This window comes from Apium graveolens, chromosome 4, assembly GCF_009905375.1.
Source record: "Apium graveolens cultivar Ventura chromosome 4, ASM990537v1, whole genome shotgun sequence".
Taxonomy (NCBI): Eukaryota; Viridiplantae; Streptophyta; class Magnoliopsida; order Apiales; family Apiaceae; genus Apium; species Apium graveolens.
The window spans coordinates 84375781-84447869 of NC_133650.1; the positions used below are offsets into that span (position 1 = coordinate 84375781).

The following is a 72089-nucleotide window of genomic DNA, read 5'->3' on the forward strand; positions in this document are numbered from 1 at the left end:
ACATGTGTAGAATCATCCACTTCGAAAACAATACTGGGAGTACCATGTGTACCACCATTATCAAAGTGCCCAGTCCGCCAAAACGTCAGAACTTGTTGGCTCGAAAAGGTTGAAGGTTGGGTCAATGCATACCCAATTTCACTGTGTGCAAGAAGATCTTGCACAAAATGCAACTCAGACGGAGCTTCAGCATGATCAAGAATTACAGCATAGTTATTTGGAACAAATTTGGCCCCATCAATGATCAAATCCTTAGGTGCCATGAGAATAATTGAGATTTAAGAGTGCCTGTCAGGTGTTTGATAAAATGTCTGTATGAAAAACCAACGTCAGGAGATGAAAGAGAGTAAAAGCAAATAGAGAGATAAAGTGTAAAAGTGAATAAAAGATTAGAAAATCCTCTCTCTGTCTTACTTATACTTTGAAAAAAAATATAACCGTTGGACACCTGTCAGACATGCAGTAATAATGAATAGTTAATGGGCACAGGAAAACAGTAATCATGACTTACCCAGTTGCAGTTGTTCAAAGAAAAACCGTTCCACTTACCCAGTAATTCCATTAATCGAGGTAAATCAGTTTTAATTCAAAATTTAAACTGTTCCCACTTATTCAATTATTTTTCACTGCAACACCAATATTCTGAAAAAAAATTCGAGTGAGAATGTCCAAAATAAATCAAGTAAACAAGTACTGATATTGTAAGATCATAACTTAATTTAAATCAAAATAGATATGGTCATCAGAATATGAATATTTATCAGGATTTATCAATGCATTACAAAACATCTCAGAGACAAGAACTTGCAAAAAAAAGATTTCATTAATATATTAAGAGAATACATTCATGAAATTTAAATTACATCAGAACTTTACAAGATTGTCCTAAGCTGTTAAACCTAACATCAACAGCCTTTGTCCTAGCTCAAAAAGCAGGGCAAGGCTGACGATGAAGAAAAACAGGAAGAAGAAAATAAATTATTTCTTCTTCCTACTCTCGACAAACAGAATAGCGAGTCTGATGATTCGCTCTTGCTGGCGGAGAGCTTCCAGCCTTTCCTCCTCCAATCGCTCCAGATGGCGATGGTAGTCCATCTAGAAGAACAGCAGGTGGGTGAGTACCTCCTGGGGAACTGAGTCCCATATCTCATCAGGAATGGCAGTGACGTGCCATTCCTGCTGTCAGGCTTCACAGCTTAACTCCATGTTGAAGGTCTCATAGTTTAAAAACATATTGTAGTTAACCATGATGTTGTGTATATGAGGGAAAAGAGAGTAAGTGTGTGAGGAAGGAATTGATGTATAGGCTGATGTGAAGTGTTCATTTATATAGGCAAGAGAATGCCAGGAGACGCAAAGAAATTTAATGCTGACAGGTAGAATTAATTCTACCTCTTCTCCCTAGACTTGGGAAGACGAAAAACAGTCATTGGAAGTGTAAGTCAGGGTTAAATGCGCACAAGTAACAAGTAAAAAAAAATTACTGTGCATTACGTGTACCACTATCCCTAATGATATTGACTGTTAATATTCTACCCAAACATATTCTGATTTAAAATGAGACTGTTTTTAGATTTTATCCACAAATAAGTCAAGTAAAGGATCAGAGTTTAATATCAGAACTTAGACTTATATCAGAACTTAACAGTCATCAGAACATAATTTCTTAACTCGAAAAATGAATGCCTATCTTTGTAATTCCTCACACAAATTCTGAAATAGATTCTACAGAACTTAATCATCAGAACGTTCAATCAGAACTTGTCCTCAGAATATATGCAATTTGATACATAAACTGTTCATCTAAAATAACATAGATCACCACAGTAATTTTCATCATTTATATGGAGTGTTTAGTGTGTGCATTAAGCTAAATATCAGACAAAGAGTAAAGTCTGATTCACTTCAGTACATCTTAGAAATAAGGCATGACTAAAACTTTACTAAAAACCTGTCATTATTCTGAGGCCCACTTTTGAATGAGTGCATGCTTGAGTCCACCTCAACTGTTTTTGTGCTAATTTTGTGCATCTTTTTAAATTCCATTTTACAGTGGCTTCTCAGTGTAAGTGAGTCACGACTGCTTATCAGAATTTATGCTATTATCAGAGTATTTCTCCAGTAATCATAGAGTGTGAAAAGTCACCAAGAAAATATTTTGCTTTTCTGATGCATATTTACTTAATACCAGCAATGCACTTGGGTTGTCCCTTCCACATTTTTACTCTAGATCTCAAAGGAGTGCCTGATTTTAATCCTTGATTCTTTTTCTTTTTCTTTTGATAAGTGAGGTTTATCAGCACTTAGTACATTCAACAGATTTACTAGCATCAGAACTTAACAGATGAGAAGCATTATTATAGTTTGTGACTTAGTAATAAGATAGACAAAGTAAACTCAACTAAGCTCAATATCAGAATTTGCTTGTTTTAATAGATTTCCACAGAAATAATTACGTCTAACATGGGATCTTTAGTATATTGAAGATTACTAGGTCAGCATCTAGCACATGTATCCTCATAGGATTAAATAGTTACATAAACAGACATATCATTATCAGAGTTTAGAGAGTCACATCAGACAACAATCAGTACTTAAGCAATTTTCATTTAAGTACAGAATACACAAGGAGAGTAATTTCTGTAAATACTGATCATAAAGTCTGATGCATCAGAACAAAACTAAGCAGATTTAGAGAAAGAACCTGAAACCATTCCAAGTTCATTTACCAATCTTGTAAAAGTAGCTTCACACAGTGGTTTTGTGAAGATATCTGCTAGTTGTTGATCTGTTGGAACAAAGTGCAATTCCACTGTACCTTCATCCACATGTTCCCTTATGAAGTGGTACCTAATGCTGATGTGCTTTGTCATTGAGTGTTGAACTGGATTACCTGTCATAGCAATATCACTTTGATTATCACAGTAAATAGGGATTTTGAAATATGTTAACCCATAATCCAGTAACTGATTCTTCATCCAAAGAATCTGTGCACAACAGCTTCCTGCAGCAATGTACTCTACTTCTGCAGTTGATGTGGAAATTGACTTTTGTTTCTTGCTAAACCAATAAACCAATCTGCCTCCAAGAAATTGGCAGCTTCCACTTGTGCTTTTCCTGTCAATTTTGCTACCTGCAAAATCTGCATCTGAGTAACCTATTAGTTTAAAATCTGATTCTCTGGGATACCACAATCCCAGATCAGCTGTTCCTTTAAGATACTTGAATATTCTTTTCACAGCTGTTAAGTGAGGTTCTCTTGGATCTGCTTGAAATCTTGCACAAAGACAGGTAGCATACATGATATCAGGTCTACTAGCAGTTAGATAGAGTAGAGAGCCAATCATACATCTGTAATCAGTAATATCTACTGATTTACCAGTATCCTTGTCCAGTTTTGTTGCAGTGGCCATGGGAGTGGATGCACTTGAACAATCTTGCATTCCAAATTTCTTCAGCAAGTTTTTGGTGTACTTAGTTTGACAAATAAAAGTGCCTTCTTCATTCTGCTTGACTTGAAGGCCCAGAAAATAGCTAAGTTCCCCCATCATACTCATCTGATACCTTGACTGCATCAGTTTGGCAAACTTCTTGCAAAGTCTGTCATTTGGTGAGCCAAAAATGATATCATCAACATATATCTGGACCAGAAGTAAGTCCTTTCCATGGTTGAGGTAGAACAGTGTTTTGTCTATAGTTCCTCTGTTAAATCCACTTTCCAGAAGAAACTGAGCTAAATTCTCATACCATGCTCTAGGAGCCTGCTTAAGTCCATAAAGTGCTTTATCAAGCCTGTAGACATAATCTGGATATTTGGAATCTACAAAGCCTGGAGGTTGTTCAACATATACTTCTTCCTCCCATTCTCCATTGAGAAAAGCACTTTTCACATCCATTTGAAAGACAGTAAACTTTTTGTGAGCAGCATAAGCCAAAAATATCCTTATGGCTTCTAATCTAGCAACTGGTGCAAATGTTTCATCATAATCAATTCTCTCCTGTTGAGAAATCCTTTTGCAACCAGCCTTGCCTTATTCCTTGTAATTATGCCATCACTATCAGTTTTGTTTCTGAATACCCATTTTGTACCAACAACAGATCTGTTCTTTGGTCTTGGTACTAGGGTCCAGACTTTATTTCTTTCAAATTCATTTAACTCTTCCTACATTGCTTGCACCCAATCGGCATCTTGAAGAGCTTCTTCCACTTTCTTTGGCTCAGTCTGAGAAAGAAAAGAATTGTAAAGACATTCATTTGAAGTACCTGTTCTAGTTCTGACACCTGCATCAGGATTTCCAATTATCAAATCAGGTGTATGTGATTTAGTCCACTTCCTTGCAGATGGAAGGTTTTCTCTAGAACTGGATGCTCCCCCATGATCCTTGCTGTCTTCATTTTCATTTTCTGATCCTCCCCCTGAAACTATGCTCTCTGAGTTGAATTCTTCAGAATTTAGATTTTCAGACCTATCAGAACTTGTCTTATCAGAACTTGACGAATCAGAACTTGAAGAGCCAGATGTATGTTCTGATGCTTCTTGAGATGTGGTAAGATCTTGAGTATGCTCCCCCTGCATAGGTGCATCTTCCTTTGGCGTAGTCACCACAGTTTCAATAACATCAGAGTTTAATCCATCAAAGTTTGCAGTATCAGGGCTTAGATTGTCAGGATTATCAGTATCAGAATTTCAGTCTTCATTTTCAAATTTCAGCTGATCATGATCAATAAAATCTTCAAGTCCAGTGTTCTTCTTGTCATCAAAAGAGACATTGATAGATTCCATGACCACTCTTGTTCTCAAGTTATAGACTCTGAAGGCTTTTGTGGAAAGTGGATATCCAACAAAAATTCCTTCATCAGCTTTTAAATCAAATTTAGATAGCTGTTCAGGATGAGTCTTAAGAACAAAACACTTGCATCCAAATACATGAAAATACTTCAGATTTGGCTTTTTTTTCTTCACCATCTCATATGGTGTCTTTCCTTGCTTGTTGATAAGTGTTGCATTCTGAGTAAAATAAGCAGTTTGCACAGCTTCAGCCCAGAAATAGGTTGGAAGCTTTGCTTCATCAAGAATTGTACGTGCAGCTTCAATGAGAGTTCTATTCTTCCTTTCAACAACTCCATTTTGCTGTGGAGTTCCAGGAGCAGAAAATTCCTGCTTGATTCCATGGTTTTTGCAGAACTCTTCCATTATCAAATTCTTGAACTCAGTACCGTTATCACTCCTTATTATCTTTACTGAGTCTTTGACCAATTTATCCAGTTGCCTGACATGATCAATCTAGATAGATGCAGTTTCACTTTTTATGTGCAAGAAATACACCCATGTGTATCTGGTGAACTCATCCACTATGACCAAAGCATATTTCTTCTTTGCAATAGACATGACATTTACTGGACCAAATAGATCAACATGTAGTAGGTGATAAGGCTCAAGAATTGATGATTCAGTCTTGCTCTTGAATGAGGATTTTCTTTGTTTAGCCTTCTGACAAGAATCACAAAGGCCATCAGGAGCAAATACTGACTTTGGCAGTCCTCTCACAAGATCTTTCTTGACTAGTTCATTTATATTGTTGAAATTTAAATGAGAGAGTTTCTTGTGCCAATTCCATCTTTCTTCAATTGATGCTCTACTCATCAGACAGATTGCAGAACCATCAGTACTTGTTGAAAGCTTAGCTTCATAAATGTTACCACGCCTGAATCCTTTCAGAACAACTTTGCCTGTAGATTTACTTACAACTTCACAGTGTTCTTCAAAGAAATCAACATGATAACCTCTGTCACAGATTTGACTTATACTTAGCAGATTGTGTTTAAGTCCTGAGACCAGAGCTACTTCTTTAATGATGACATTCCCAAGATTGATATTGCCATATACCAATGTTTTTCCAATGTTGCCATCTCCATAAGAAACACTTGGGCCAGCTTTATCCACAAAGTCTGATAGCAGGGCTTTATTTCCAGTCATATGTCCTGAACATCCACTGTCCAGAACTAGGATGTTTTTCCTGTTGCCCTGCAATCACAAAGACCACTAATAATTAGTTTTAAGGATCCAGACTTGCTTGGATCCTTTGGCCTTATTAAGTTTGTTAACATTTACAGCGGATTTAGCATCAGAGTTTATGTTAACATTTTTCTTATCAGAATTTACACTATCAGACTTTGAATCAGAACTTACACTAGAAGGAACAATGGAAACTTTCTTTAAAGAAGGTTTTATTTGATAATAATCATAGTACAAACTATGATATTCCTTACAAGTATAAATGGAATGCCATAAACTACCACAATGAAAACAAGGATTTTGTAGCTTGTATCTAACAGACTGACTCTTAACTCCTGACTTTGAAGGTAAGGAGTTTATGTTCTTATTCTTCCTGCAAAAAGAAACCAGATGGTTAGAACTTCCACAGTTATGACACGTTTTCCTAGGAGCTTCAGGAACAGACTTATAATCATTGCTTTTATTCACTCCTTCCTTTCCATTTCTATTTTTCCTAGGTGATTTTACCTTGTTTGCATTCTTAACATCTTTCAGCTTATGCTTAAGCTGCTTCTTAGTCATTAAGCCTATGTTGACTTTATCTGTCTTTTCCTGTTTTAGTTTGTCAGAAGTTAATTCCTTTTTAACTTCTGATTTCTCATTAGCAGACTTTACAACTACAAACTTGACAGGTTTTAACTTTGGCTTTTGTTTAAAAACTACAGGCTTAATACTTTCAGTTCCTTTATCAATCTTATCCTCTCCATAACCTAAGCCCTCTTTCCAGTTTTCACTACTTAACAAATTCTGAGTTGTTCTGCCAGAGTTAGTCCACGTCCTGATAACTTCTCTTTCCTTTTCTAACTCAGTTTTTAGAGATTCATTCATTTTTAGCACTTCATCCCTAACATAAAAAGCATCATCTCTATCTTTCTGACTTTGATGGAACATAACTAACTCATTTTCTAAGAAATCATTTCTTTTCTTAAAAGCAAGATTTTCAGAAGTTAATCTTTCACATGTTAAAGTTTGATCTCTATAACTAACAAACATGGTTTTAAGATATCTTCTCAACTCATTTATATCATCAGTATGAAAGGCATAAGTAGTTTGAGATACCTTTGATTCAGCAGCTTCAGGACTGCTTTCAACACTTGCCTTATCAGCATTTGCCATCAAGGCATAATTCTCCTCACTTTCAGAATTTGAGGTGTCTGTCCAGCTTTTCTTCTATGTGACAAGAGCCTTGCCTTTGTCACTCTTCACTTTCTTGCAATAAGGAGATATGTGGCCTTTCTCACCACAGTTGTAGCATTTGACATTTGTATAATTCTTCTTATCAGAACTTGTGCCTTTCCTGGAAAACTTCTTTCCCTTCCTGAACTTCCTGTATGCAATCTTTGTGATCCCTTTCACCATAAGAGCACACAGCTTCATCATCTCCTCATCAGCATCCGTTTCAGGCAAGCTTTCAGATTCTGAGTCATCATCACTTTCAGAATTTGATGACTCAGTTTCAGACTTTATGAAGAGAGCTTTACCCTTGTCTTTCCTTGAGGTAGCTGCCTTGGGGGATTCTTCTTCAGCCTTAAGAGCAACTGTCCTTGACTTTCCACCTTTCCTCTTGCTTCTTTGTTCCATCTCAAGTTCATGAGTCTTGAGCATTCCATAAATTTCATCAAGAGTTGTTTCATCAAGATTGTAGTTGTCTCTTATTGTTGTCGCCTTCAAATCCCAGCATTCAGGAAGAGCTAACAGGAATTTAAGGTTTGAATCTTCAAGATCATACTCTTTATCAACCAGTGACATATCATTCAAGAGTTTGACAAATCTATCATACAAATCAGTCAATGACTCATTAGCCTTTGAGTCAAAGTGTTCATACCCTTGAGTGAGTATTGTCTTCCTGTTCTTCTTAATTATATCAGTTCCCTGACACCTTGTTTCCAGAGCATCCCATATCTCCTTTGCAGTCTTGCAGTTTATTACCCTGTTTGACATTACATTATCAATGACACTATGCAGTAAGTGTCGTACCTTAGCATCCTTAGCAATTGATGCGATATCTTCAGCAGTGTAATCACTCTTCTCCTTTGGTAAAGTCTTTACTGCTTTACCTGCAACTGCAACAGCGAGCTTGGTTGGTTTGTGAGGCCCTACCTTGATTCTATCAAGATATTCTGGATCTGTAGCTTCCAGAAACATGGTCATCCTCACCTTCATATGGCATATTCAGATGGTCTCAATATGGGAACTCTGATAGTCTCATATCGGCTTTGAATTTGTATTTTAGGAGGTTCTTCAGTTTTGGTGGGCTTAGTTGGAGTTTCTGTATCAGACATGATTGTGTTTGGATCTTAAACTGTTTGTGTGTTAACAGATAGGCTCTGATACCACTTGTTAGGTCACACACACACTGTAGAGGGGGTGAATACAGTGTATAGTACAATCAAGTCAAACTTTAATAACTTAAGTAACAGAAAACAAACTTTACTAAAACAATAAACTCTGTTACAATATGAAACTGTTACCTCTCAGTGATGAACAAATATCAAGAGAGATGCTAGGGTTATAATAAATAATCTTCTCGAATATGATAACACTTATAGTGTAAACCCTATGTCTGTGTTTATATACTACACAATTACAAGATAATCGCTAATTGATATGGAATATAGTTCTGCTTCCTAAAATATATCAATCAGATATCTTTTCTTCCAAGTATTCTATTCTTCATAGAATTCCTTCTTCATGCATATCTCTTCTTATGTTTGTCTCGATCTTCTTTCCTTTAATCAGCTGCTGTCCTTATCTGAACGTCCTTCAGTACTTAAGTTCTGATATCCATCTTCTGATGATATTTCCTGATAATATAAGTACTAATATCCTTAAGTCCTGACTTCCAGTAAGTACTGATTTATCCTGTTTAAGTAAGATCTGAAAATTAAACATAAATCATATTAGCCATGACATTATCAAATATATCTTATAGATTCCCGTTCGACGTTCCCAGAACGTTTAACACTTAACCCAATCCGCTCTATCGCTTACTTTAAACTTACAAGTATAATTACAAGTATACTCATATAACACATAAAATAATATACTTCCCTTAAAACTCAATACTATAGTCAAAACGACCACTTATACAATCTTAGAATCGAAACGACTCAATCCTTCCTTTTAATTCACATAATTCGAACCAATACCAAACAAATAAACCAAATAATTCTTAGTAACTTTACATGCATTTACTTAGTGAAATCCTAGAATCAAATAAACCACTTTTACAACCATAATCCATTCGGCTTTATCACAAAACACAATCCAAGAATCAAACAATGACATGCAAGTACCAAAATCACTTATAAACTTGAGTTCAAACCAATAATTCATCCTTTTAAACCAAAATCCTTTATAAACTTAAATCAAAACCCCCTTTTTAAATAGTAAAGATTCGAACTTAAACCATTTAATCAAATCAAAAGATTCTTTAAATACTTAAACCATAATCAAACTAAGCAAACAATCATTCTTCTCCTTTTAATTCACAAAATTCGAACCCAACATAGCACAAAACCATCCAAAATCACATGCAACTAGTCTAATGCTATCATTTATACTAAAAATCATTTAAATCGATAAATTTATTCATAAAATCAAGTAATCATTTTGATTATAAACAAAAACTAAAAACAACTAGCATGCAAGTCATAAAAATCAATTTATCCTCCTTTTAATTACAAAACCCATTCGGGTTTTTCAAATACACACACATGCACACACCATTTTTGACATGCAACCTTTAACTCATATATTTATCTTGCCAAAATCCATTATTTAATCATTTTACTCAAGATCAAACAAAGTTATAGCTTGAATACATAAAATCTTATATGCTTGCAAATAATTTTCTTAAAAATAAGATTTTATAGTCCACACCAAACCCAATACTAAATATAAGCAATTATATCATGGATCATCAATCAAACCTCATTTGGAAATCAAAATCCCATTTTATTTTTCCAAAAAATTCGAACTACACCAAGTCAAAACCAAAGAAAACACAACATATAGCACACTACGCTTCTCCTATGATCATACACTAAGAAATTGAGATTTTCTTAGATATAATCAAGAGAAGTTGATTTTGAAACTAGCTTAAATACTTACATGCAAATGGTATATGATTAGAAGATCGAAAATGATGACTATAGGTAGCAAGATCTTTGAATTTGGACTAAATTTTGATGTTGCATGCAAGAGAGAGAAAGGGAGAGAAGGAGAGAGCTGAGAGAGAGAAGAGAGAAAAAAAAGAGAAGAGAGAGAAGGAAAAGAGGAAGCAAAGAAAGAAAGAGTGGCTGGGTGGAGAGAAGAAAAAGAGTGGGGGGGGGGAGTTTATATCCAAAATGGCAGGGGCATTTTGGTCTTTTGCCAACCCAACTCTAGAATCTTCGTTTTATTTAACTCAAAACGAATTTAATTAATATACAACCCTCTCAGAAAAGATGAAATTTCATGAATAATAATTTTAGAATATAGATCTCGAAATTAGCTTTCTAGACATATTTTTAAAATAATTTTTGAGCGTACGGTTTATTTTCTATAAATTTTAGAAGATTGCACTCAAAATAGAATTAAAACTCGATAAAATCATTTTAAAATACATCGATCACCAAATAATTCCATCTATCATTTTTGGAAAGTCCCTAGGACTATTTCGAAGATAAAAAAATAAATTTCACACTTTAACCATACTCGGATAATTTTATTAAAATATATAAAGGTTCAATAAACCTTATTTTAAATCAAATAAATCCCTTCAAATTATTTAAAAATAACCAAAGCACATAATCAAGCACATTCTCAAGCAATAGCACATATTCACATACCACGACTCATATCGTAACACATTCGATCATATGAATTCCCCTTTTTAATTAATATTCACTTTCTGCGTAACGGGTCGTGTCCTGTCTAACGGCCCGATGCTGAGCGTTTTCAACTATCCTTCTCAATCATTCTCTTTATACCAACTGACACATCACTGGAATATAATACTCACTTAAACATTTCTATTTCACATAATAACACATAGTTCACATCTAAATACCTTAATCTCTTTTTAAGACGGATTCCGTTCAACTTGACGGCCCGACAACACAGCTTATCCCCTAAGCTGACTCATCAAACTGGAACGGGTCATTTTACGTTCCCAGTTATTGTAACGCCCCCAAATCCGGGGTCAAAGGATTTGGTCGTCACTATAAAACTTCAATCCAAATTAACCTGTTAAATCAATAAATAAATGCCAGCGGAAGATAATTATCATAAATGACCCCAAACTACTCCAAGATCTTTTAAGGTTACAGTTCTAGAAATAAGATATCCAAATTCCACAAATAAATTTTTCTCACTTTCTTTTAAAACTCTTTTCAACAAATCTCAACTCAAAACTAAACCCACTAGTATAAATTCGAAATGAAGTGTACTAGGCCCAAATACAATACACAATTATAATATAATATAATATAAACAACTTTACATAATAAAACTTACACTAGTCCGCAAACCCTGGACCAACCACCTTTGAAAAGCTTCTTCTTTGCTTCCTCAAATTATGCAGCTAAACAGCGCAGCTAATCCTCACTGGAGGTTAAATTTAAAAACAGGCAAGTATGAGCGAAAGAAATGCTCAGCAAGTTCATTATAATATATATGGTTGTTTTGACATAAAACCGACATCTGCATCAGAGCAGAACCTGTTAAAATCATAATTGCTGAATCATAAAATTCTAGTGGAGGAGCCTCAGAATTGATTCCTTAATCGTATTCAAAACCATTTTGATATTTTTGAGCGAAATGCTTCAGCAATACTTTGAATCTTGACGAGAATAAAACTCGTAAAACAGTGTTTACGGAAATATCGTAAACCACAATAACATGAAATAATGATCATGGAAGGAATCATAAACTTTACTCAAAACCGAACTCTTGAAATTAATACTTATTTTGTTATCATATAAAATTAGATATCACTACGAACTTTGATGCTCACAACATCCCATACTGAAGTCAACACCAATCATCTGTACTAATACCACCTTTGATATTTAACAACAAACTAAGTATTCTCAAAATAAGAAACTGAATCAAAACCACATTTCATCTTTTATCCGAAAACAAAATACTTAATAAATCATTCCTTGTAAGATGTCAAAAGTAATATAAAAATTTAGATTGGAATCCTCGAACGACGGTGTGTTGCCGCCGGTGATCAGCCGCGGAGCAACACCGGTATGCCTAAGTATATCCAACTAAACAAAGGGGTACCCAAGGCACATATCGGCCTAGCAAGGTGTTATATCCTGTATAACACATAGCTCACGCTGGACCGCCGCCACAGCCTCTTACGCAACCATCCAATCTTAAAACATTTTTATTGAAAGGGGTCATAATACTCGACACCCTTATAAATTTTATTCTCCCATTCACTTGGGCAGAAAACCAAAACAACGTCATCTTTCTCAAAATCCACAACATTTATAAATCCGATAATTGGATAAGTAAAATCACTTAGCCACTCTGAACATAGAATAGCGGACGAATACTTGCATAAACAGAATTATTTAATTCAGCGATATGTAAAACATTTATCTATCTTGAACTAAATAGAGAAAACAATACTTGCATGATACGATTCAAAATAAATATCACTTGAACAATAAGTGATGATAGAAATACTTGCATAATATAATTCGAAATAAACGTCACTTGAATGATAAGTGAAGTCAGGAGTACTTGCCTTTGGGTTTTTAGCAGTTAGTCACACTCGTAAAGACGCATCTATTCTGACATTCTGTCTTAAAACATCACCGTCCTTCTTTTCAACACTTGACTGATATGCCGCTCCTGCAATTTCTAGAAGCCAGTTATCCAATTCCATTCCATCTCACTCTTTATCCAACATCTTGTCTTGATCAACTCGAATGATCCGCACCTATAATTAAAATATAGAACTTTAATTGTCTAATCAATAACCACTCGACGAACTACGCGTCAAAAGCCTATCGTCTACCCATACGATAGCCCACACATAAATATAACAGACAAATACAGGACTCTTGATCCACATATGCACATAATTCACATAGCACGTAAGCACATAATCCACGTATCACATAATTCATATCACAGATGACTCGATTCGTCAAAAGGTTCGACTCGATAAGTTTAAAACTGAAATCGGGTCAAAAATGTGATTTATCTATCAATAATCGACTAAGAATAACTTGTAAAACAAGCGAACTTTCGAAACAAAATGATTTGGGTCTCGAAAGTATTTTTATTGAAAGCGGAATATTTTTCTGAGTCTGTACGCGTTCGTTTCGTATTAAACGGACAAACGATTTATTTAATATGAATTTTTGAACATTTTTCGGAATTAAAACAGGTCTCTGAATCATTTATAACTAAATAATAGTGCACGAACACTCGAAATAATTTTATAAGAATTATTGAGCCTGGAAAATAATTTAAAATAATATTCTCTTGGAAATCGGATAGCACCTCCTCTATTTCTCGGACTGCCAGTCGATATCATATCGACACAACCAACAACAATCAACACAATACTTTATATTTACGCGTATAAACACTCCAGAAATAAATAACACGGCTACCAGAACCAAAACTCGGACCAAGAGTGACTTCTCCAACAATTTCTAAAAATTATGAAATAAATATATAAACACTAACATGCTATAATATACACAAGTACGAAGGCGGAATTTCGGAATCGTTACCCAAAATAAATTCTGATCAACCCGAAGAGAAAATCTGATGTCCGGAAAATATCTCCAGAAAAATCCGAAATTAATGGTCATAGACATATACATGCTGAGATACCATGTGGAGTAATCACCACCTCCAAACTCTTTTTCTACGCCCCGAAAATAAATTAAAACGGAAATATAACGGAAATATACCCCGCAAATTTTCTTCTCAAAACCTTGCAATATATATACCTATGCGTAGGTATTGAAGCGCTGATCGTTTATATATATACCAATTGAAATTTGGATATACGGTTGAGAAGATATGAATTTTTGAAAATTAAAAGTATATAAACAAGGAGAGAGACAGAGAGACAGAGGGGGGAGAAACTGTTTTGGTAAAAGGAAATTGGGGGGGGGGGTTTGGTTTGTTCGGCAGGTGGGGGTGGTGGCCTCCTGCCACGTTTTCTTCTTTTTTTTTTTTTGTTTTTTTCAACAGATCACAGCAACATATCCTTATTTATATCTGAAAATTTTGTTTTGCCCCGCATTTCTCAACTTATCGAATAAACGCGCCGGTAAATAAAATCAGAAAATTACCAAACAAATTCTAAAATTCTCAGAATAATTAAAAATTAATAAAATAAATTTTTTATAATTTTTAAAGCATTTTTGAAACGCAACTCATACCTGCATTTAACAATTAACGAACCGGGCTGCACTTAAAACAAATTCATAAAATCACAAAAATAGTCTTAAAATATTACAAATATCCCGAAGTTTATAAAAACATAAATTTCAAAAATTTTAAAACAATTTTTGAAATGCAATTTATACCCGCTTTTAGCAATTAAACGAATCAATGCGCCGGTGAAATTAATCCCAAAAATTTCCAAAATAATTTTAAAATTCTTAGAATATTCTAAACTTAAATAAATATGAGTTTCATAATTTTTGATGAATTTGCAATTAAATACGGATTTTACAAATAAATGAAATCAGAAAATCACACAGGGCTAAATAATTGATGAAATATTGATTTCTAAATTTTATAAAATCCCAAAAATAATTATTGTAATTATAAAGTCATAAAAATATTTTTGAAAGATAATTTAAATATTTATGAAATTAGATTTTCAATAAAATCACTTTTAAAGACAAAAACAAAACGATACGACTCAGTATTTAATAATACAAATAATTCTCAATCACAACTAAGTCACACACAATTAATATTACATACAACACATAGCAGACATAATATCCATCCAATCCCTAATATTACTAAACGAACTCAATTTACCGATATCAATAAATGATCGGTTTTCAAATAAACTTTTGAAATTAATACATTTAAGGAAATATTTTCAGATATTAACAAGGACCGATATAACACTCAACAATTAGCACATTACCAATTAATAACATAAACTCGTCAAATAGGAATAAAATATCCACCATTTTATTCCTTCTAAATCAGAAAATCACATAAACATATTCAAATATTAATAATAATAATTCTGAAAATACGGGATATCACAATCTACCCTCCTTATAAGGATTCCGTCCTCGGAATCAGCAGAAGACAGCACTTAGGGTTTTCTAACCAACTTTCCATTTCCAAGTAACCTCAATTTTCCATAATCTTAAACAAATCTTGTATTCCTGGTATAATAAAACTTTTACAGGAGCTTCACTGTGTACCACTGTTCCGTCTACATCCTTTGACCAATTCCTCAATAGAATCGCTTTACTGATTGCGAGAAAGAAGAATAGAGAGAAAGATAGAGAGAAGAAAAGAAAGAAAGATAGAGAGAGAAATAAAAGAAACAGATTGACTTCGCTATACGCCCCTGATATTCTAATCGCATTGCATTCCACTGTCGTCCTTCGTAATTTCATCACATCGCCTTACTTTGACTTGAACAAGATAACTCAGCTTAACTTGATTGGCATACCTTCGAATGTTTGGGATGACAAAATCATGGAATTTCAAAAAGAAAAGAATTTGATACCATAACGGAACCAAAATCTGAATTTGAGAAAAAGTATTGTTGAAATAAAAGAATAACTGAGAGATCAATATGATCAAACGAACTTGGTATTGCGTGTCCAAATTAAGACACTACTAAAGGTTGTTAACCTTCATGTATTCACAATACACACAAGTGATGGCGTCCCATCCAACTCCTATCACACAGACAGGGATACCTTGTGTCCCCTATAGTTAGGGTTGTTCATCTCATTCAGAATAAAAGAATATGAAAGAAATTGAAAATCAAATGAATAAAGCTGACAAGATTTCAAAGCTGATATTTCTGAAGGAAATGAAATCCAGAGAACAAAGTTATGTCACCAAATAAGCAAATGGTGTCACATCATCAAGAAACTATCCACCAAATAAGAAAAGTGGAATTAATTATCATAAGTTGACAGAGCTATCAAAACCGGAAAAAAATAGGCTTCATGACAGCCTCTGGCACATTTAAAACACAGATAGGATTGAAAATGAGTGTTAGGGAATATATCCTTTAACAATTACTTCTTTTTGAGAGATGTCAAAAGGAATTATAGAAAGAGAAGGTATTGCCAAAGTCTTAATATTTATCTTCTGTTTGAATTCTTCTGTTGACTCGTCATCCGATTCTAGATACTTCTTCATTTTCTAAGGATATCGATAATCTCCATCGTCGTCGAATCGTAGTTTCAGAAGATTCCACAATAGAAATTTGCAGCTTCCCGGAGTTCCATCCAGTTCAGCACAATCATCTCAAACGAATGCGCCTATCTTAACTTATTCGTTGGTACTATATCCAATAGTCCAACAGGAACTCGATATGAGCTCAAACGTCCTCACATAGCTATACACACTCCTACATACTCTCGTTTCTAGTTTACTATAACCTCAGCTCTGATACCAACCTGTAACGCCCCCAAATCCGGGGTCAAAGGATTTGGTCGTCACTATAAAACTTCAATCCAAATTAACCTGTTAAATCAATAAATAAATGCCAGCGGAAGATAATTATCATAAATGACCCCAAACTACTCCAAGATCTTTTAAGGTTACAGTTCTAGAAACAAGATATCCAAATTCCACAAATAAATTTTTCTCACTTTCTTTTAAAACTCTTTTCAACAAATCTCAACTCAAAACTAAACCCACTAGTATAACTTTGAAATGAAGTGTACTAGGCCCAAATACAATACACAATTATAATATAATATAATATAAACAACTTTACATAATAAAACTTACACTAGTCGGCAAACCCTGGACCAACCACCTTTGAAAAGCTTCTTCTTTGCTTCCTCAAATTATGCAGCTAAACAGCGCAGCTAATCCTCACTGGAGGTTAAATTTAAAAACAGGCAAGTATGAGCGAAAGAAATGCTCAGCAAGTTCATTATAATATATATGGTTGTTTTGATATAAAACCGACATCTGCATCAGAGCAGAACCTGTTAAAATCATAATTGCTGAATCATAAAATTCTAGTGGAGGAGCCTCAGAATTGATTCCTTAATCGTATTCAAAACCATTTTGATATTTTTGAGCGAAATGCTTCAGCAATACTTTGAATCTTGACGAGAATAAAACTCGTAAAACAGTGTTTACGGAAATATCGTAAACCACAATAACATGAAATAATGATCATGGAAGGAATCATAAACTTTACTCAAAACCGAACTCTTGAAATTAATACTTATTTTGTTATCATATAAAATTAGATATCACTACGAACTTTGATGCTCACAACATCCCATACTGAAGTCAACACCAATCATCTGTACTAATACCACCTTTGATATTTAACAACAAACTAAGTATTCTCAAAATAAGAAACTGAATCAAAACCACATTTCATCTTTTATCCGAAAACAAAATACTTAATAAATCATTCCTTGTAAGATGTCAAAAGCAATATAATAATTTAGATTGGAATCCTCGAACGACGGTGTGTTGCCGCCGGTGATCAGCCGCGGAGCAACACCGGTATGCCTAAGCATATCCAACTAAACAAAGGGGTACCCAAGGCACATATCGGCCTAGCAAGGTGTTATATCCTGTATAACACATAGCTCACGCTGGACCGCCGCCACGGCCTCTTACGCAACCATCCAATCTTAAAACATTTTTATTGAAAGGGGTCATAATACTCGACACCCTTATAAATTTTATTCTCCCATTCACTTGGGCAGAAAACCAAAACAACGTCATCTTTCTCAAAATCCACAACATTTATAAATCCGATAATTGGATAAGTAAAATCACTTAGCCACTCTGAACATAGAATAGCGGACGAATACTTGCATAAACAGAATTATTTAATTCAGCGATATGTAAAACATTTATCTATCTTGAACTAAATAGAGAAAACAATACTTGCATGATACGATTCAAAATAAATATCACTTGAACAATAAGTGATGATAGAAATACTTGCATAATATAATTCGAAATAAACGTCACTTGAATGATAAGTGAAGTCAGGAGTACTTGCCTTTGGGTTTTTAGCAGTTAGTCACACTCGTAAAGACGCATCTATTCTGACATTCTGTCTTAAAACATCACCGTCCTTCTTTTCAACACTTGACTGATATGCCGCTCCTGCAATTTCTAGAAGCCAGTTATCCAATTCCATTCCATCTCACTCTTTATCCAACATCTTGTCTTGATCAACTCGAATGATCCGCACCTATAATTAAAATATAGAACTTTATTTGTCTAATCGATAACCACTCGACGAACTACGCGTCAAAAGCCTATCGTCTACCCATACGATAGCCCGCACATAAATATAACAGACAAATACAGGACTCTTGATCCACATATGCACATAATTCACATAGCACGTAAGCACATAATCCACGTATCACATAATTCATATCACAGATGACTCGATTCGTCAAAAGGTTCGACTCGATAAGTTTAAAACTGAAATCGGGTCAAAAATGTGATTTATCTATCAATAATCGACTAAGAATAACTTGTAAAACAAGCGAACTTTCGAAACAAAATGATTTGGGTCTCGAAAGTATTTTTATTGAAAACGGAATATTTTTCTGAGTCTGTACGCGTCTGTGACGCCCTCCAAACCCGGGGTCTAGATTTGGGGGTCACTCGCCAATAAACCAAAATAAAATAATCACAGCAGAATAATATAATAAATACGACCCCTTTTACCTACACTGGATCGATCACAGGTTATAGTATGGAACAGGCACTAATACGAACCAACTGTTATTACAGACCATAGTCTAATTAGTTTTATAACTTATTCAAATTTTATTACAAACCTCTAGACTAATTAAGCGTCCCAAACTGTCTACCTGGAAACACACCAACTATTTACAAGCACAAAACCTCTGGTCAGACCTGGAACTTAAGCTTGCTCTGGCCTAGCTGAAAGAATCAAGAATTGAAACAAGTATGAGCGAACGAAATGCTCAGCAAGTAATGAATAGATTATGATTTGGAATAACAACAGTATATCTGATGAACAAAACCAACTAAGCTAACTGAACAGTATCAAAACTGATAAAAATTTGATAATAAACAACATTTGCAATATATTATGTTTTGGGATTGGAATCCTCGAACGACGGTGTGTTGCCGCCGGTGATCAGCCGCGGAGCAACACCGGTATGCCGAAGCATATCCAACTAAACAAAAAGTACCCAAGGCACATATTGGCCTAGCAAGGTGTTATATCCTGTATAACACATAGCTCACACTGGACCGCCGCCACGGTCTCTTACGCAACCATCCAACCCATAAAACCATTTTTCCGTCAAAGGTGTCGAATCAAATGACATCCTTAACCACATAACTCCCCATTTCTCATGGTCCGGAGTTTTCTCAACAACCAATGGAGAAATAACCAGAACAATTAGTTATTCGCTAGTCTCAATTTAAAGCTTCACTGTATAGAGTAAGTTATAGCGAAATGTAAAAATATTTAACTATTCTGAACTTAGAATAGTAGAGAAATTGAAAGGATAAATTCAGAGTTAATAACACTTGATTTGTAGTAGTGCCTGTTCCATACTATAACCTGTGATCGATCCAGTGCCAACCTGAGACGCCCTCCAAACCCGGGGTCTAGATTTGGGGGTCACTCGCCAATAAACCAAAATAAAATAATCACAGCAGAATAATATAATAAATACGACCCCTTTTACCTACACTGGATCGATCACATGTTATAGTATGGAACAGGCACTAATACGAACCAACTGTTATTACAGACCATAGTCTAATTAGTTTTACAACTTATTCAAATTTTATTACAAACCTCTAGACTAATTAAGTATCCCAAACTGTCTACCTGGAAACACACCAACTATTTACAAACACATAACCTCTGGTCAGACCTGGAACTTAAGCTTGCCCTGGCCTAGCTGAAAGAATCAAGATAAGAAACAAGTATGAGCAAAAGAAATGCTCAGCAAGTAGTAAATAGCTTATGATTTGGAATAACAACAGTATATCTGATGAACAAAACCAACTACAATAACTGAACAGTATCAAGACTGATATAAATTTGATAATAAACAATATTTGCAATATATTATGTTTTGGGATTGGAATCCTCGAACAACGGTGTGTTGCCGCCGGTGATCAGCCGCGGAGCAACACCGGTATGCCGAAGCATATTCAACTAAACAAAAGGTACCCAAGGCACATATTGGCCTAGCAAGGTGTTATATCCTGTATAACACATAGCTCACACTGGACCGCCGCCACGGTCTCTTACGCAACCATCCAACCCATAAAACCATTTTTCCGTCAAAGGTGTCGAATCAAATGACATCCTTAACCACATAACTCCCCATTTCTCATGGTCCGGAGTTTTCTCAACAACCAATGGCGAAATAACCAGAACAATTAGTTATTCGCTAGTCTCAATTTAAAGCTTCACTGTATAGAGTAAGTTATAGCGAAATGTAAAAATATTTAACTATTCTGAACTTAGAATAGTAGAGAAATTGAAAGGATAAATTCAGAGTCAATAACACTTGAATGGTATGTGAACATATAAATATTTGCATAATAAGATTCAAAATAAACGTCACTGGAACAATAAGTGAAGTTAGGGTACTTGCATAATATAATTCGAAATGAACATCACTTGAACGATAAGTGAAGTTAGGGTTACTTGCATAATATAATTCGAAATGAACATCACTTGAACGATAAGTGAAGTTAGGGTTACTTGCCTGGTATGCTCAATAACCTTTTACTTTAACTCTGTTTCTAACTGCTGGCTACTATCTCCGTCTAACACTTGACTGCACTCCTTGCTACTCGATTCTATAAACAAAAGGACTATCTTAATTGACAGAACTAAACTCAATCGACGTAACTATACGTCTTGACATCTACCCGACCGTTTATAATTAACATGGCATTTTAAAACTGTAAACAGATAGCATATATATCACGTAACACGTAATCATGGTATTCATATAACACGTACTCACATATTTCATGTAATACATAAGTCAAATCATTAAAAGGTACATCTCAGTGCGTTCAGAATGAAAATCAGTTCAATATTAGCATTTATCGATCAAATACCGACTCAAACTGATACACAAATCAAATGACATTGCAATACAATAAAAATTAGGTCTCAAAAGTATTTTTATTGGAAGCATCAATAAATAAATGCCAGCGGAAGATAATTATCATAAATGACCCCAAACTACTCCAAGATCTTTTAAGGTTACAGTTCTAGAAACAAGATATCCAAATTCCACAAATAAATTTTTCTCACTTTCTTTTAAAACTCTTTTCAACAAATCTCAACTCAAAACTAAACCCACTAGTATAACTTCGAAATGAAGTGTACTAGGCCCAAATACAATACACAATTATAATATAATATAATATAAACAACTTTACATAATAAAACTTACACTAGTCCGCAAACCCTGGACCAACCACCTTTGAAAAGCTTCTTCTTTGCTTCCTCAAATTATGCAGCTAAACAGCGCAGCTAATCCTCACTGGAGGTTAAATTTAAAAACAGGCAAGTATGAGCGAAAGAAATGCTCAGCAAGTTCATTATAATATATATGGTTGTTTTGACATAAAACCGACATCTGCATCAGAACAGAACCTGTTAAAATCATAATTGCTGAATCATAAAATTCTAGTGGAGGAGCCTCAGAATTGATTCCTTAATCGTATTCAAAACCATTTTGATATTTTTGAGCGAAATGCTTCAGCAATACTTTGAATCTTGACGAGAATAAAACTCGTAAAACAGTGTTTACGGAAATATCGTAAACCACAATAACATGAAATAATGATCATGGAAGGAATCATAAACTTTACTCAAAACCGAACTCTTGAAATTAATACTTATTTTGTTATCATATAAAATTAGATATCACTACGAACTTTGATGCTCACAACATCCCATACTGAAGTCAACACCAATCATCTGTACTAATACCACCTTTGATATTTAACAACAAACTAAGTATTCTCAAAATAAGAAACTGAATCAAAACCACATTTCATCTTTTATCCGAAAACAAAATACTTAATAAATCATTCCTTATAAGATGTCAAAAGCAATATAATAATTTAGATTGGAATCCTCGAACGACGGTGTGTTGCCGCCGGTGATCAGCCGCGGAGCAACACCGGTATGCCTAAGCATATCCAACTAAACAAAGGGGTACCCAAGGCACATATCGGCCTAGCAAGGTGTTATATCCTGTATAACACATAGCTCACGCTGGACCGCCGCCACGGCCTCTTACGCAACCATCCAATCTTAAAACATTTTTATTGAAAGGGGTCATAATACTCGACACCCTTATAAATTTTATTCTCCCATTCACTTGGGCAGAAAACCAAAACAACGTCATCTTTCTCAAAATCCACAACATTTATAAATCCAATAATTGGATAAGTAAAATCACTTAGCCACTCTGAACATAGAATAGCGGACGAATACTTGCATAAACAGAATTATTTAATTGAGCGATATGTAAAACATTTATCTATCTTGAACTAAATAGAGAAAACAATACTTGCATGATACGATTCAAAATAAATATCACTTGAACAATAAGTGATGATAGATACTTGCATAATATAATTCGAAATAAACGTCACTTGAATGATAAGTGAAGTCAGGAGTACTTGCCTTTGGGTTTTTAGCAGTTAGTCACACTCGTAAAGACGCATCTATTCTGACATTCTGTCTTAAAACATCACCGTCCTTCTTTTCAACACTTGACTGATATGCCACTCCTGCAATTTCTAGAAGCCAGTTATCCAATTCCATTCCATCTCACTCTTTATCCAACATCTTGTCTTGATCAACTCGAATGATCCGCACCTATAATTAAAATATAGAACTTTAATTGTCTAATCGATAACCACTCGACGAACTACGCGTCAAAAGCCTATCGTCTACCCATACGATAGCCCGCACATAAATATAACAGACAAATACAGGACTCTTGATCCACATATGCACATAATTCACATAGCACGTAAGCACATAATCCACGTATCACATAATTCATATCACAGATGACTCGATTCGTCAAAAGGTTCGACTCGATAAGTTTAAAACTGAAATCGGGTCAAAAATGTGATTTATCTATCAATAATCGACTAAGAATAACTTGTAAAATAAGCGAACTTTCGAAACAAAATGATTTGGGTCTCGAAAGTATTTTTATTGAAAGCGGAATATTTTTATGAGTCTGTACGCGTTCGTTTCGTATTAAACGGACAAACGGTTTATTTAATATGAATTTTTGAACATTTTTCGGAATTAAAACAGGTCTCTGAATCATTTATAACTAAATAATAGTGCTCGAACAATCGAAATAATTTTATAAGAATTATTGAGCCTGGAAAATAATTTAAAATAATATTCTCTTGGAAATCGGATAGCACCTCCTCTATTTCTCGGACTGCCAGCCGATATCATATCGACACAACCAACAACAATCAACACAATACTTTATATTTACGCGTATAAACACTCCAGAAATAAATAACACGGCTACCAGAACCAAAACTCGGACCAAAAGTGACTTCTCCAACAATTTCTAAAAATTATGAAATAAATATATAAACACTAACATGCTATAATATACACAAGTACGAAGGCGGAATTTCGGAATCGTTACCCAAAATAAATTCTGATCAACCCGAAGAGAAAATCTGATGTCCGGAAAATATCTCCAGAAAAATCCGAAATTAATGGTCATAGACATATACACGCTGAGATACCATGTGGAGTAATCACCACCTCCAAACTCTTTTTCTACGCCCCGAAAATAAATTAAAACGGAAATATAACGGAAATATACCCCGCAAATTTTCTTCTCAAAACCTTGCAATATATATACCTATGCGTAGGTATTGAAGCGCTGATCGTTTATATATATACCAATTGAAATTTGGATATACGGTTGAGAAGATATGAATTTTTGAAAATTAAAAGTATATAAACAGGGAGAGAGACAGAGAGACAGAGGGGGGAGAAACTGTTTTGGTAAAAGGAAATGGGGGGGTTGGTTTGTTCACGGGTGGCAGGTGGGGGTGGTGGCCTCCTGCCACGTTTTCTTCTTTTTTTTTTTTGTTTTTTTCAACATATCACAGCAACATATCTTTATTTATATCTGAAAATTTTATTTTGCCCCGCATTTCTCAATTTATCGAATAAACGCGCCGGTAAATAAAATCAGAAAATTATCAAACAAATTCTAAAATTCTCAGAATAATTAAAAATTAATAAAATAAAATTTTTATAATTTTTAAAGCATTTTTGAAACGCAACTCATACCTGCATTTAACAATTAACGAACCGGGCTGCACTTAAAACAAATTCATAAAATCACAAAAATAGTCTTAAAATATTACAAATATCCCGAAGTTTATAAAAACATAAATTTCAAAAATTTTAAAACAATTTTTGAAATGCAATTAATACCCGCTTTTAGCAATTAAACGAATCAATGCGCCGGTGAAATTAATCCCAAAAATTTCCAAAATAATTTTAAAATTCTTAGAATATTCTAAACTTAAATAAATATGAGTTTCATAATTTTTGATGAATTTGCAATTAAATACGGATTTTACAAATAAATGAAATCAGAAAATCACACAGGGCTAAATAATTGATGAAATATTGATTTCTAAATTTTATAAAATCCCAAAAATAATTATTGTAATTATAAAGTCATAAAAATATTTTTGAAAGATAATTTAAATATTTATGAAATTAGATTTTCAATAAAATCACTTTTAAAGACAAAAACAAAACGATACGACTCAGTATTTAATAATACAAATAATTCTCAATCACAACTAAGTCACACACAATTAATATTACATACAACACATAGCAGCCATAATATCCATCCAATCCCTAATATTACTAAACGAACTCAATTTACCGATATCAATAAATGATCGGTTTTCAAATAAACTTTTGAAATTAATACATTTAAGGAAATATTTTCAGATATTAACAAGGACCGATATAACACTCAACAATTAGCACATTACCAATTAATAACACAAACTCGTCAAATAGGAATAAAATATCCACCATTTTATTCCTTCTAAATCAGAAAATCACATAAACATATTCAAATATTAATAATAATAATTCTGAAAATACGGGATATCACAGTTATTAATATACAATAAAGACAATTAACCAACAAAATCATTTAACCCTTTATTTAATCACATAATTCATAATTACATCACAGAATTATACTTTATTCACTTAATCATGTCGCGAATTTCCCAGTCGCTACAACATCAATATGATACGAATTATTCTTAGTCTAATATTTAATTTGATTTATCTCGGATCAGTGGTTTACATTATTTTATTTTAGCCCGATGTACAATACACCGACCAAATCAAACTAATTATTTTTAGTTTAATTTTGTTTAAACTAAACTAATAAGATAATTTTGTTTTAGACTAAATAATTAGTATATATGATTTTATTAAATTCTGAATAAGTAGTCTGAATATTTAGTTTTATGGAGTTTTTTTAAAGTCCGAATCAATAAGATAATTTTGTTTTAGACTGAGTAATTTGTATATATGATTTTATTTTTGTTGGTCAAATTGTATTTTTTTTTGAGTTTTGTGTTAGTCTGAATCAATTGTATAATGTATTTTTTTATTTATAAATAAAATATATTATTTTGTTTATCCAAGTTCATTAATATATTTTTTTAGGAGGATTGATAGTATTATGATTTTATCTTAACTCGATTCGCATGATTTATAAACTAAATCTTAATAATTATATTTAGTTTGTTTAAATTTAATTTAGCCCGAAATAACAAATTAGAATAATATAGAATTCGATATGAATTAAAATATAAATTAGTAAAAGAAGTTGAATTTAATATAAATTATAATGATATAAAGTTCAATATAAAATAGAATTGAAATTGTTAAAACAATTTAGGAAGTTGACTTGAATATCAATTATAATTAGAATTGATCGACCCAATAATTGGAATGAGGATAATTAAGTAATTTCAGCAAGTACCGACCAACCGACTACTAAACTTTTAATATTTATTCTATTACTATATTATAATAGACGAAACATTAAAAGTTTGGTAGTCGGTTGATCAGTACCTGCTGAAATTACTTAATTACCCTTACTTATTATACTTCTAATTATTGAGTCGATCAATTCTAATTATAATTGATATTGAAGTCAACTTTCTCTATTAATTTGCCAATTTTAATTCTAAGTTTGGTAGTCGGTCGATCGGTATCGGCTGGAATTACTTAATTACCCTTACTTGTTCTAATTCTAATTATTGGGTCGATCAATTCTAATTCTAATTGATAATTGAAATCAACTTTCTCAATCTTCATTGATACTTTTATATTATTTAAAAGTATATAAAAAAACTGGAATAATTATAGCCAGCTTTGACGAAGACGGGCTTGACCACTGCACAAAGACTGATGGAGTTATTTGTACAGATTTATTAGTGTTTAAAGAGATGACACCCACGCCATGGAATTAGATTGGAGCAAGATGGTGGGTAACGTGAGAGGCCTGGCGCTTGCTTTATCTTACATGCACCACAACTGCACTCCACCTATAGTTCATCGAGGCATATCATGATATCAACTAACAACATACTATTGAATTCTACTATGGAGGCAGTTGTTGCTGACTTTAGCGCATTAAGGTTGTTAGACTCCGATTCATCCAATCAAACTAGAGTTGCAGGCACTTAAGTTTATGTTGCTATACTCTTTCCCTCGCCGTGTTACAACAATACAACTTACTCTACGAGTTGTTTTTATATGTTGCAGCTAATGTTTTACAATTTAGAACTTCAGAATATAGACAGCAAGGGACTTATTATATGACTTTTCATCATGTAGGAATTAATTTCAATGTAATTAAAGAGCGGAAGTATTGTTTTGAATTTTCTTTTGTAATTAAAGAGCGGAAGATTATTTTGATTTTTTCTTTGTTGGGTATGTACTTTGACTTCCGGAGTCCTGTAAAAGTATTGAATATGTCTATATTTAAGCCAGCTATTTTTCTTTACTTTCTTCTAACTGATACAAGTACTGGAAGATAACCAGGTGATACTTGGAAGTTGGAACTAATTTGTAGCTTTACAATATTATTACATTTAGCATGGAGAAGACTGTCTATCTTCTGAATTAACAACCCTGTTCTTGTTAGCACAATCTTTGATTAATACATATAATTAAAACAGTGTGTGCGAATAATAATGTGCGAGTATAAGTGTGAAACACAGAAAATAAACGAAAGAGATAAGGATATCAGAGAGTTCTCGAGTCCAGTTGAAAAAAAATTGTCTCCTTAAAGCTATTTCGTCTCTCACCGTATGTGCGAGCCGACAACCTCCAAGGATAAAACGAGAAGACGGTGTCGTTATACAAACAGCACCTTCGGCGAGTTAGAATAGAGTAAGAAACTATCACCGAACTGAAAGAAAAGGATAGAGTTTGTGTTTAGAGACGGCTGTGTGTGGTATCGTATGTGATGATTTACCCTAATCCCTATAACGATATTATAACAGACTCTGGATGACTTGTGCGCTACTATTTATGATTAATTAAACGCATTAATTAATTGTCGATTAATAAATCAAATCCGTAATTGAATCTATTTTATTATGTCGTCAAATTAAATTATAATAATTTATTATGTCGTCAAATCAAATTATAATAATTATCTGTATCAAAACTGGAATAATTATTTGAGCCCAAACCCATACCCTCCCTATAACGATATTATATTACGATTAATTAAACGCGTTAATTAATGATTGATTAATAAATTAAATCCGTAACTGAATCTAATTTATTATGTCGTCAAATCAACTGAATCTAATTTATTATGTCGTCAAATCAAATTATAATAATTATCCGTATCAAAACTGGAATAATTATGATAGGGACTCTGCGCTACTCTTTACGATTAATAAATGTATCAAAATTGGAATAATTATTTGAATCCAAGCCCATACCCCTTGAAATTGCGTAGAATGGAGCAACATCTTAATAACACTTTTAAACACTACTAAAGTGTTATGCTATATAAAATAATGAAAACCTTTTTTCCAATTCAATGTGGGATCAAGTTTGTTTACAACATTTCCACCTTAAAGTGACCCACTTTGGATGATCACATCTCATTCATTTCTTAATCATTTTGAGTGTTTCAAATTGCCTCGGAAAGCTCTTACGGAGAAGAACATACTCCAAGCGTCGCCCACTCAAGAACGACTCAAAATGACTGACAATGTAGGGCTCAATACCCACATTTTCCAACAGTTCTTTCACCAAAGTGCAGCATAAAAAAACTTAGTAGAAGCAAGGGATTTCATAAAAAAAAATGGTTTCATCCTCTTGGATAAATTATGTACTCCTACTTCTAGTCCTACGCTTAGCTATGGTTGAGGCTGGCAATAACTCATCGTCTTCGTTGGTGGAAACAACCAGGGAAACTGAAAGAGAAGCTCTTCTTAGCACGGGATGGTGGGAAAATCAAATTTCTTCAGCTAACACTTGTAACTGGATAGGCATCACCTGTAGTAAGGCAGGGAGAGTCATTTCTATAGATCTTAGTTCAAAGGAGATTTATATAACTGGTGAGCTAGGGAAACTCAACTTCTCTTCCTTTCCTTACCTCCAAACACTTGATCTTTCTGGCCGTGGCCTTACTGGAAGCATACCCTATCAGATTGGAATACTTTCAAAGCTCAAACGTCTGTCCCTTCAGTACAACGATCTCACTGGCAACTTGCCTTCTTCCCTCGTTAACCTCTCTCAACTACAGGTACTTGATGTCAATACAAATGATCTCAGAGGTTCCATCCCTTCTGGAATAAGCAGCTTCAAGAATCTACTTTTTCTACACCTCGGCTACAATAAACTCACTGGCGTCATCCCACCGGGACTAGGAAATCTGAGTAATTTGGTGACGTTATATCTTCAGGGTAATAAATTTACTGGTATGTTACCTTCTTCCTTGGTTAACCTCACTAAATTACAGATGCTTCAGGTATCTGACAATGATCTCAGTGGCTCCTTCCCCTCTGGAGTAAGCAGCTTCGAGAATCTTGTTTATCTTGACTTTGAATATAATAAATTCACTGGTTTCATTCCTTGGGAATTAGGAAAACTTAGTAATTTGGTTAGTATAAAGCTTCAGAACAATAACTTTAATGGTACATTACCTTCCTCCCTGGTTAACCTCACTCAACTGCAGATGCTAGATGTATCTGGCAATGCCCTTAGTGGTTCCATTCCCTCTGGTATAAGCAGCCTCAAGAATCTTTTTTATCTAGACCTTGATAACAATAAACTCACGGGGTTCATTCCCTGGGAACTAGGAAATCAGAGTAATTTGGTCAGTTTATACCTTGGGGAAAACCAACTCACAGGTACAATCCCATCAGCTTTTGGATCCTTGACTAAACTCAAAATAATGGATCTTCATCACAATTGTCTCACTGGCAAGTTACCTTCTTCCCTGGTCAACCTCACTCAACTACAGGTGCTTGATTTTTCCAAAAATTATCTCAGCGGGTTCATTCCCCTGGAACTAGGAAATCTGAGAGATTTAGACACTTTAGACCTTGGGCAAAACAATCTCACAGGGTCTATTCCATCGGAATTAGGCTCCTTGGGTAATCTCAGCCACCTGAACGTTAGTTTTAATCAATTCAGTGGCTCATTAAATTTTCAGCAGGCTAAGTTTACTAGTCTCAAAAAACTTGATGTCGCTAATAATTCTCTCACTGGCTATATCCCTGTTTTTGAGGCCTGCATTAATCTTCAATATCTAGACCTCTCGAACAATTGGCTTAGTGGACACATCCCAGAAGAACTTAGGCATTGCCCTTCGTTGGAAGTAGTGATTCTGAACAGTAATAATTTGACAGGAAATATACTTAACCAAGTCAATGGCTCTTTAGATTTTGTGCGGGCTAACCTGTCTAAACTCATGAAACTGGATGTCGCTTATAATTTTTTCACTGGATCCATACCTGTTTTCAAGAATTGCGACAATCTACAGTATCTAGACTTCTCCAACAACTTTTTCAATGGACATATTCCAGAAGAACTTGGAGACTGCACTTCTTTGGTGTCTTTGAGTTTAAATAGTAACAATTTAACCGGGAGCATACCTGATAAATTTCAATGTCTGTTACATTTAACTTACTTGAACCTCTCGCACAACCATTTTTCCAAAATAATCCCACCCACAAATTTCCCATATAAGCTCCACAAATGTCATAATGGTGAATTGACTTCCCACAGGAGAATGTCAGTCTTGCCCGTCCTTTACATAGTCCTTCCCCTTACCATCGGTCTTTCCCTACTGTTACTAGCCTTCGTGTACTTTGGTCGACCTACCCGTGCAGCAAATCAAAACAAAATGAATGTGAGGAATGGAGATATGTTTTCAGTATGGAACTTTGATGGAAACGTCGCATATGAGGATATCATAAGAGCAACAAATAATTTTGACATCAAATACTGCATAGGAACTGGTGGCTATGGAAGTGTATACGAAGCCAGGTTACCGAGTGGTAAGATTGTGGCGCTCAAGAAACTTCATCGCCGGGAAGCCGAGGATCCAGCTTTTGACAGAAGTTTTAGAAATGAGGTGCATGTGTTGTCAAATATAAGACACAAGAATATCGTGAAACTCTATGGTTTCTGCTTGCACAACCGATGCATGTTTCTTGTTTACGAGTATATGAAGAAGGGAAGTTTATTTTGTGCCTTGAGAAATGAGGCCCATGCTGTGGAATTAGATTGGACTAAGAGGGTAGACATTGTAAAAGGTATAGCGCATGCTTTATCTTACATGCACCATGACTGCACTCCACCTATAGTTCATCGAGACATATCAAGTAATAACATTCTTTTGAACTCTAAAATGGAGGCATTTGTAGCTGACTTTGGTGCATCAAGGTTTCTAGACCCTAATTCATCAAATCAAACTATGATTGCAGGCACTCTTGGTTATATTGCTCCAGGTTAATTCTTCATCTCATCATTTTCATTTTTTACTCGAAATTTCTACCTTGCAGATATATACTGTAAACTTGAAATGTTCTCTAAATTCTAAATCTACAGAGCTTGCATACACGATGACTGTGACTGAAAAATGTGATGTGTATAGTTTTGGAGTGGTGGCATTAGAAATTATGATGGGAAGCCATCCAGGAGACTTCATCTCATCATTCACAAATAGCAAATCCACTCAAACTAGATCGTTGAATGATATATTGGACACTCGCCTCCCACGTCCAACCAGAGAGCAAGAACTAGACATTATTCTTGTTTTAAAGCAAGCATTTGCGTGTTTATGTTCAAAACCCAAATTTAGGCCATCTATGATTACTTTATCTCAGGATTTCTTCCAAACCCCGAAGATAATGGCCGGGGATTCTATCTACACCACTTCAATTGAAGAAGTTATTAATTACTCTACTATTGTATGATAAAGCATGATAACAAGTAATGTGATCCGGTTCTAGACATTTATGCATGTCGTTATTCTTGTATATTTCCTGAAAACCTTATGACTGTATAGAGTCTTATGTTTCAGCCATCTGTGATTGGTTTATTACAGAAGCTTTCATAAACTTCAAAGATAGTTGTAAATTCTATCTATGACAATTTTTTAAATTCAGAAATTTCGTTCAAATGGGACCGTGAATGTACAGTAATTGTATGGTGCCCAGGGCTGGTCTTAGGCTCATGCACTAAGGACTAAGGTGTTTCCTATTGATAATGTGCATCGTTATCCATGGGTGCCGTTTGAGGGAATTTAGGGGTTCGTCCATTAGCTTAAAAAAATTGACGGGTCGCCGTGATACTGGTCCGAAAGTTCAACACAAGAAGTCATGGGTTGGTGTATTAACAAAACAATTTATAAACATCATTGTAACTGGAGTCGCATCCACTGCAATGAGGCAGGTAAAATCGTTTCTATAGTTCTCCAAGGGACTCTTATAAGGGATGAGCTTGGAAAACTCGACTTTTGATCCTTCCCGTACCTCGAAGTATTTGATCTTTCCTACTGCGAGCTTACTGGAAGCTTACCTTACCGGATTGGCATGCTTTCAGAACTTAACTGTCTGTCCCTCAGTGTAAACAATCTCACAGGTAAGATACCTTCTTCCCTGGTTAATCTCACTCAACTACAGCTGCTTGATCTATCTAGAAATGATTTTAGTGGCTCCATCCCCTCCGAAATAACATCAAGAATCTTCTTTCTCTGAAACTTCAACATAATAAACTCACCAGGCACATTCCCTGGGAACTAGGAAATTTGAGTAATTTAGTCTATTTGAACGTTCGGGACAACAGTATTACTGGAGCAATACCGTCAACTTTAAGCTCATTGAGTAATCTAAACACACTGGATCTTCATTACAATATGCTCACGGGTAAGTTACCTTCTTCCCTGGTTAACATTTCTCAGCTACAGATCCTTGATGTATCTTACAATCATCTCACTGGTTTTATACCTTTAGAACTAGGAAACTTGACTAATATGGTCATTTTAGACCTTCAGCAAAACCAATTCACCGGGTCAATCCCCTTGGTTTTGGGCTCCTTGACTAATCTCTACCATCTGAACCTTATTTTTAATCAATAAAATGGCTCTTTAAATTTTCAGCAGGCTAACCTAATTCAGCTAATTGATCTTGATGTCGCTCATAATTCTCTCATTGGCTCCATACCTATTTTTTTAAGAACTGCAGCAGTCTACAATACATTGATCTGTCCAACAATCTGCTCAGTGGACTCATCCCAGATGAACTTGGAGATTGTTCTTCTTTGGATACGGTGAGTTTGAATAACAACAGCTTGACAGGAATCATACCTAATACAGTACGTTGTTTGCTACATTTAACTTATTTGGACCTCTCATTCAACATTTTTTTGACACAAATTAGGCCTCATCGGTGGGATCGGATCAGCCTAACTCCATATCCATTATCGGCTCCGGATCCGGATTTTTAATAGGCCGATCCATATCCGGATCCGTTCGGATCACGGATTTCGGATCGGATATCCGCTCCATTTATGTATATTTTTCTTTAACTTAAATTATTGCAATATCTATCTAAAATTGACAATTTCGAAAATTATTAAAATACAAGTAGAATACAACGAAGTCCAAAGATAAATTACAAACTAAAATTTGCTTTTTGAAATAAACATAATATTGGGTTGTACAGTATTTTAATTTTAACAATGAAAAAAAATTGATGTTGCAGAATGAAAGTTTTATATAAATTGATATTTGGGTTATGCGCTCTAAAAGTTAAAATAACTAGGGTTATAGAAATTGACTGAACTTTAGAGACTGAACTTTAGAGACCGAACCAAACGAAATATAGATAATGGAACTTGACTCGAGGATAATACATTTAGAATTCGAATTATTAAAAGATATTTTTAGTACATTATATATATAATAATGGGTTAAGTTCTATGAAGACCATTTTTTTAGAGACCTTAGAGACTACTTGTGTTCTGCATGTTAAATATTGCATAAAAATATTGCAAAACATATTATTTTGCGAATCATGCTCTACAAAGATCCTTATTTTATTTAAAATCTTGAATATCATATATATGTACTGCATGTAAAATATTACAAAAATATTTTATTCTGCAAAATATGTTAAGTTTGCAGAATATTTGTTCAGTTTGCAGAATATACACATTCTAATTATTAAATTTAAATGCTTCAATAATTTTAATGAATTAGTGATACTCGTAAAACATACTTCATAAAATAATATATTTTATAGTATTTTGATTGCAGAACATACGTGCTCTCTAAGGTCTCCCATGAAAAAGCGGTCTCCATAGAAATTTCGTCATCTATGAAACTGTTGCAGAATTCTGGACTCGGAAAATTGTTGAAGATAATGCAGAAAATATGTCAAGGACTATAACCATCGTTGCAGAATTCTGGACGCGGAAAATTGTTGAAAATATGCAGAATTCTGGACTGCAAAATTGTTTTTAAAAAATATGCAGAAAACTGCTCCAACACTGTTCTGCACTATAACCATTTGCAAACGTTTGATTATTCTAGTAAATCTTTTTCACTGGTTTTTTATTTAGTTATCATGGGTCATTTTAGTGTAAAATTGCAGATCAAATTATTTGCAATATCAATTAATAATCCTGCAGATTTTATTAGCTGAATTAACCTAATACACATTTCAATGAAAAATTCTTACAATTATTGTCAGCATTTGAATTTATTTTGTTCAGAAGATATATTATTTATAAATCCCTTGATCTGAAAAAGAAATAAAAAACTGAGAACAGAAATAAAGTTTCTTGATTTGTTATTGTTAGATGAGTGATACAGTTTTAAGAAATTATAAACCAAGGCAAGGAGGGCAATTTTAGGAAGTGCAAGATGTGTGATCAACACACATAAATTTTAAGACATTGCCATTCTATTGCCAGTCTGCAACCTAACAGATTCTGCACTGGTTAGAAGGATTAACATGAATTTACGTAACCACATTATTAGATTCGTGGTCAACTATATTAGTGATGTATTAAAAATAGACAAGAAGTGATACATGGATCAATAGCATATTCACATCTCTACATTTTCTATGGCTCTGGGTGGGATTAACTTGCAATTGCATTCTTCTCAAATATTCTGTTGATTTTTGGCCTACATTAAATGTACTAAACTCGCTTATACTAAAAATAGAGGAAAACGGAGAAGAGATTATAGATCCCATAGTTTTCTAGGGATAGGAGATGATTCAAGTAAAATGCTGTTTCTGTTGGAAACGTATATGGGCTTGGGCTTAATATAGATCAAATTGATATGACTCAAACACACACTGTATATCTTTGATATTGAAACAAACACCAAGTTTATTTTAAATCTCACAACCACAAAGCTACAGCTTGACACAAGGGTACGGCCTTATTTCTTTCTCTCTGTTGCTTTACAAACTCACTTCTGTGTATACTATTACATTCAGAGAGGACCAGCCTATTTATAGGCTTCATATATGCATGCATTACATCAGGGCTTACATCACTACTATTTATTACTACATAGACTTTTACCAGCCTACAATACTGACTAACTTAACATGCAGCCTACCATATTTTACGTATCTATAATTATTGCCAGCCTTCAGACCTTATCTTGACAACCCAGCTTTCTAATCTTGAACAACTGTTATATGCTACGCATTTCAAGGGAGACTTCATCACATCTCTTGTATGAATTCTTGACCATGCATGCAGGTTGCCTACCATAATATATGCTTCTCTGTTGCTGGATATATAGCTGGTGCCTGGTGTAGTGTCAACCTTGAATACTATCACCATAATTTATTACACACGCCACCTTGCATGTATTGGTAATCTAGTGCCCACCATATTTTTAGGAATTAACTTCTGGTTGCTGCTCTTATTTTCTTTCCTTCATATTACTACATCTATAACCCAGCTGTATGTTATTTATTTCAAATTATGGAAGAGTTTGAATTCTAACACTCCCCCTCAAACTCGACTTTGCATTCCGAGCTTCATCTTCATTTTGTGAAATACTTCCGGCTTCAATGGCTTCGTAAATATATCCGCTAAATTTTCTTCAGTCCTGCAGTGCACCAATTCCACAATTTTGTCGTTCACCTGTTCTCGAATAAAATGATATTTAATATTGATGTGCTTGCTTCGACTGTGTGACACTGGATTTTTCGCTAGAGAAATAGCAGATTTATTATCCACGTAAATAGTAACCGGATCTTCCTTGCCAAGTTTTAACTCTCCTAATATGTAGCCTAGCCACATAGCTTGACACGCGCATGCTGCTGCTGCGATGTATTCCGCCTCACATGTTGAGAGAGCAACTGTTTGCTGCTTCTTTGATGACCACGAAAATATCGCCGAACCGATATGAAAAACATATCCAGAAGTGCTTTTCCCGTCATCCAAATCACCACCATAATCACTATCTGAGTAACCAACTAATTTTGAATCCTGAGAGTGTGTATAAAATAGACCATGATCGAGTGTTCCTTTTATGTACCTCAAAATTCTTTTAGCTGCCATGAAGTGATCTTGCTTCGGCTTCTCCATGTACCTACTAACTAGTCCAACCCCATACATGATATCTGGACGAGTAAAAGTTAGGTACCTCAGACTTCCAACCAGACTTTTGAACAACGTCGGATTTACCGACTTCCTTGTTGAATCAATTCTGAGCTTTATGCTTGCTTCTGCTGGTGTGCTCACCGGCTTGCATTCCTCCATTCTGAATTTCTTTAAAATCTGCTCAGCATACTTTTTCTGCGACATAAAGATCCCATCTTTGCTTTGCTTGACTTCGACTCCAAGAAAGTAAGACATTTGACCAATATCTGTCATCTCAAATTCGTTAGTCATAACTTTCTTAAAATCATCAAACATACCAGGGTTGTTTCCAGTAAAAATCATGTCATCCACGTATAAGCACACGATCATAATATCTCCCCCTGAATTTGTTTTCGTGTAAAGTGCATGCTCGTAGGGACTCTTCACAAAACCATTTTTCTGGAAATATTCATCAACCCTTGTGTTCCATGCTCGCGGAGCTTGCTTCAAACCATACAGTGCTTTCTTTAGTCGGTAGACTTTATCTTCCTTGCCTTTCTGAACATATCCCGGTGGTTGCTCGATATAGACTTCTTCTTCAAGATAACCATTCAAGAATGCTGACTTCACATCCATCTGATATATCTTCCACTGATTCTGAGCTGCGATTGCTGTAAGAAGTCTTATGGTATCAACTCTTGCAACCGGAGCAAATACCTCATCATAGTCAATCCCATATCTCTACTTGTAGCCTTTAGCCACCAACCTTGCCTTGTGCTTTTCCACTTCACCGTCTTGGTTGGTCTTTGTCTTGTAGACCCATTTGACACCAATTGCTTTGTGTTCTTCTGGAAGAGTTGTGAGCTCCCAAGTATCATTCTTCTTGATTGCACCAATTTCTTCATCCATTGCTTTATTCCATTTGCTTTCTTCAGAAGCTTCTTCAAATGTAACGGGATCACACTCAGCCATTAAGCAAAACAATGAATAATCAAAGGTAGTTTGTACCGGACTTGTTGCATCATAGATATCATTTAGACTCCGCATTTTTCTTGGTGCTCCCCCTGAACTGTTGCTATTGCTGCTTCCTGAACTCGATGGTGTCGAGGCAGGAGTTTGTTGGTTTGGACTTTGTGGAGGAGTTGGATCATCATTTCCATCATCTTGAACATTGGTGTCATCACCGTCATCATCTTCATCCTGAAAAAACAAACCAGCAACTTTTCTTTCTTCCTTGCTCCATCTCCAGTAATCTGATTCGTCAAACTCAACATCTCGAGAAATGATTAATTTCTTCGTGAGGGGATTGTAGAGTCTGTACGCCTTGCTTCTTTTGTCATATCCGGTAAAGATGCACTTCTCGCCTTTATCATCCAGCTTCTTCCTTTTCTGATCTGGAACATGTGCATATGCAATGCACCCAAAAATTCTGAGATGTCCAACAGATGGTTTGCTACCACTCCATGCTTCATTTGGAGTTTTGTTTCTGACACTTTTAGTTGGACAACGATTCAACAAATAAACTGCACATAGAACGGCTTCAGCCCAGAAAGTTCTCGGCATATGCTTTGCTTTGACCATGCTCCTTGCCATGTCAAGAATAGTGCGATTCTTTCTTTCTGCAACACCATTTTGTTGAGGAGTGTATGCCGTTGTTAGCTGATGATTAATTCCATGTGCTCGACAGAAACTTCTAAAGAGATTTGAGGTATACTCTCCTCCTCTGTCTGATCGAAGTGTCTTCAAATAATGACCACTTTGTTTCTCCGCCAACGCTTTGAACTCCTTGAATTTATCAAGAGCTTCTGACTTTTCTTTCAGGATATACACCCAACTTTTTCTGCTAAAATCATCAATAAATGTTAGGTAATACCTGTTACCTCCAAGTGACGGAATATCAAATGGACCAGCAATATCTGTATGAACAATCTCCAGTGGCCTCCTGGCTCTCCATGATTTTCCAACGGGAAAACTTTGTCTGTGTTGCTTCCCCTTAACACATGCTTCACACAAATTTTCTGGTTCATTTATTTCTGGCAAACCGTCCACCATCTTTGTTTTTGACAATAATTTCAAGCCAGAAAATCCAAGATGACCGAATCTTAAATGCCACAACCACGAGTCATTTTTAATGACCGACTTTAAACACTTCTGCGCCTTCGTCTGCATATCAAGTGTAAACAAACGATTCTTTGACATCTCCACATCTGCAATTAATTCTCGATCCTGATTCCTGATGACGAGAGAATTATCCTGCATCTGTATATAATATCCTTTCTCCACAAGTTGGCCAAGACTGATGATGTTACTTTTCAAAGCAGGTATATGGTAAACATCATTAATAAACTTTTTCTCACCAGTCTTCAATACAATCGTAATTGTACCTTTGCCTTTGACTGGAATCTTCGATGAATCACCAAACGTAACTTCTCCGCTGATGGTCTCGTCTATCTCCGTAAATAAATCCTTGTGGCCTGTCATGTGGTTGCTCGCACCAGAGTCAAGATACCAAACATTTTTCTTGCTCTCCTCGTCTCCTTTATAAGTGAGGAACATAGCAGTGCCAACATCTTTATCTTCTTTTGCTGCTGCAAAATGACTTCTTTCTTCCACTTTCGGTGATCTACATTCATAACTGAAATGGCCAAATTTATTGCAATTATAGCACTGAAATTGAGACTTGTCACCTCGTTGAAATCCTCCTCGTCCTCGACCTCTAAAATTCTGACCACGTCCAGATGGACGATAACCTTCAGTGTTCTGGCTTCTGTTGAAGGACTGTCTTCCACGTCCTCTTCCACCACGGTAGCCACCTCTAAAGCCACCTCTTCCACGACCAGAACTGCTACTGCTTGAACTTTCACCAATGGACACCTTACTTTGCAATGCCTTTTCTAAATGGCTTGTATCATCATACTGGTTCATCCGCTGCTCATGGGCTTGAAGTGAACCAACTAGCTCATCAATAGAAATTGTGGACAAATCTTTTGACTCCTCGATAGAAGTAACGACATAGTCAAATTTTCTTGTCAATGAGCGGAGTAATTTTTCCATGACCCGAACATCATCGAGACTTTCTCCGTTTCTCTTCATCTCATTTGTCATCATTTTCAAACGCGTAACATATTCACCAATATTTTCTGAGGTCTTCATTTTTATATTTTCGAACTCCCCGCGTAGAACTTGGAGCCGCACCTTTTTTACTTTCTCCACGCCTTGGAATGATTTCTGCAAAATCTCCCACGCATCTTTTGCTGTTTTTGCTTCTGAAATTTTTTCAAAGGTAGATTCATCAACACCTTGAAAAATTGTGTACAACGCCTTTTTGTCCTTTTTACGGGACTCCTTTAACGCCATCTTCTCGGCATTTGGAAGTGCTGCTTCGGCGGTTGCATCTGCGGGCTCGTTAAACCCACTTTCGACAATATCCCAATTGTCGTAGGAACCGAGTAACACCTTCATTTGGATACTCCAATTCCCGTAATTTGTGGACGTCAATTTTGGAATATTTGGTTGCACCATATTCGCCATTTTCTTGAACGGAACGCTGGCTCGGATACCACTTGTTGGAAACGTATATGGGCTTGGGCTTAATATAGATCAAATTGATATGACTCAAACACACACTGTATATCTTTGATATTGAAACAAATATCAAGTTTATTTTAAATCTCACAACCACAAAGCTACAGCTTGACACAAGGGTACGGCCTTATTTCTTTCTCTCTGTTGCTTTACAAACTCACTTCTGTGTATACTATTACATTCAGAGAGGACCAGCCTATTTATAGGCTTCATATATGCATGCATTACATCAGGGCTTACATCACTACTATTTATTACTACATAGACTTTTACCAGCCTACAATACTGACTAACTTAACATGCAGCCTACCATATTTTACGTATCTATAATTATTGCCAGCCTTCAGACCTTATCTTGACAACCCAGCCTTCTAATCTTGAACAACTGTTATATGCTACGCATTTCAAGGGAGACTTCATCACATCTCTTGTATGAATTCTTGACCATGCATGCAGGTTGCCTACCATAATATATGCTTCTCTGTTGCTGGATATATAGCTGGTGCCTGGTGTAGTGTCAACCTTGAATACTATCACCATAATTTATTACACACGCCACCTTGCATGTATTGGTAATCTAGTGCCCACCATATTTTTAGGAATTAACTTCTGGTTGCTGCTCTTATTTTCTTTCCTTCATATTACTACATCTATAACCCAGCTGTATGTTATTTATTTCAAATTATGGAAGAGTTTGAATTCTAACAGTTTCCCTTAGCTTCCCATTGTATAGGAAATAGGAATTATACCTTGACATGTTTAAATTAATACAAAATAAAATGGAAGGAGGACCAGTGGATTGTATGGTCTCCGTCTCTCCGAGTCTCCAAAGAAAACATGGTCTCCAGAGAACTTTCTTCACATAATGTATATGGCGAGATATAAAAGTAAAACTGAAATTTTACACATTAACTTTACAGCCAATGCCACAACAAGGGTGGCAACTGTCTGCATGTCCATAATGAACAACCTTAGCATAGCAAATATCTCATATATTCTTGGTAATCAGAAATTGAGATTTAGATTATTGATACAATCCACTAAAATAACATTGTGTCTATATATTTCTCATTTATCTGAAGAGCACAGGGAAGACTTTTCTCCTACAAGGGAATCTTGATTTCCTGATTTAATGTACTAATATTAAGCAAGGAATACCTAGGAAAATGATAATGAAGTATCTGCTAGCATGTCGCTTTCTGAAAAGGAGAGCCAAGCTTTAGCACTCAGTTAAATTGGATCACATAATTATGGTAAACTCATGAAAATGAAGAAGAAATGTTACATTGTTTGGATTTAATTCTAAAATAATAAAAAGACGAAGAAATAATTATACTTAATTTGTTATGCCAGGAGGCCCTTGTAAATTATCTGAGCAAACTAGTGTAGTTGCAGCAGAACTAAAAAACAAGGTAGCAGTGTTTAACTCATATAGAAACAACAGAACAATAAAATCGTGTACATATGAATCGTAATGTACTTGTAGAAGCTAGTGTTTCACAGGTTGCAGAACTGAATTTCATACATGACATAAGCTCTTTTCAGCCCTAACTGTGGGGATCATATTCATTTTTCTCGATTTTTCATAATTGCATTATTACAAAAGCAGGGTCCTTTCTATAGACTTGTGCAGTTTAGTCAGGTCGAGCTCCTGCAAATGTTCAGTTGCAGGTTGGCTTCAATTTTTTAGAAATCATTTATACACAACAACTTAATTATTATTTAACTTCTCCAACTATACCAAACCAACCCTATAGTTTATAGCATAGTTAAAAGGAATTCCAAAATTATGCTCCATCTGATAGAACGATTTTTTACATATTATGTGTCAATATATAATAAAGATACTGACTTCTTATGTTAGGTATTTTGTGCTTTCGTTTGACTTGGTAATAGTACGAGCATATATAATTACATCTAGTAAGAAGAGAAGCCTGATTAGAGAGGATGGCACATAGAAGACTTGTATTGTATCTAAATCATTACAAAAAAATTAATTAAAAGCACTACCACTTTACTAGTAGTATCAGTGGTGTAAGTATTAATGTATCTGAGAAGCGATCAAGATAATCAATAACATTAACTATTAGCCTGCAAGAGACAAGATGTTACCCTATGAAATGTTCGATGTTTTACTTGTTAATTATATAAGCATTGTTTTAGAAGCCCAACAGTTTTTTTAGCATGCAAAAGAGTCAGAATTAAAATTGAGCAACATATAAAACTTAAGGCGCGGCAAACAAACATTGTTTCATGATCTATATCATACGTTCGGTTGTGTGCTCTGGTCATCAACTTGAACAGCCTACTTGTATTGTATCTATATCATTGGTTTATTTACACAGGTAAAAGTCAGTGTTTTTGATTCAAAGAGACTCTTTCATTGAACAGCCTACAAAACTTTCCTATTTTAGGTGTTTGCCTATCGTTAAATTTTTCTTTCAAACTTAATGAATAAAAACACTCATTAATAACTGGCAAAGCTGAGGAAGGAGGCAATGCTGTTCATAGCCAGAAGAAGCAGGCAATAATAGTTGCAAGGGACTTCTGATTATAATCCAGGGCAGTTGCCAGAGCCTGGCCAAATCTATTATAAGGGTCAAATAGAATGTACTACTTTACTCTGAGTGACCCAGTCTTAAATAAATAATCAGAATTAGATATACTCCATTTGAGAACAAATGAGTTGGTATTGACGAAGTTCAGGGTGTGCAGAAACACTTGAGAGTCTGGAAAAACGATCGGCCTGTTCAATACTTTTCACCATACATATCTACTGCCTGTTTTGAGACTTTGACATGTTCGTCTTCAGACATTTCAACAAAATTTCAATTGGTTACAAAGGCTGAAAAGTCTTGAACATTGAAATTTCATGATAGTCGTCTATAAGTCCAACCAGTGTGCATAACAAAATTAGTAACCTCCATCTTTCCTTTGGCCATTGTGTTTCTTCGTAGCTACTCCTGAAAAGAAGATTATATTCGGATTTTTTTAAACTTGTTTAATATATGGTATTTATATTTTTCTTCTTCAAGTGGAAGAGATGCCTGAACTAAGTAACAACACGTTCACAATTTCACCTGGTTTCTACTTCCGTATCACTTGATAATATAATAGTATGAATGTTGAATATTGTGAAGGCTCGCGTGATAGAACACTCATTTTCAAAAGACTTGAAGCATGATGGACTTTGTTCTACACCAAAGTGTAGTCTAAGATATATCAGTACTAGAAGAATTGGTTGAATAACGAAACATGGCTTCATGCTCTTGGACTACTTACACATTCCTTCTGCGGAGGACACTCTTAATTTATCATCTTCATCATTGTATAAAAAAACATGAGAAACAGAAAGTGAAACTCTTCTCAGCACAGGATGGTGGGGTAATCAGATTCCTTTAAATAGCTCTTTGAAGTGGCAGCATTGCGACTGGAGGGGGTATCCACTGCAGCAAGGCAGGTAGAATCCTTTCTATAGATCTCAATGGAATTTATATCAGAATGGGCATGACCTTGGAAAATTTAACTTCTCTTCCATCCCATACCTTCAAAGACTTGATCTTTCATGCTGCGGGCTTATAAAAAACACACCATACCATATTGGAATGCTCTCAGAACTCAAGTATCTCCCGTTTTACGCCAACTATCTCTCTGGTAAGTTTTCTTCTTCCCTGATTAACCTCACTCAACTGGAAGTGCTTGATGTATCTAATAATGATCTCAGTGGCTCATCCCCTCTGGAATAAGCATCGACTAAACTAAACCACCTGGACCTCAGTTCCAATCTAATTTATGGCTTTTTAGACTTTCATCTGGCTAACCTCACTTCCTTCGTAACTTAGAAATTTGGTCATAACTTAGTGGATTCATCCACCCGGGGTTCAAAAACCTTAGAAATTTGGTCTATTTAAATCTTCATCATAAAAATTTCACTGGCATTATTCCTTTGAAATTAGGGAGCCTGAGTAATCTGGTCAGTTTACAAACCTAGGGAAAAACAAACTCACAGGCACCATCCCATCAACTCTGGGCTCATTGACTAAGCTCAACTACTTGGACCTTAGTTTTAACCAATTTAATGGCTCCCTAGCATTTTTGTCGAGGAGAAACACTCAACCCGTGAAACATGATGCTGCTCACAACTCTTTCACTGGATATATAGTAGTTTTCAAAAACTGCAACACTCTACTATATTTGAACCTCTCCAACAATTTGCTCAGTGGACACATCCCGAAAGAACTTGGTGCTTACACTTCTTTGGATTCGATGAGTATGAATAATTACAATTTGACCGGAAGTATTGTTGGAAAATGTGGGTAGTAGTCTCACATTGTCAAGTCAATTTGAGCCATATTTTGAGTGGACGAATGTCTCGTGCGCACGATGGGTGACACTTGGAGTGTGTTCTCTTCCGAGAGAGCTTTCCGAGACACTTTGAATCACTCAAAATGACTAAGAAATGGATGATATATGATCATCTAAAGTTAGTTCTTAGTAGTGGAAATTTGTGTAAAAGAATAAAGTACCGCATTAAATTTGCAAAGTAGAATGCATAATTTTATATAGTAAAACACTTATGTAGTGTTCAAATGTGTTATTTATGTATTGCTCCAACGCATTCATATGCGCGTAGGGGGTGCAAATCTTGGGCTTTCGAGGGGCAATTTGAGGTTTGCGAAGCCTTCAAGCTTGCCCGCGTGTGCGAATTGCGGACACGAATGTAGTGGAAAATTGGCCCGAATAATTACGTACTAGTTTTGCTAAATTTAATATCCGCTGGGCTTGGGCTCTTAAATTCTTAATTCGTTTTTAATTACGAATTATTATAATTGATTTGGCGTAGTAATAATCTGATTCAATTACAAATTTTATTATTAATTAACGCATTTTATTTAATTACGCGTGAAGTAGCGCACACGTTTCCCTCGAGCCTATATATTATCGTATCAGGTTTAGGGTTAATCTTTTTTTCATTCGAAATATACCACACAACCTCCTCCTAAACAAAAACCCTACTCTCTTCCAGTGATAATTTCTTACTCCGTTCTTGTTCGCAGAAGGCGCTATTCGTGCAACAACCCAACATTTCACTGTTTGTTAAATCTAAAAGCTGAGGAGCCTGCTTTTGAATGAAGTTTCAGGAATAAAGCGAAGGTTTTGTCAAATGTAAGGCACAAGAATATAGTGAAGCTCTATGGTTTTTGCTTGCAGAACTGTTAGATATATCATGTACTTGGATAAAATCTTTAAGTAGTTAGCCATATGTATCTGTAGTTAGTAGTCCTTATCTTAGTAGTTAGCAGTACATATCCTTTGGATCCTCTCTTGTAATCTATAAATATAGTCGCTAAAGGCCTAATGAACACATGAAAATTCCTCTGATCTTTCCTCGCTTCATGGTATCAGAGCAAGAAAATCAAGAGCCTAATATATATATATATATAAATTATTTCTCTTTCATCAACCATACTTTCAGCATATCAGATACTCCCGTTCAACATGACGCTTTAACATTAACCAAGAATTCTGCTTTGGATCCAACTTCTCCATTCTACCTTCACCCATCTGACCATCCCGATTTATCTATTTGTCTAGTAACCTTGAAAGGTGAAAATTATCAAGAATGGTGTACAACTATGAAAAACGCCTTCCGAGCCAAGCGCAAGATGGGCTTTCTTGATGGCCAAATTTCGAAACCTGCTGAAAAATCACCAGAGTTGGACGATTGGTGGAGTGTCAATTCGATGTTGATTGGTTGGATCATGGAATCAATTGAACCTTCCTTACGATCATCAATCACTTACTTTGAGATAGTTCGTGAATTATGGGATGATCTGAATCAACGATTCTCAGTCAGTAATGGACCAAGGATCCTGCAATTTCGATCTGATATTTCTTCTTGCCCTTAAAGTGGTCAATCTATTGCTGCTTACTATGATAATTTGAAGAAATTGTGGGACGAACTTGCTACATACGTACCACCGAAATCTTGCACTTGTGGGAAGTGCTCATGTAACCTCACAAGCCATATTACCAAAGAACGTGAAGAGGAGCATCTTCATCAATTTCTCTTAGGTCTCGATGATGATGTTTTTGGATCTCTTCGCTCTAATGTTCTGGCCCAAGAACCTCATCCTCCACTTAATCAGGTGTATTCTCTTGCTATTCAAGAGGAACGTCATCAAACTCTTGTCAAAGATCGAGAGCCTAAATCTGATGATATGGCATTTTTTGTTCAGCCCACTACTCAATCTAATCATCAACAACCTGAACAACGCACCTTTACTCGTCCACAATGTACTCACTGTGGGAGGGTTGGCCACGATATCACCAAATGTTATAAACTCCACGGATACCCTGAGGGATTCCTCCCACGAGGGGCTGATCATGGTGTTACGGGCCAACAACTGGCAACGTCTTATTCCAAGTCTGGTCGTGGTCGCAATCGTGGGTCTTCAGGCATTACAAATATTGTTCAACAACCTAGTTTTAACTCTCAGTCTGCTTCTGGGAGTTCCATAACCAACCAAGATAAGCTTGCATTTGGTGATATTCTTACCCCTGATCAATGGAAATCAGTTCTCCAGATGTTTCAAACTATGTCTACAAAATCAGGTGTTACTGAAAACGAATCTGGTAAGAGTTCATCTTGGATTTTAGATACTGGGGCATCTTTTCATATGACTGGAAATCGTAAACTTTTGCGAGATCTTGTTTCTATATCCCCGGTTACAATTAAGTTTCCCGATAATCGGTTTGTCACCGCTTATGAGGAAGGCTCTCTAGAGTTTTCACCTCTTGCTCGGATTAATCATGTCTTATTTATCCCTTGTCTAGATTGCAATCTGATCTCTTTTGCTTAGTTAACTTCTGATACACATTGCCTTGTCATGCTCACTGATAAATTATGTGTCATTCAGGAACCAACTTCGCGGACGGTGATTGGTGTGAGTGAGCAACAAGGTGGTGTTTACTGGTTACGCACTATGGGTTCTACTGCTCGAGTTTGTCACACTTCAGCTTCATCTTCCTCTAGTTCTATCTGGCATCAACGACTTGGTCATCCTTCATCGTCTGCATTATCTTCTTCAACATTTTTTAGTAGTTCTAGTAGTCAGAATATTAAAGATGAACCATGTAGTATTTTTTTCAAGGCTAAACAGCCTCGTTCTCATTTTCCTTTGAGTTGTAATAAAGCTACTTCATTGTTTCAATTAATACATTGTGATGTTTGGGGACCCTATAGCGTTCCTTCTTCAACCGGAGCATCTTATTTTTTAACTATATTGGACGACTATTCACGTGCCACTTGGGTTTATCTTATGAAATCTAAGTCTGAAGTTGCTAACTTGATTAAACAATTTTGTGCTCTGGTTCATACACAATTTTATAAGCAAGTTCAACGTTTTCATTGTGATAATGGCACTGAGTTTTCATGTCTACAAGCTTTCTTCTTGGATCAGGGTATCCTGTTTGAGACCTCTTACATCTACACACCTCAACAAAACGGCCGTGTGGAGCGAAAACATCGCCATCTTCTCAACGTAGCTCGTGCTTTGAGATTCCAAGCATCTCTTCCCATTAAATTTTGGGGCGAGTGTGTTCTTACAGCATGCTATTTAATCAACCAAACTCCAACACCTCTCCTGAATAATAAGACTCCATATCAGTTGTTGTTCGTCCATGAACCATCATATAATCATATCAAGGTCTTCGGTTGTCTCTGCTTTGTCTCAAAAGTGCCTCGTTCTATAGACAAGTTTGCTGCTCGTGTTCAAAAGTGCATATTTTTGGGTTATCCACCAGGAAAACGAGGTTGGCGAGTTTATGACATTGAATCTGGAAACATATTTGTATCTCGCGATGTGGATTCTATGAAGAATATTTTCCGTTCAACAATACATCTCGCTCAATCACTACGCCACCAGTTACACCAGAACCAACAGCCTATGCTGATGTTCTAGTCTCACCAACCCTCGATAATTCTCCTGATGTCCATGATATAGGTGATATCACTGAATCTATATCTCAGCCTATTATTAGCGAAAGGGGGAGCTCTACAAATGATTCCGACCCACGTCGCAGTACACCTTCACGACAACCTTCAGTTTTGCTTCGAGATTATGTTTGTAATACAATCCAGTCCAACTATCCATCTTGCGATTTCAAACCTCTATCAGGTCAGCCTTATCCCATTGGTGCTCATGTTTCAAATTCAAAATTTTCTGATAAGCACGTTAAGTTTTTAACATCTGTTACTGCCAACAACGAACCCACTTCATTTTCTGAGGCTGTCAAACATTTCCACTGGCGAGCTGCAATGAACGATGAAATCAATGCACTTGAGCGCAACCATACATGGGTTTTTACATTTCTTCCACCTGAAAAAAGGCGATTGGTTGTAAATGGGTTTATCGTATTAAATATCAATCTAATGGGGACATTGAACGATTCAAGGCTCGGTTGGTAGTCCTTGGTAACAAGCAAATTAAAGGCATTGATTTTACTGAAACTTTCGCTCCCATTGCTAAGATGGTTACTGTTCGTGTATTTCTTTCGATTGCTTCCATTAAAGGATGGAAATTGCATCAGATGGATGTTCATAATGCTTTCCTCCATGGGGATTTGGATGAAATCGTGTACATGACTCCTCCTCCTGGCTTAAACGCACCACCTGGAATGGTTTGCAAGCTTCTTAAATCTTTATACGGGCTTCGTCAAGCTCCTCGGAAATGGTTCTCTAAGTTGGCTGCTGCTCTTCGAGCCTTTGGATTTCAACAAAGTTATGTTGATTATTCACTTTTTTCACTTTCACGACATGGAAACACTCTGCATGTTCTTGTTTATGTCGATGATTTAATTATTATGGGCAATAATCCATCTGTCATTTCAACTTTTAAAGAGTATTTGAGCAATTATTTTCACATGAAAAACCTTGGACCCCTAAGTATTTCCTTGGGCTTGAAATTGCTAGAAACTCATCAGGAATTTTTCTTTCACAGCGGAAATATGCACTCGAAATCATAGCTGAATCTGGCCTTCTTGGTTCCAGGCCATGTGACTCACCCATGGATCAAAATCATAATCTTGCTTTGGCTTCTGGTCCTGACCTTGATCATCTTGATGTTTACCATCGACTAGTAGGTCGTCTAATATATTTGACCATCTCACGCCCTGAGTTGAGTTTTGCTGTTCATACATTGTCACAATTTATGCAACAACCTAAGGATGAACATTGGTCTGCTGCTCTCCGCGTAATTCATTATTTAAAAGGTCATCCTGGTCAAGGTCTTTTTCTCTCGTGGGATAGTTCTCTTCGTTTATCAGCCTACTGTGATTCAGACTGGGCATCATGTCCACTTACTCATCATTCGGTAACGGGCTATTTTATCGTCTTAGGTCGATCTCCTATTTTTTGGAAAACAAAAAAGCAACCGACCGTCTCTCGCTCGTCTGTGGAGGCTGAATATCGCTCTATGGCTACTACCTGTTGTGAGATTATATGGTTAAAATCTTTACTTTGGTCATTTGGTATTTCCCACAAGGCTCCTATTCATTTATTCTGTGATAACCAAGCTGCGTTGCATATTACTGCTAATCCCGTATTTCATGAAAGAACCAAGCACATCGAAATTGATTGTCATTTCGTTCGTGACTTGGTCCTGGACAAAACAATTTCTACTGCTCATATTTCAACATCTCATCAGCCCGCGGATATATTCACCAAAGCTCTTGCCAGGTCACAATTTCGTCATCTGTTGTCCAAGTTGGGCATTATCGATCTTCACGCTCCAACTTGAGGGGGAGTGTTAGATATATCATGTACTTGGATAAAATCTATAAGTAGTTAGTCATATGTATCTGTAGTTAGTAGTCCTTATCTTAGTAGTTAGCAGTACATATCCTCTGGATCCTCTCTTGTAATCTATAAATATAGTCGTTAAAGGCCTAATGAACACATGAAAATTCCTCTGATCTTTCCTCGCTTCAAGAACCAATGCATGTTTCTTGTCTACGAGTATATAGATAAAGGTATTTTATTTTATGGCCCGAGGGATGACACCCTCGCTGTTCAATTAGATTTGAGTAAGAGATTGAACATAGTGAACGGTATAGCAGATGCTGTCTTGCACCATACGACTGCACACCACCAATAGTTCACAGAGACATATCGAGTAATAATATACTATTGAACTCCAAATTGGAGCCATTTCTTGCTGATTTTGGTGCATCAAGGTTGGTAGACACCGATTCTTTAAATTAAACTATGGTTGGAGGAAACTACGGTTATATTGCTCAAGGTTACCTCTTATTCTCATCATGTCACGATTTTTTTAACTGAACTCTTTTACATTGCAGTTTCCGCTATATACTATGCATGAAAAGTTGATGTAATGTTTTTTATTTTCTAATCCACGAAGCTTGCTTATTATTGAAAAATATGATTTGTAGAGTTTTAGAGTGGTTTCACTTGAAATCATGATGCATGGGAAGGCATATGAGGTGTTAAGTAACCAGTTCATCAAAAATCTTAAAGTGATACAAGAAGATAACATAGTCCTATACTTTTTAATACATGGGACTTCCTCTCATCCTTCATAAGTCTCCGGTTCACTCATAGAATATTGGATGATATATTGGACAAATACCTCCCACGTCCAACAAAATCCCAAGAAAATGACAACAATAAACCGAGCTACCAACAATAAGGGATATCAATAAACAAAGGTATAAAGTGTATAATTATGAAATGGAAACAGGCTATTCAAAGGGTATGACAATATCTAGGTAACAATATCAGTATAATCAACTTTCTTTATCATTTCATATCGTTGTCAACTTTCTTTATCATTTTTATATAGTTCCATGTTTATAAGAAATGGCAGAGTTACTTGCCTCAAGAGCTTTCCTTCTTAATAGAGATCGGGCTACTGTCACCTAGGACTTCCTTTCTTTTCCTAGTTTGAATGTCCTCGCTTTTTAAATCTATAATACAATAATAAACCCTAATTAGGGACCTTACAAATTTTTAGTGTTAAACCAACTCATATATATATATATATATATATATATATATATATATAACTCTGACCACACTGATCACATAACACATAGTCACAACCATTCACATATGCACCTTATACTTTTACTCATCTCCTTCTGACTTATAAGGTCATATCAAGTAATCATATACATACTTATATTCACATAACACGTAATTAAGTACGAGTGTCATACAACTTTCATTTATAAAATACTTTACCATCTTTCCTTCTTAGTCACACGCACACATACATATATATAAATATATATATATATATACATACACACATATATAAATATATAAATATATATATATATATACATATATATATATACATATATATATAAATATAGATATATACATACATATATATATGCGACTATCTTTTACTCACATTTAGTATATTAAAATATATAATAAAACTACTATAGCATATGCGATTAACCTCTAATATTTCTACCGAAAGTTCAGCATGACCTATTCATAAACATCCTAACCTTTTGGCCAAATTCAATCAACAACACCAACAATCCTTTATTCTCGTCATATAACACAAATTAATCACTAACAAGCGTCTTCTATACATTTACTAAACAAATACCACTTCACTTCTTTAAACCGAAACCAATTTTTTTTTTTAGAAAAATGATTCTTATAAATTCCGAAAGTTGATTAACATAATCATGTATCGATATTTCAATGACTAACCACTTAATCAAAGTATTATACCACATATATAGATATTACGAACCAAAATCATCAAAAACCGAATTTAAAATACCTATACTATTATATTAAAGACGAAATATTAAAAATTTGGTTATTGGTCCTTGGTCACTCAATCTAGAACCGTCAGATCAAAATTGATGAGAACCGTTAAATATAATTTAAAAAATTATTATTCAAGTGATATAAGATCGAATCCTACAAGAAATAAATTATTAAAATTATAATTTATAATATATAATGATAAAAATGACCGTGCATCGCACGAGTTATATACTAGTAATAATTAATTCTGAAAAATCTGAAAATTCATCACTGGGGACATGCATCATGGTTCTATACACATAAACATATAATCAACTAATTACGTATCAATCACATACTAATTCGAACCAAAATTCAAAATTCAAAATTTAAAATCAATAAATCTCGAATCGAGCCAATAATTCGACATGTAAGTAAATAAATAATTTTTTTTCATTTGTTAGGGCTCAGTGTCGACATCATAGCCCACCACCGGCTCACCGGAGATCACCGCCGATGGCGACAAGGTCCCGGGGTTTCCCAAACTCAGCCTCCACCCGAAAACCCCACCAATTTCTATTAACAATCACAGAATCAACAAGTTTGCATCAAACAAAGATAATCACCTTGAATTCGAGTCCAAACCCGAGTTTAAACTCAAAACCCGAAGTGGGTTTCACACCAATCAAAAAATACACATAGCAATATACACATGCATCCATAGAATCATGATCATGAAGCAAAGAGGAGCATGAATTAAGTTTCAGATCGAATTTTGGTCAAGAAATAAGAAGAAACCGAGAGAGAGAAGGAAGAAATGCCGAGAAAGAAAAGAGATATTATAGAGAGAGAGAGAGCCGAAGTGAATGAAGAAGGAGGGAGGGGAGTATATGCTGGGGTTAGGCAGGGGTAAAATGGTCTTTTTTCCTTCATTTTATTTTCTAATTTCTAATTTCTGAATATTGCTAATAAATGATTGATAATTTGGATACTAAATAGGAATATGAGATTTGAAACTCGAGACTTATTTTTAAAATAAATTTCATGAAAAATATCTACCTCCCGGTATTTTTAGAATAATATTTGAGCGAACGATCTATTTTCTGCAAATTTTGTAAGATAACTTAGAATATAAAAATAATCTTGAAAAATCATTTTAAAATATCTAGACCTTAAAATAAATCCAACTCTTATTTTTAAAAAGTCTCTAGGACCATTCTAGAGATAATAAAATAAAATTTATAATTTGAATATACTTCGATGATTTTATAGAAATATTTAAAGGTCAAATAACCCTTCTTTTTTCACATAGTAAATCTTTTAAAGATATTTAAAAATTTCCGCAATCACAAATTCAAACACGTAAGAGTCAAGTAACATATGACATTCCAATTAATAAAATCTCATATATCCACATTTTTCCTTTAAACTCCATTTATAACTATTTTCACTGTTATCGATTAATCGCTTATTCAAATAATGATATGTGTAACACCCCCAAATCCGGGGTCGGGGATCCGGGTTGTCACGAGTTCCATTTCCCTTAAAACATCCAATCTTAATAAATAATCAACTACTCTGTACTGTGACCCCACAATAAACACACACACCGCAAGTTATAGTCTCAGAGATGAATACCCAAAAATAATCACAAGTCATTTTATTCCACAATTATCTGCCAATACACCTTAAAAGGTTTTCTGAATAAATTTACATTTTCTTTGCCATTATTACAATTCATAAATATACATAAATCTGGTACATCAAAAGTTGAAAGCCTAGCCTATTGGTAGCTCCTACCTCAGCTACGGCGGCATCAACGCTTCCAGAAAACTGCGGAAAGTTTCCTAACCGCTTGCGAATTGGAAGCTTGGTCTTGTTCATCTTTTCTATCTGTTGTTGTGTGATGAAAGAAGAAAGCAAGGGTGAGCAGCAAGCCCACCAAAATAATATGTATAATGATTTACAATATGCGAGCCTTCTCATAGTACTCATGAAAGTCTTGGTCAAAAGAAATGAACCAAGTTTGATATCTTAATGCGATGAAGTCGCAAAATATTCAGTATATATACATATATACTTTTCAAAATCTTGGAAGTCCTCTTCCATGTATAATATACACAAAGTTCCAGTTTATAACTGTATAAAAATATCGTTGCAAGGTGATCTCATATATCTAACCTTGTCTCAACATTTTTCTGAAAGTCTTTGATATGCATAAGATAATCATTTACTAGATATAAGTTTAAAAGATGAAGTTACAAGATACTCCAATATACTTATATCTTTTCCGAATACTACTTGAACTACCACCGTTCAAGTTATAATTAGTTTCAAAAGTTCATCACACTGATGAGACTACAAGATAAGGCTTGAATAGATTCAATCTTTGAAATATTTTGAAGGAAATGAAGTTATGATATACTTCATTAAGTCCCGATATATATATACACCTATATATATACATACGTTTCCTGAAAACCTCTGTCATGTAAAGTATGAACAAAATTGCAATATCCAATAAATTTGGAAAGGAAAGAATTTTGACATAAACCTGATATCTTGCTGATCAGGCAAAGATACCAATAAGTAACCTTTTCTACTAGTAGATGGACGAATTCCCCACTGGTCATCACCCTGGTCGCAATAGGACCTTATGCTGGACTGCCACTCAGCCACTTACGCATTTGATGGACTCCCACTAAGCCACTTACACTATCATGGACGCCCACTGAGCCCATGTTGTTTATGCCGACTCGATAGATGGACTTACTTCCCGAACGTTGGGTAAGTAATCAATTCATTTACCAAAACAGTAACCTCGTTGCGAATATAAAATACACCACAGAGCCGGATCCCTCAGGTTTTGAGCGAGTATTTAAATCCCCTTTAAAAGGAAGATCTTAAATATAAAAATGAGTTTTGGGATCCGCTCTAACTTTTAAAAATCATTTTGAAGACTCGAAAACACTTTAAAGAGTGTTTGGAGTAATGCTGATTTAATGAAGTAAATCAGTCCCAATATATTTAGAAAATATCTGAATATTATTATTTAAATAATATTCCCATAAAGAATAATCTTTATACAAATAATTGAAGTAGAAGTTGTAAGACTTATACTTGAAATGAGTATTAAATAACCAAAGATATACTTATACGAAAGTACTATCTTTATTTGAATAATCAAAAATAAGTTTGATTATCGACACTTTATTCTTTAATAAAATAAAGAATATAACTCAGCAATAATCAGAGTCATAGATCCTCAAATGAATATTCAAATAATATTCATTAAATAATATAAACTGAGTCATAAGCCCTTGAATGAATATTCAAATAATATTCAATTAATAAAATAAGCAGAGTCATAAGTCCTCGAATGAATATTCAAAATAATATTCATTAGATAAAATAAGCGGAGTCATAAGTCCTCGAATGAATATTCAAAATAATATTCATTAAATAAAATAAAGTTATCGAATAAACCTTATTCGATTAATAGTTTTGAAAACTATATCTGTATATATATATATATATATATATATATATATATTATACTCGGGAACATCGACTCCCGGTTTAGAAATATGTTCACCTTTGGGTCACCCATACTAAGGGTATACGCAACTACTGCTTATCTCTAGCATAGGTATTATGCAACTTAAAAGCAATTGAATCAACAATTAGATATCAAGATTATGAAACAGACATGCATATATACCATATCAGCATGCTCCAATATATCGCAAGATTTGCTAATAACAATCATGCACTTATCACAAGATAATGCATATACATATATACATCACAACAACAGTATAACGGGTAGAAAACTTGCCTGAGCGACTGGGGGGTTACAATGGCTCGGGACGAGTCTGGTAACCTATAAACAACAAGTAAGTTGGAATTAAACCAAAGTCACTTGTAATTCTATACATTAACCAACTTAGACTCTAACGCTCGCTTTGCGCTTACTGATTCTCTTAAGTCACTCGAGTACCCTCGGCTCCACCATTTTTAATAATTTAACCATTACGAGTTTTAAGGCGATTCCTTCGCGAGTGTCTTACCAACTGCCTATTACACCTTACATAAATGTTTCATACTTCAATTAGTCCTTTAAGATCTTTAACCTATGTTTCAAAGTAAGGCGAGGGGTAAGGGTTCGTTCGCGAAAAGTCGTTACTTAAAACGGTCGTTTCTCCTAAACCGTTCATCGGAATCCAACGAACCACATATCAAAACGAAGCTCGTAACATGAACTATCTAAACACGGCAATGGTCAAAACCTAGAACTGAGTTCAAGGGTTCTGATGTTAAGAACAAAAACAGTCTACGGTAAATCGGGCATTACAACGGCTATGTTTACGCGATTTCCCAAATTTAAATCATTCCAAAACAACCACCAATCAACCCCAATTCACAACCCAATCAAAACTCCATCCATACTTTATCATAACAGCCCCAACAACTCAACATTAACAATTTATACTATTCTTTATCATGAATTTAAACTACACTTAAGTTCATTAATCAACAACCAAGATTTACAACTCCAAAAATATCCCAAAACTAACTAATCTCTACATACACAACTATCAAGCCTCTCATGAACTAGAATACTCATATTATGCCCTTAACATTCAATAACAAAGCTTGGTTAAGAGATTATACCTTCCTTGAAGCTTCTTAACACAACACAAGAGCTTTGAATGCCTAAAGAACCTTGATCCTTGCTTGTATAACCTTAATCTTTCATAAAAATTCAAGAAAACTAAAGTTATTTCTTGAAGGTTACTATTCACCATCTTCTTCCTTGATTTATTGGAAGAGATTGTGAAGGAATTAGGAGCTTAAACTTATAGCATATCCATATCTATGTACAAGGAACCTTAGATAATTACCTTGTGATTTAACAATGCTTGGAACTTGATTTTTGGAAATTTCTTCTTTGAAAAAGAAGAAAAGCCGAGAGCAAGCTTGGAGAAAGAAAGATTTTTTTGTGTTTTTGCTTTGATTTGATTCTTTGGTTGGTTGTTTTTGATTTGTTTTTGGTTAATTACCTTACTAACCTTGAAAATTGTGTGGTTAAAAACCAACCACACCTCCTTCTCCTTATGTCATGCTTATGTCACATTGCTATGTCATCATCCCTTTCTTGCCCTCTTCTCATTGGTTGGATGACATCATCCCCTCTAATCTCTTTGATTAGCTTCTAATTATTTGCCTAATGACCGCTGATCTGTTATACGGTTCGCTTAACTTTCGTTTCATTTATCGTTTGAGGGATCATACCCGGGATCTTATTACTTAGGTTCCCTTAACCTTTCTCAATATATTGTATTCCTTTTATGATCCTCTCTTATAATCCTTTAATTTAAATCATTTTTATCCTGTTACCTTATACTCAATTCTTTCCGTATCTAGTGGATTTCCGGGAAAAATCAAAGTGTTCGGAATTGGATTCTGACGATCTTTACATACACTTATATACCACATAGAGTACTAATAATATCCCAGAAGATCAATAACAGAACCCCTACATAGTGTGGCATGAAAAGTTTTCTCATTCAGCATAATCTGCAAAATCACTATTCATAAGGGTTTCAAAAATTTCCAAAAATTGGGGTTATTACAATATGACTTCACATATTCGTATCCAAATAATTACATACACATGTAAGACTCTTCATATTTCATATCGTTCAAATAATCCACTAAATTATCTTTTTCAATAATAACATAAAATCCACTTTTATTATATTCGTCTTTTACAGGACACGTCTTAGCGGAAAGCTCGACAATCATTCCAACTCTATTATTATTCATATATCATAACTCAAGTCTTATATTGACTTATGTTAGGTCACACACACTATAAGGGGGGTGAATACAGTGTATAGCACAATCAAATCGAACTTTAATAACTCAAGTAACAGAAAACAAACTTTATTCAAAACAATAAACTCTGTTACAGTATGGAACTATCCTCTCTCAGTGATGAACAAATATCACGAGAGCTGCTAGGGTTTCAATGAATAATCTTCTCAATTGTGATAACACTTATAATGTAAACCCTATGTCTGTGTTTATATACTACACAGTTACAAGATAATCGCTAATTGATACAGAATATAATTCTGCTTCCTAAAATATATCAATCAGATATCTTTTCTTCCAAGTATTCTATTCTTCATAGAATTCCTTCTTCATGCATATCTCTTCTTATGTTTGTCTCGATCTTCTCTTCCTGTGAATCAGCTGCCTTCCTTATCTGAACGTTTTCTTTAAGTCCTGATATTATCTTCTGATAAATATCTTCTGAACCTTAAGTACTGATGACTTAAGTTCTGACTTCAGTATAAGTGCTGATTTCAGTTAAGTACTGATTTGTCCTGTTTAAGTGAGATCTGTAAACTAAACATAAATCACATTAGTCATGACATTATCAAATATATCTAACAATCTCCCCCAACTTGTAAATTAGCATAATATACAAGTTTAACAGATATTTGATGATGTCAAAAACATTAAGTACAAATGCATGAGAATTTTGACTAGATAACTACAACTTACAGTCCTTAAAGCTTTACCAATCTTTAACTTCTGATAACAACTTCAGTCTGTATTCATATCAGAATTTGAGCAGTTGTAGATCTTGACTTGGCTTCATCTTCTGATCTCTCTGATGTCAGGAGTTGTTCTGAGATAGTTCTTCAACAAACATCTCTCAGCATATCTGAGTTCATCAATCATCCTCCTTTTAGCATCTTTAAGTTCTGCAATATCTTCACCAATTTGAAAGATTGCAGCCCTGAGATCATTAATTCGAGCTTTCTTTATGTCCTGATCCAGTCTGATCAAATATGCCTTGTCAGACTCAAGATTGAATTCCACAGCCCTGTAACCCAGAAAGGTAGTTATAATCTTAGCAGAATTGGGCTTCATCTCAACAATATCACCCTTGTGATCTCTGTACTTTGGAAGATATGTGCTGTCAGACTTAACAGAATAAAGCTTTTTCTATTTCTGAATTTGACTCTTCAAAAAGTTTGCAGCACTTACTGTTATTTTGTCATTCACTTGAAGTAAGAATAATACATGTTCCAGCTCTTCAAAATACTTCAGTGGAATGGCATTTTCCCTTATATGATAAACCCTACCATCTATCATGAAGTACAACAATACATGTTCTTTCAAGTAGGTATGGTAAACCATTTGTACAGATTCTAGTTGATTCAATCTCTCAGGAGTTGCTCCAATACCTGGTTCACTTAAGGAAGTTGGATCATTGGTTGTGTTCTGTATTCTTCTTTCATCAGCACTTCCCAATCCAGTTTTATCTCTTGCTTCGTTTCCAGTGACCACTCTTGCTTCAAAACCACTTACATCAGTCTTCAAAGGTTGAGTCTGTTTGGCTTTGGTGAATCCTGGTAGGAGTATCTTTGAAGGTTTAACATGAGCAATGTCAGAGGTTTCCTTTGATTTATCTTCTGATATCAAGTTAACTTGAGCTATGTCAGAGGTTACTTGCTTCTTTGAGATATCAGAACTAACTATCTCTTGACTCTGAACAACTTGAGCCATGTCAGAGGTTATCTTAGAAACTTTTCTTGAAGTCAGAGCAAGATCAGCATCTTCATCAGTAATTTCTTCATTCACAGGAGGCACATAAACCTTGATAGGTTCACCAACTTTCTCTTTGCCCTTGGACCTTGGATCTATCTGCAGTTGTGATTTAGCTTTGGTTGCTATAGGATTTGTCCTTTCTTTTATCACAATGCCTTTGAGCTTTGGAAGTTTCTTTTTACCAGAAGCTTCAGATTTAGATTTGACTTTTTCTGATTTAAGTCTAGCTTCTTCTTCCATCAGACTCTCCAAGTCCATTCCTGGATTTTCCTTAAGAAATAACTGTCTTGACATTTCTTCATCAAGATCCAAAAGTTCATCAGAACTTATCCTTTTACCAGTAGCAGAAGTAATTCTTTTTCCAGCATCAGAACTTATCCTGTGACTTGTGATTTCAGCTTTTCTTGATGAGAAACCTCTACCTTGACTATGACCTCCACCCATTCCAAAGTTTCCCTGGTCATCTTTTTCATCATCCTTCCCCTTCAGTGTCTTTTCAGTTTTGCATTTGGACTTAATTACTTTCTCCCCCTTTTTGGCATTAGCAGGTAAGAGAAGAGAGACAAACAATTCCACTGAGGCTTGGATTTCATCGAGTTGAGATTGCTGAGAAGCTTGATTTTTCAAAATATCATCAATCTGAGACTGTTGCTTCTCTTGAGTCTTCTCAATATAATCAACTCTGTCAAAGGTAGGTTGGAAGAATTTTTTCTTGTCAATTTTCTGAACTGTTTCTTGTTTGAGTAATTCTTCCTGAATTTTATGTAACTCTTCATGAGTTATGGAATGGAGACCTTGCAGATTTTTAGTACTCAATGCAGTGACTCGAAGCTGTGTTTTGAAATCATCAGTAATTAACATCTCATCAGCTTTTGTGAAGTGCTCAGCAAGAGTCTTTGCAGATGGAACATAGGTAACTGAGTTCCATTCCTTAGTCCACTCCTGTCCTGCAGGAGTTTCACTCCAAGGCACTGGTGCTTCTCTTGTAACAAACTTCTTAACTAGTTCACTTTTGTGAACAGTTTGCTGAGGTGCATGTCCTGAAGGACCTGCTTCATCAGCATTTGCATTTGGAGCAGCATCACCAGTATCATCAGCATTTGCAGCATCAGAACTTACAGAATCAACATCTTCTGATAAAACAACAGTATGAGAAGCAATTGAGGCTTCAACATCATCCTCTAAGTGCTCATCTGGTTCCAAGTTCTGATCAACAGCCATATTCTAATGCTCACCTATATTCTGATCATCATCATCTAGATGCAGAGAAGGTGTTGGAGACAATTCTGGAGTTTTAGTAGCATCAGGAAAAGGTGTTGTAGATGGATTAATTGCTGTTGAAGCTTCTAAGTAAAGTACCTCAGGCACAACCAGGTTCTGAATATTAATTTCAGCACTTGTGCCTGGATCAACAGGAGATACAGTTTCATGTACAGGAGACACAGATGGTGTGTTTACCTTTTCTGTAGCAGCTTCATGAGTTGGAGTCAAAGGAGAAGCAGTGGCTTCAACAAATTCTGGTTCTTGTGAGATCAGAGATTCCTGATCTCCTTTCTTAGCTGCTGCTTCCTCATCATCTGAAACTGGCCTTTTAGCTCTCTGTTTCTTGTATCTCTTAGAAGGTGGGGATTCCTTGGGAGGTTCAGCAGAAGTCATTCTCCTAAGCCTTTTTAGAAGCTTAGATCCCCCAATTCCAGAATCCTTCTGAGAAGAAACTTTCTCAGCTTCTTTAACAACATGTTCTGATGAAGAAACCTGTTCCTCACTATCAGACTCATCTCTCAGAACAATCCTCCTTCTCTTCTATGGTGTTTGAGAAACAGTCTTTGTTCTCTTAGGCTTGGAAGATGAAGGCTTCACAGTAGGTGCTGAGGATGAAGGTTGAGCTGTCTATGAAGTTGAGAGATATGATTTGAGATATGTTCTGAGGGAGGGTTGAGGAATTGATGTATGAGTGGTATGTTCTGATGGTTGCTGTGGTGTTTGGGATATGGTGGTGGGTTGTACATTAGGATAAACTGATCTATAGGTTTCAGGATCAGCATTTACCAAGATCTGTTTTATAGACTGAGGAATCTGTAAAGGTCTAACCACCTTTTTCTTAAGGTCAGCATTTACCAAGTCATTAAAGGCTCGTTTTGCAATTTTAAATGGTGGATATAAAGAACTGGCTAGTTGAGGGGGATCAGTACAACAAAAGTTATATATAAGCTGACAGAATCTAGCAAAGCAAACTACATTTCTATCTTCTGTCATCCTATCCCCTATGAAACCTATCACAGCAATTGCAAAATCAAAATGAGTTTGGTTAATAATAGCATACCCGATGTGCTGACTCATTATTGGTGGCATCAAAGTTTGAACACTTATTCCCGAAGGCTTTAACAGTGCAGTTAAATGTGCAAACATCTCAGAGACAGAATCTTGCAAAAATAAGAAATTTCATTAATATATTAAGAGAATACATTCATGAAATTGAAATTACATCAGAGAATTACAAGACTGTCCTTAGCTTCTAGTCCTAACATCAACAGCCTTAGTCCTAGCTCAAGAAGCAGGGCAAGGCTGACGATGAAGAAAAACATGAAGAAGAAAATAAGTTATTTCTTCTTCCTACTCTCTACAAAAAGAATAGCGAGTCTGATGATTCGCTCTTGCTGGCGGAGAGCTTCCAGCCTTTCTTCCTCCAATCGCTCCAGATGGCGATGGTAGTCTATGTAAAAGAACAGGAGGTGTGTGAGAACCTCCTGGGGAACCGAGTCCCAAATCTCATCAGGAATGACAGTCACGTGCCATTCCTGCTGCCATCCCTCATGGCTTAACTCCATGTTGAAGGTCTCATAGTTTAAAAACATATTGTAGTTAACCATGATGTTGTGTATATGAGGGAAAAGAGAGTAAGTGTTTGAGGAAAGAATTGATGTATAGGCTGATGTGAAGTGTTGGTTTATATAGGTAAGAGAATGCCAGGAGATGCAAGGAAATTTAATGCTGACAGGTAGAAATAATTCTACCTCGTCTCCCTAGACTGGGAAGATGAAAAACAGTCATTGGAAGTGTAAGACAGGGTTTAATGCGCACAAGTAACAAGTAAAAATTACTGTGCATGTACGTGTTTTACTAACCCTAATTAGATTGACTGTTAATATTCTACCCAAACATATTCTGATTTAAAATGAGACTGTTTTTAGATTTTATCCACCAATAAGTCAAGTAAAGGATCAGAATTTAATATCAGAACTTAGACTTATATCAGAACTTAACAGTCATCAGAACATGATTTCTTAACTCGAAAAATGAATGCCTATTTTTGTAATTCTTCACACAAATTTTGATATCGATTCTTCAGAACTTAATCATCAGAACGTTCAACAAAACTTGTCCTCATAATTTATGCAATCTGACACATAAACTGTTCATCTAAAATAACATAGATCACCACAATAATTTTCATCATTCATATGGAGTGTTAGTGTGTGCATTAAGTTAAATATCAGACAAAGAGTAAAGTCTGATTCACTTCAGTACATCTTAGAAATAAGGCATAACTAAAACTTTACTGAAAATCTGTCATTATTCTGAAGCCTACTATTGAATGAGTTCACGCTTGAGCCCACCTCAACTGTTTTGTGCTAATTTTGTGCATCTTTTGAAATTCCATTTTACAGTGGCTTCTCAGTGTAAGTGAGTCACGACTGCTTATCAGAATTTATGCTTTTATCAGAGTATTTCTCCAGTAATCATAGAGTGTGAAAAGTCACCAAGAAAATATTTTGCTTTTCTGATGCATATTACTTAATACCAGCAATGCACTTGGGTCGTCCCTTCCACATTTTTACGCTAGATCTCAAAGGAGTACCTGATTTTTATTTCTTGTTTCTTTTCCTTTTTCTTTTGATAAGTGAGGTTTATCAGCACTTAGTACATTCAACAGATTTACTAGAATCAGAACTTAACAGATGAGAAGCATTATTCTAGTTTTTGACTTAGTAATAAGATAGACAAAGTAAACTCAACTAAGGTCAATATCAGAATTTGCTTGTGTCAATAAATTTCCACAGAAATAATTACTTCTAACATGGGATCTCTAGTGTATTGAAGACTACTAGGTTAACATCTAGCACAGGTATCCTCATAGGATTGAATAGTTACATAAACAGACATATCATTATTAGAGTTTAGAAATTCACATCAGACAACAATCAATACTTAAGCAATTTTCAAGTAAACACACAGAATACACAAGGAAAGTAATTTCTGTAAATACTGATCATAAAGTCTGATGCATCAGAACAAAAACTAAGCAGATTTAGAGAAAGAACCTGAAACCATTCCAAGTTCATTTACCAATCTTGTAAAAGTAGCTTCACACAGTGGTTTTGTGAAGATATCTGCTAGTTGTTGATCTGTTGGAACAAAGTGCAATTCCACTGTACCTTCGTCCACATGTTCTCTTATGAAGTGGTACCTAATGCTGATGTGCTTTGTCATTGAGTTTTGAACTGGATTACCTGTCATAGCAATAGCACTTTGATTATCACAGTAAATAGGGATTTTAAAATATGTTAACCCATAATCCAGTAACTGATTCTTCATCCAAAGAATCTGTGCACAACAGCTTCCTACAGCAATGTACTCTGCTTCTGCAGTTGATGTGGAAATTGACTTTTGTTTCTTGCTAAACCAAGAAACCAGTCTGCCTCCAAGAAATTGGCAGCTTCCACTTGTACTTTTCCTGTCAATTTTGCAACCTGCAAAATCTGCATCTGAGTAACCTATTAGATTAAAATCTGATTCTCTGGGATACCACAATCCCAGATCAGCTGTTCCCTTAAGATATTTTAAAATCCTTTTCACAGCTGTTAAGTGAGGTTCTCTTGGATCTGCTTGAAATCTTGCACAAAGACAGGTAGCATACATGATATCAGGTCTACTTGCAGTTAGATAGAGTAGAGAGCCAATCATACCTCTATAATCAGTAATATCTACTGATTTACCAGTATCCTTATCCAGTTTTGTTGCAGTGGCCATGGGAGTGGATGCACTTGAACAATCTTGCATCCCAAATTTCTTCAGGAAATTTCTGGTGTACTTGGTTTGACAAATAAAAGTGCCTTCTTCATTCTGCTTGACTTGAAGGCCCAGAAAATAGCTAAGTCCCCCCATCATACTCATTTGATATCTTGACTGCATCAGTTTGGCAAACTTCTTGCAAAGTCTGTCATTTGTGGAACCAAAGATGATATCATCAACATATATCTGAACCAGAAGTAAGTGCTTTCCATGGTTGAGGTAGAACAGTGTTTTGTCTATAGTTCCTCTGTTAAATCCACTTTCCAGAAGAAACTGAGCTAAAGTCTCATACCATGCTCTTGGAGCTTGCTTAAGGCCATAGAGTGCTTTATCAAGCCTGTAGACATAATCTGGATATTTGGAATCTACAAAGCCTGGAGGTTGTTCAACATATACTTCCTCCTCCAATTCTCCATTGAGAAAAACACTTTTCACATCCATTTGAAAGACAGTAAACTTTTTGTGAGTAGCATAAGCCAAAAATATCCTTATGGCTTCCAATCTAGCAACTGGTACAAATGTTTCATCATAATCAATTCCCTCCTGTTGAGAATATCCTTTTACAACCAACCTTGCCTTATTCCTTGTAATTATGCCATCACTATCAGTTTTGTTTCTGAATACCCACTTTGTACCAACAACAGATATGTTCTTTGGTCTTGGCACTAGGGTCCAGACTTTGTTTCTTTCAAATTCATTTAACTCTTCCTGCATTGCTTGTACCCAATCAGCATCTTGAAGAGCTTCTTCCACTTTCTTTGGTTCAGTCTGAGAAAGAAAAGAATTGTAAAGACATTCACTTGAAGTAGTTGTTCTAGTTCTGACACATGCATCAGGATTTCCAATAATTAAGTCAGGTGTATGTGATTTAGTCCACTTCCTTGCAGATGGAAGGTTTTCTCTAAAACTGGATGCTCCCCCATGATCCATGCTATCTTCATTAACATTTTCTGATGCTCCCCCTGAAACTATGCTCTCTGTGTTGGATTCTTCAGAATTTAGATTTTTAAAACTATCAGAACTTGGCTTATCAGAACTTGACGAGTCAGAACTTGAAGAGCCAGTTGTCTGTTCTGATGCTTCTTGAGATGTGGTTGTATCTTCAATATGCTCCCCCTGCACACGTGCATTTTCCTTTGGCGTGGTTACCACAGTTTCAATAACATCAGAGCTTAATCCATCAGAGTTTGCAGTATCAGGATTTAGACTATCTGGATTTTCAGTATCAGAATTTAAGTCTTCATTTTCAAATCTCAGCTGATCATGATCATTGAAATCTTTAAGTCCAGTAATCTTCTTATCATCAAAAGAGACATTGATAGATTCCATGACCACTCTTGTTCTCAAGTTATAGACTCTGAAGGCTTTTGTGGAAAGTGGATATCCAACAAAGATTCCTTCATCAGCTTTTAGTTCAAATTTGAACAGCTGTTCAGGGTGAGTCTTAAGAACAAAACACTTGCATCCAAATACATGAAAATACTTCAGATTTGGCTTCTTTTTCTTCACCATCTCATATGGTGTCTTTCCTTGCTTGTTAATGAGTGTTGCATTCTGAGTAAAACAAGCAGTCTGCACAGCTTCAGCCCAGAAATAGGTTGGAAGCTTTGCTTCATCAAGCATTGTACGTGCAGCTTCAATGAGAGTTCTATTCTTTCTTTCAACAACTCCATTTTGCTGTGGAATTCCAAGAGCAGAAAATTCCTGCTTGATTCCATGGTTTTTGCAGAACTCTTCCATTATCAAATTCTTGAACTCAGTACCATTATCACTCCTTATTATTTTCACAGAATCTTTGACCAATTTATCCAGTTGCCTGACATGATCAATCAAGATAGATGCAGTTTCACTTTTTGTGTGCAAGAATTACACCCATGTGTATCTGGTGAACTCATCCACTATGACCATAACATATTTCTTCTTTGCAATAGACATGACATTTACTGGACCAAATAGATCAACATGTAGAAGGTGATAAGGCTCAAGAATTGATGATTCAGTCTTGCTCTTGAATGAGGATTTCCTTTGTTTAGCCTTCTGACAGGAATCACAAAGGCCATCAGGAGCAAATACTGACTTTGGCAGTCCTCTCACAAGATCTTTCTTGACCAGTTCATTTATATTGTTGAAATTTAAATGAGAGAGTTTCTTGTGCCAATTCCAGCTTTCTTCAATTGATGCTCTACTCATCAGGCAGATTGCAAGACCATCAGTACTTGTTGAAAGCTTGGCTTCATAGATGTTACCACGCCTGTATCCTTTCAGAACAACTTTGCCTGTAGATTTACTTACAACTTCACAGTGTTCTTCAAAGAAATCCATATGATAACCTCTGTCACAGATTTGACTGACACTCAGCAAATTATGTTTAAGTCCTGAGACCAGAGCTACTTCCTTAATGATGACATTCCCAAGATTGATATTTCCATATCCCAATGTTTTTCCAATATTGCCATCTCCATAAGAAATACTTGGGCCAGCCTTCTCCATAAAGTCTGATATCAGGGCTTTATTTCCAGTCATATGTCCTGAACATCCACTGTCCAGAACTAGGATGTTTTTCCTGTTGCCTTGCAATCACAAAGACCACTAATGATTAGTTTTAAGGACCCAGACAAGCTTGGATCCTTTGGCCTTATTAAGTCTGTTAACATTTGCAGTGGATTTAGCATCAGAGTTTATGTTAACATTTTTCTTATCAGAATTTACACTATCAGACTTTGTATCAGAACTTACACTAGAAGGAACAATGATAACTTTCTTTAAAGAAGGTTTTATTTGATAATAATTATAGTACAAACTATGATATTCCTTACAAGTATAAATGGAATGCCATAAACTACCATAATGAAAACAAGGATTTTGTGGCTTATATCTAACAAACTGACTCTTAACTCCTGACTTTGAAGGTAAGGAGTTTATATTCTTATTCTTCCTGCAAAAAGAAGCCAGATGGTTAGAACTTCCACAGTTATGATATGTTTTTCTAGGAGCATCAGGAACAAGCTTATAATCATTGCTTTTATTCACACCTTCCTTTCCATTCCTATTTTTCCTAGGTGATTTTACATTGTTTGCATTCTTAACATCTTTCAGCTTATGCTTAAGCTGCTTCTTTGTCATTAAGCCTACGTTTACTTCAGTTGTCTTTTCCTATTTTAGTTTATCAGACGTTAATTCCTTTTTAACTTCTGATTTCTCAGTATCAGTCTTTACAGCTACAAACTTAACAGGTTTTAACTTTGGTTTTTGTTTAACAACTATAGGCTTAATATCTACAGTTCCTTTATCATTCTTATCCTCTCCATAACCTAAGCCCTCTTTCCAATTTTCACTACTTAAAAAATTCTGAGTTGTTCTACCAGAGTTAGTCCAAGTCCTGATAATCTCTCTTTCCTTTTCTAACTCAGCTTTTAGAGATTCATTCATTTTAAGCACTTCATCCCTAACATAGAAAGCATCATCTCTATCTTTCTGAGTTTGATGGAACAGGACTAACTCCTTTTCTAAATAATCATTCCTCTTTTTACAAGTAAGATTTTTAGAAGTTAATCTTTCACATGTTAAAGTTTGATCTCTATAGCTAATGAACATGGTTTTAAGATATCTTCTTAACTCATCAATATCATCAGTATGAAAGGCATAAGTAGTTTGAGGTACCTTTAATTCGGCAGCTTCAGAACTGCTTTCAACACTTGCCTTATCACCATTTGCCATCAAGGCATAATTCTCCTCACTTTCAGAATCTGAGGTGTCTGTCCAGCTTTTCTTCTTTGTGACAAGAGCCTTGCCTTTGTCACTCTTCACTTTCTTGCAATCAGGAGATATGTGGCCTTTCTCACCACAGTTGTAGCATTTGATATTTGTATAATCTCCTCTGTCAGACTTTCCTCCTCTGCCCTCAGATTTTCTGAAATTCTTCTTATCAGAACTTGCGCCTTTCCTGGAAAACTTCTTTCCCTTCCTGAACTTCCTGTATGCAATCTTTGTGATTCCTTTCACCATAAGAGCACACAGCTTCATCATCTCTTCATCAGCATCCGTCTCAGGCAAACTTTCAGATTCTGATTCATCATCACTTTCAGAACTTGATGACTCAGTATCAGAATTTATGAAGAGACCTTTACCCTTGTCTTTCCTTGAGGTAGCTGTCTTGGGGGATTCTTCTTCGGCCTTAAGAGCAACTGTCCTTGACTTTCCTCCTTTCCTCTTGCTTCTTTGTTCCATCTCAAGTTCATGAGTCTTGAGCATTCCATAAATTTCATCAAGAGTTGTTTCATCAAGATTATAGTTGTCTCTTATTGTTGTTGCCTTCAAATCCCAGCATTCAGGAAGAGCTAACAGGAATTTAAGGTTTGAATCTTCAAGATCATACTCCTTATCAACCAGTGACAAATCATTCAAGAGTTTGACAAATCTATCATATAAATCAGTCAATGACTCATTAGCCTTTGAGCCAAAGTGTTCATACTCTTGAGTGAGTATTGTCTTCCTGTTCTTCTTAATCGTATCCGTTCCCTGACATCTTGTTTCCAAGGCATCCCATATCTCCTTTGTAGTCTTGCAGTTTATTACCATGTTTGACATTACATTATCAATAGCGCTATACAGTAAGTGTCGTACCTTAGCATCCTTAGCAATTGATGCGATATCTTCAGTAGTGTAATTACTCTTCTCCTTTGGTACAAACTTTGCTGCTTCACCTGCAACTGCAACAGCGAGCTTGGTTGGTTTGTGAGGGCCTTCCTTGATTCTATCAAGATATTCTGGATCTGTAGCTTCCAGAAACATGGTCATCCTCACCTTCCATATGGGATATTCAGATGGTCTCAATATGGGAACTCTAATAGTCTCATATCGGCTTTAAATTTGTGTCTTTGGAGGTTCTTCAGTTTTGGTGGGCTTAGTTGGAGTTTCTGCTTCAGACATGATTGTTTTGGATCTTAAACTGTTTGGTTGTTAACATATAGGCTCTGATACCACTTGTTAGGTCACACACACTGTAGAGGGGGATGAATACAGTGTATAGCACAATCAAATCGAACTTTAATAACTCAAGTAACAGAAAACAAACTTTATTCAAAACAATAAACTCTGTTACAGTAAGGAACTGTCCTCTCTCAGTGATGAACAAATATCACGAGAGCTGCTAGGGTTTCAATGAATAATCTTCTCAATTGTGATAACACTTATAGTGTAAACCCTATGTCTGTGTTTATATACTACACAGTTATAAGATAATCGCTAATTGATATGGAATATAATTCTGCTTCCTAAAATATATCAATCAGATATCTTTTCTTCCAAGTATTCTATTCTTTATAGAATTCTTTCTTCATGCATATCTCTTCTTATGTTTGTCTCGATCTTCTCTTCCTGTGAATCAGCTGCCTTCCTTATCTGAACGTTTTCTTTAAGTCCTGATATTATCTTCTGATAAATATCTTCTGAACCTTAAGTACTGATGACTTAAGTTCTGACTTCAGTATAAGTGCTGATTTTAGTTAAGTACTGATTTGTCATGTTTAAGTGAGATCTGTAAACTAAACATAAATCACATTAGTCATGACATTATCAAATATATCTAACAACTTATAAACTGGAATAACATATTTTTTTAAATATTCCCTCACCAATTCACATAAATTACACATAAATCACAAATTTTATATTTTATATACATAATATAATCTGCGAAAATCCCAGTCTTTACAACCTAAATGCTTTTTATCAATTTTTTATAAATAACCATTCATATCATAACATTACATAAACAATTTGTTTTTGAAAAAACATGATAATAGTTCCATTACAAAATTAAAAGTATATAAAATTTACGCAATTCAATATATTTCCTTCCCAATAGAAATATGTAAGAATATGTTTCACAATAACAATTTTAAACAAAGATAACCATGTATGTCATTTTTTAAATAATTCTACCATTTTTCTCTGAGAACCGTTCTTTCTACTTTACCGCTCTCATCTAATCTTATATAAAAAAACCGTGTATCTTATTTTTCAAAGAATCCTACATATTACACCTTTCAAAAGAACCATTTCTTATACTTTATTACATCCATCCCATCCTAAAAAAAGAAAGATGGGAACATCATAGAAATATAACTATAAAAGCTGTGTGGACACGGTCCATTTCAATAGACAAAAGAAAAACCAAGGCACCCTCATTAAATGACATGACACATGCACTTCTTCGTCCTGAAAACTAAGCTAAAGCGAAGGGAAGACCACTAAAGTGTGATATTGAAAAACTTATAAACAACCGACGTAAAATTGCTCAAAGTCAACCAGATTTCACCACAAAACAAAAAGCAGGTATGCAATGTTAGATTGTTGTTATGTTAGTTGATTTAAATGCAGGAAAGATACCGATGTTATTGGTTATGATAGGCCAGAAGTAACCAATCCCAAATAAAGGAACAGAAACCCAAAAGAGATAACACCCCAGGCCCAAGCCGGGGTGGTCCCCGGTGCCACGTGGCACAGGACAAAAGAGTCAATTATCTCATGTTACCCAAAATGGAACAATTGCATCCCAATCGTTCATAGGTAAAGATCCCAAGGCAACTCTGATGGAGAAAGGACACCTGACCACACAGTCCATCCGAACCGTCCAATCAATCACCAACCAAGAATGATCAAAGTCCAGGATGAAGAGGTACAAATCCCAAAAACCCTAAATCTTGGGACCTATAAAAGGCCCCAAAAAGAGGGTTTAAGGGGTTTAAAAATATTTGACTGCTACACACCTATACGCACACCATCACACATATTTTGAATAGCTCCTTCTTCCCTCTTCTTCTTCTTCTTCAAGAAAACCCATTTCTTACTCTCACACCGGAGTTGCCACGGGAAACAACTCCCCTCCGGTTCTATTTTGCAGAGACCCCTACCTAGCAGGTTAACCTCACTCCAACCGCTACGGAAGCTGGGCCCTAGCTCACGTGAGAAAGGAGAAGACCCGGGAAAAAACATAGTTATCATTGGCGCTAGAAGGAGGGGCGAACCTCCGGTGGTGTGGTGTCATCTCCAGCTACATTACACAGCTCCAAAAGCCTAGGAAATCCTCTCTCTGGTAAGAACAAAACCCTCACTCTCTTCACAGCTCACTTTTCTTATTTTTCCCTCCAGAACAGTCACACACCCTGGTGCACCCCTGCTACTATCTCCCATAATCTGTTCTGAAACTAATGACCACGAGAAAAAGCAAAACTTCGATCTCCGGAACTATTCACCCCACCGTTGCCCCGCCCAGGGACGGCGAGATGGAAGATATAGAAGAAGAGCCCCCCATAACTCGTGCTTCATCTCAGCTCCAGCCCGGAGACCAGAGGATAACTATAGAGAAAGCAGCCCACAAGTATGCTGAAACCTCTACAAACCCTTGGGGAAATATGTCCCCGGAGCAGATTCAAGCAGCTAAGGACCTGTGGAAAGCAAAGATAAAGGCTCCTGAGACCCATCCCGAAGACCAGGAAGAGCACTCCGAAGAATTCCGGGGCTCAGTCTTGGACCGAATTGGCAGAACTAAGAGGCCC

The 72089-nt window shown here is 35.5% G+C and overlaps 1 protein-coding gene and 1 long non-coding RNA gene across 2 annotated transcripts; both read left to right on the top strand.

The window, feature by feature from the left end:
* Positions 1-28654: 28654 nt before the first annotated feature.
* LOC141718131 (uncharacterized) lies at positions 28655-31920 on the top strand. The gene is made up of 2 exons (XM_074520503.1): positions 28655-31342; positions 31443-31920. Exons 1-2 carry the CDS (start codon positions 28687-28689, stop codon positions 31808-31810), a joined length of 3024 nt encoding a protein of 1007 aa, XP_074376604.1. The 5' UTR covers positions 28655-28686; the 3' UTR covers positions 31811-31920.
* Positions 31921-32338: 418 nt separating this feature from the next.
* On the top strand, positions 32339-34321 carry LOC141716860 (uncharacterized). Its single transcript, XR_012573393.1, has 3 exons — positions 32339-32761; positions 32995-33164; positions 34153-34321. It is a non-coding gene; the product is annotated as an uncharacterized LOC141716860 (long non-coding RNA).
* Positions 34322-72089: the final 37768 nt, after the last annotated feature.

Excerpts from the sequence above, each read along its gene's own strand:
- LOC141718131 (XM_074520503.1), top strand. The coding sequence starts at position 28,687 with ATGGTTTCATCCTCTTGGATAAATTATGTACTCCTACTTCTAGTCCTA. Across the intron at positions 31,343-31,442 it reads TCTTGGTTATATTGCTCCAG|AGCTTGCATACACGATGACT; the intron begins GTTAATTCTTCA and ends CTAAATCTACAG.